The sequence below is a fragment of the Prionailurus viverrinus genome, chromosome F2, assembly GCF_022837055.1.
Source record: "Prionailurus viverrinus isolate Anna chromosome F2, UM_Priviv_1.0, whole genome shotgun sequence".
Taxonomy (NCBI): domain Eukaryota; kingdom Metazoa; phylum Chordata; class Mammalia; order Carnivora; family Felidae; genus Prionailurus; species Prionailurus viverrinus.
Window position 1 is genome coordinate 53,533,003 of NC_062578.1, and position 72,089 is coordinate 53,605,091.

Here is a 72,089-nt window from a genome sequence, read left to right on the forward strand (position 1 = left end):
GTTAAATCCAGAACCAGGTAAGTTTTTTATGCAAGCTTCAAAAATGCATTTTAACAATGAACAAATGTTGGTAATGTGTAAAAATGGCCATTACAGGTTGTTTTTTTTTCTGATACTAGTAATCTATAGTGGCATCATCTTTCAAGTTCAAAGGGCAGCAATATGTGAAAAGCAAAAAGTGATAGGAAAAGTGAACATTAATTATTCATATAATGGATAACCTTGAAGGAGCAAACCATAAATAGAAAAAAATCAAAGGGATGTTCATCATCTGTCTGTTCATCACTTGTCTATTCCGAATAGATTTTTTTTTTGTGGGATCACTAGAATTCAATGATTATACTGGTAGAAAAATAGAATATCCTTTGCTCTCATTTGAAGGTAATGGTGCCAAGAGACTTGAACAGTTTTGTGGATCAAGATCCTCCTTTGCAACCTACTGAACATATACCCCTTAACCCTTTGTAAATTTAAGGTAATAATAATATAAGAAAGGGCACTGGGGTATAACTGAAAAAGCTTTTCAATTAGTTGCTTTAACATTTAATAGGTGTGACTTTGAGTAACCATCTGTTTCCTCATCAATAATATACAAATATTAGCACCAAAATTTCAGTGTTTCCAGGCATTGTGAGGCACTCAAATGTTAGCTTTGCTTCTCTACATATGTGTGAAAATGGCTGATACATAGCAAATAGCTTCCCATCTTTCCTCCCTGTGTTACTGGTCCACTAAAGCACATTAAACAACTTGCTTTTAGCTGCTAGGTAATCACCTAGAAATCCTTGCCATTAATCTGGTTTGGTTGAGCTATAGTCTTAAGATAAAAAGTCATTAATGATATTTCTTTTTGCCCTTGAGTCACTTGTGAAAAGGGAAAGTCATCTTAACATCTAACTTGAGTAACATATGTAATTTTACATAGTTTTGTGTAACTGTCTCTAGTTTTTAGCGATCTGTACTTCTGATGCATGGAATTAGCTCCTACACACAAGGTAAGGACCTGTTTCAATCTAGTTCCTGAAATGCCACTTTTTGGTACTTTATGAACTTTGCCCAGTTTGTACTAGAGATGATCCTTCAAAGTTGGCATTTTCAGAACACTGGCAAAAGATGAATAAAAAATTAGTGTTAGTATTTGGGCTATCCTAACCAGCAATCCTCCCCCTCTCTTGAGCACCTTTGGGCTACAGTTTAGAAGAACCAATACCATAAACCAGAGGTCTAAACAATAGCACATGGGTCAAATCTGGCCCATATTCTTTAAACTTAACTGCAGGCTGAGGGTGACCTGATCAGAAGCCAAATAAAAAGCCAATATGCACGTATCTTTTATCCTTGTGTATGTTGAAGAACTCCATTTCTAGAATATTCTCATAATGATAAAATAACAGAGATGGAGGACAAATTAGTGGTTTCTAAGGGTAGAGCTGGCGGTGGTAGGTATAAACATGAAGGGAATAGCATGAGGGAGAAGTTCATGATGATAGTTCTTTATATTTTGTTTTGGTTTTTTTTTTTTTTTTTTATATAAAAAAGTTCTCACCAACAGAAAAATCATTTCCCCAATAAAGCATATCTATTGTTCAGGTAATAGTGATGTTTACAGAGTGACAGGATACAAGCACATGACCTTCATGCAGCATAAATATGTGTGCCGTCCCATATACAATCCCTTATAGACCCAGCCTGGTTCTTCTCCAACGCCGCCTGTTGGGAGTTGTGCCTGATTTTATTACTAGTTTCCATCTGAATCCATTTGGGAATGGGGTGATTCTGCTTTTGTTTCTTAGCCAGGAACAGTCAACCCAACACACTATGATGGCAGAGAAAAGAAGATAGTACTTTATCTTGACTGCACTGAAGGCTATACAAATCTACAGAAGTGATGAAATGGCATAGAGCTATTTACACACATTGTACCTATGTCTATATCCTGGTTGTGGTAATGCATCATAGCAACATAAATGAAAAAATTGGGGTGAACTAGGTTTAGGCTACAAGAGACCTCTCTGTACTATTTTCACAATTTTCTGTGAATCTATAATTATTCCAAAATGAAAAGTTAAAAAAATACACACATCTATACACAAGGAAATTCACAAGATAAAATGAAACACAGCCAATTTTATTCAAATCCCCCCAAATTTATACACAATGTTGTTTCTAAAATGCATGTCATCCTTTATATAATGATTTTATTATTTCATTTTTATAGTTTTTTCATCTTGTCTTTATACACTTCTTCAGTAGAAGCCAGAGTCCTGAGTTGCCCAGTTAGGAGCCTAAAACATGCAAAGGGAAATTGACAGAGTTAGAAGAAAGTACTTTCTGAAAAAGCTAACTTACAAAGTGATACTAGCATTTCCTTTCAGTACTCCTGCCCAAACCCCTCTCTAAGATTTTAATGACCTCTGCAATTTCTAAATTATGCCACTTACAACAATAAAAAACAAGTCAAAATATCATCTGAAACAGTTTTTGACCAATTATAAAGTATAACAATGACAGTATCACCAACATTATAACAAAAGTCAATACAAATTGATCTTTAAGCATACAGAAAATAACATCATATAAAAGTTATCTTTTTAGGTTGAGTTATTCTAGACGTGGCTGGAACAGTCATGAACAATAATTTCCCAATTCTTCCTTCTCTTCTTTGAAAAACTACTCAAAGGACACAAACCTCTGTTAAAATTTCAATCACATGAGGTCTCTGAATGTTCCATCTAGTTTAGGAAGCAGTTAGAAGCTATTTCCTACCCTTCAGTTACACATAATCGTAATAGCTAAGAAGCATTAAAGCTGGTTTGGGATTCCAAAATTACATGGCTGTTCAAGTTTAATATCTAATATGTAGGATCTTTACCAAAAGAAGGGATATATATATTTTTTGACATAGTTAAATATGACAGATAAAATCAATTTTTTAAAGATCAATACTAAACCACACATGTAAGATGTAATAATGATGTTATATTCTTGCTAAATTCGAGACTGAATAGAAAATATGTGGTTCTTACCTCAGACCTACTATTCTGATTAAGTTTCTTCTCAATATTCATGGCCAACATCTGGCTTCTAAATGAAAGGCTTTTGGTCTTTTCAATCACTTGCTGATAGGGTGAGACTGCATTGTTACCCATAACCACATGACCCTAAAATAAGACAGGGGAAATTGATCCTGTAATATTACAACCAAGTTTCCCTAAGTCATGAGCATGACATCACAACACTACCTGACTGTTGCACACATTTTTATGCACTGTACAGAGATGACAATATAACTCCAGCAACAAAAAAAACAGGTGGCTGCTGTTGCCTTAAAACAAAGCAAAAATTCTAACAGAATAGAACAAAATGTCCTTAATGAAAAATTCCCAAAAAAGCATAAAATAATCAGCAACTTATATCAAGATGTAGCATAACTAACATAATACTCACTAATTTAGAATCAATCTTGGCATCCAGTCTTGCATTTCTAATCAAATTTACAATCCACCTTTCAGCTTCTTCTGGAGTCATGTTCAGTTTGTCTGCCAACATGCTAATGAAAAAAGTAAAAACAATGTTAATGGAGTCTAAAACCTTGGTTTCATGTCCATAGAGAACCACACTCTGCATGGAGACTTTCAGGTATTTATGGATCACCTCTCTTAAATACTGTGACTTAATAACTGCACTATTCCATGTTTGTGCAATTATCTAATACTGTGCATGACCTATCCCCATTCCACCAACCAGACTGTTAAGATCCTTGAGGGGAGAGGACCACATTTCACATTTATAGAAATCTTTCTGGCTTCTAGAATAGTACCTTACACTTAGCAAGTGCTCAATTAATAATGCTCTGAGAGAGGAAAAGGTTTTATAATGTATAATGATTATACAAATTAAACCTACTACAAGGAACATCAGTGATAAGTATAATATAATGAAGTAACTAAAACTCAGGTCTGGTGTATATGTTTGCATTAAACTCCGAGGGCACTCTGGGAATTGTACACTATACAACCTAAATGTTAGCCAATGAATTTCAAAGGAAGGAGAAAGATACACATACATAAAATACGAGGAGGGTGGAGGAGGGAGGAAGACAAAGAGGAGAAAGAGGGAGGGAGGGAGGGAGGGAGGGAGGGAGAGAGAGAGAGAGAGAGAGAGAGAGAGAGAGAGAGAGAGAAGGGAGCCAGGGAGATGACTGGGGTAAAAAGATACCATTATAGAGCTCAATTTATCAGGACTAATAAAAGCACCCCTTGGCAGTACATAAGTAAACCACTCAGCTGATGGAATAGTGTGCATATATAGTATTAAAGAGTACAGAGTATAAATGTATTCACATATGCATGTTTAAACATTAACTGCTCTCTTTTCATCAGTCTTCTTTGAAGACATTACACACTTGCCAGGCCCTCTAATGTTATCACTGGTTTGATGAAAAGAACTAGAGTACCAATAATACAATCTTTCCTTAGAATATTATAAACTAAAATTCCTGATCCTATGTCAAGACACTGGCAATCATATCATTATGTAATTCCAGACTTTCCAACACAAATAACCTAATTTATAAAAATACCCTTATGAGAATAATATTATCTATGCTATCCCCATGTTACACATTTATTGAAAAAGAGTTAACAGAAGTTCGTTCAAAATGTAAAAATTAATGTGGCGCCTGGGTGGCTCAATGGGTTAAGCGTCCAACTTCAGCTTAGGTCACAATCTCACTGTTCTGAGTTCAAGCCCCATGTCTGTGCTGACAGTTCAGAGCTTGGAGCTTGTTTCAGACTGTGTCTCCCCCTCTATCTGCCCCATCCCTGCCTGCGCTCTCTCGCTCGCTCTCTCTCTCTCTCTCTCTCTCTCTCTAAAAATTAACATAAAAAAAATCTTTAATGAAAAATTTAAGTTAGGTTATCAATAAAATAAGTACAAACTAAATCTATGCAGATATACAATTAAAATGTATCCATAAAGGTGAGCCTGGATACCTCCGTCGGTTAAGCATCTCTTGGTTTCGGCTCAGGCCATGATCTCACAGTTTGGGAGTCTGAGCCTCGTGTAGGGCTCTGTGCTAACAGTGCAGAGTCTACTTGGGACTCTCTCTCTCCCTCCCTCTCTCTCCATGTCCCTCTTCAGCTCGTTCTGTCTCTCTCAAAATAAATAAACTCAAAAAAAAAAAAAACTTATCCTTAAAATATGCTTGGAGCTAATAACATCTTGATGAATACAAGCAAAAACACCACCATAAAACTCCCTGGATTTATGTGTCAAAATTTTGTTCTCTGTCTTTCTGTGATCGATTTTGCTCTAAATACAACATTCTCAGCAAGCAGAAAGAACAATTAATCCATGACTATTAATTCAATTTCATGGACTTCATTTTATTCTCTTTATCACTGTTCTCTAATAACCTTAATTTTATTTAAGCTACTAAAAATAGGGAACTACATCAACTTACTTAAACAAGCAGGTGTGTTTTTGACTAGTAAAAATTCCTGCAACTGGTGTTTCCTGTGGTTTCCCATAAACTCCTGTGTTTCCTGCTGGTGCTTGACTTATTTTAGAAATGTGTAAATTTCATTGTCTCTACACTTCTATAGTAAGCAAATGTCTGCTACTCTTACCTAAAACTCAACTCTAAATGTAAAGAACAGATTTTCCAAAACATACTGATTATTTTATCACCTCCTATAGCAATTTATCTTTCGTATGCCTCCTGCATCCCCCCAAATATAACTCATTAAAGTGAGGCCAAAGCATTTTACTCTGAAAAGCACAAAAGAAACTGTACTAAATATATTAAAATTCCAATGTTTAAGATCACTATATTCTATTTTATTTTTTTTAATATGAAATTTATTGTCAAATTGGTCCATACAACAGCCAGTGCTCATCCCAGCAGGTGCCCTCCTCAATGACCATCACCCACCCTCCCCGAGCTCCCACCCCCCATCAACCCTCAGGTTATTCTCAGTTTTTAAGAGTCTCTTATGGTTTGGCTAAACCACTATATTCTATTTTAAAGAGCAGAAAAATTATTCTCAGTAAGCTATGAATTATGTAGAGTTGGTAAAGATGCTTTAAAATGATAATATATAACCTATTTATGAGGCTGTTTAAATAACTAAAATTATAATGAAACATGGTCTTGAAGCCTAGGTTATCTATTAGATTCCTCTAGATGTTGTCACATCTAACTGAGAAGACCTAGAATTCTCTTTAACCACTGCCTTTTATCTAACCACTCTACTGTCATCTTGAAAGACTTTCCTCTCCACCCACCATACTAAACCTCTCTATTCATTACACTTGCCAGGTTTTTAATCACTTCAGGACCTTTGCATATACTGTGCCTTCTGCTTAAAAGGGTCATCCATCATCTTCACTTAACTGTTACACAGGTCTCAGCTAAAACAGTACCCTCGGGGCGCCTGGGTGGCGCAGTCGGTTAAGCGTCCGACTTCAGCCAGGTCACGATCTCGCGGTCCGTGAGTTCGAGCCCCGCGTCGGGCTCTGGGCTGATGGCTCAGAGCCTGGAGCCTGTTTCTGATTCTGTGTCTCCCTCTCTCTCTGCCCCTCCCCCGTCCATGCTCTGTCTCTCTCTGTCCCAAAAAATAAATAAACGTTGAAAAAAAAAATTAAAAAAAAAAAAACAAAAAAAAAACAGTACCCTCATAAGCCTTCCACGACACCTCCGTAAACTGTAATATATCTTTGATTTCATAGCCCCTCTATATTCTTTGGAGCAGATATAATAGGTGTAACTTTCTGTTGTTGAGTATCTGCTTTCATGATACACTGTATATGCAGCCAAAGAGAATGTACCAAAGTTTCTTTGTTCACTGTTATCAACCTAGCAATTAGCACAATGCCCAGTTTACAGGAGACAATTAATAAAAATTTACTGACTCCTATACTAGTCACTTCTCTAGTTCAGGCTCTATTAGTGTTTCCTAGTTGTTTTTTTTTTTTAACTCATCTACCTCTCCAGTCTCTCCTTAATCTATTTTATATAATTGCTAACTAACCAGTTTATTCCCAAATTCCTTTCAAAACTTTAACATAGTCCTTTTACCGAAACAATAAAATCCAAACTTCTAAATATCTCATTCATGGTTCTATACAATTCGGCTACAACCTCACTTTCAAATTCCCATTATTCTCTCCCATGAACACTACATGCCAGCCAAACCAAACCAATTATCTTCCTTCCTTGGCATTCACTCAACAAAATATGAACTGTTAGATGCTAACAAGAAAATACAGTCTGTTCCTCACTTTTATAAAGTTTAAGCCAGGGGTTGGGGAGTAGAGGACAATAACTTCATCCCCAAACAATAACTTCATCCCCAAAATATATAAACTATTTTAAGTGTAAAGATGAATAAAGTAGAAAGAGCTATGTGAGATGCACAAGAGTTTACTATTCTAGTCTGGAGGTTTGGGGACTTCTTATTTAAGGAAATATTTAAGGTCAGATTTTAACATAAAAGACAGAAAAGTCTACTCTGTATAACTCCATAGAGAATTCTTCATCCTTTCTTTCTTTACATCCATATTCTATCTCATATTCCAACATGGCTGGGGCAATATGGCAACATGCATCAAGACCCACAAATATCTGCAAACTCTGACCCATAATCCTACGCTGGGGATTTACTGCTTTGCATTGTGCTTGTTGATCCTTTATGTATTAAATCAAGTCAAAGAAAAACCTGAATAATGTCCAAGAAGTATTAATAAATTATTGATGGCATCTCAGGTTATCTATGCTACCAATCACTCTGAGAGTGAATTAAAGAATGTGGCAACAGTCCAGTGTCTTTTAAGTAACAGGAAAATATACAGGGTAAAAGAAATTAAATGACTGATAGAAAGAAATCCTCAAAACTTGACAATACTCTTATAGTCCAGTGATTTTATACAAAAATAGTTAAGTTTTAAAAATAAAACTATAAATCCTATTAAAGCTTAAAAAAACAAAACGTTGGCTTAAGCTATCCTACACCATGCTTACCTTGTGTTATTTAAATTAACTCAGTTTATCAATACACTAAAAGACAAAATGTATTGAAATGCAGAATTTCTGAGAAAAGTATCTATTTGATCTAGATTTTAAACACAAAAATAATTTCCAGATTATTCAGATTTTATAAACTCTCAACCTCATCTGGCAGCTTAAAGCTGACATCTAAATATTTGTGTAAATGTCCCTTATATATATCTTTAAGTTGACTAGCACACCTTTCTCAAGTAATGCAACAACATATTGAATATGTTAAATGAGAAATACATATGGAACCACAAAAGACCCTAAGTAGCCAAAGTGATCTTGAGCAAGAATTACAAAGCTGGAAGCATAACACTTCCTAATTTCAAACTATTGTTACAAAGCTTTGCATAGATGTTCAACTAATTTATGACAAAGGAGCTAAGGATATACAATGGAGAATTATATATTGTTTGACTATATATTCTTCAATAAATGATGCTGGGGAAAATGGACAACCACATGTAATAGATTGAAAATGGACCACTATCTTACACCATAAACAAAATTAACTCTAAATATATTAAAGACTGAATAAAGACCTGAACCTAAGACCTGAAACTATAAACTCCTCTAAGAACACACAGGTGGTAAGCTCCTTGACATCAGCCTTGGCAATGATTTTTTTTTTTTTAACGTTTATTTTTGAGACAGAGAGAGACAGAGCATGAATGGGGGAGGGGCAGAGAGAGAGGGAGACACAGAATCAGAAGCAGGCTCCAGGCGCTGAGCCATCAGCCCAGAGCCCGACACGGGGCTTGGACTCACGCACCGTGAGATCGTGACCTGAGCTGACGTCGGACGCTTAACCGACTGAGCCACCCAGGCACCCCGGCAATGATTTTTTGATCTGACACCAAAAGTAAAGACAACAGAAGCAAAAATAAACAAGTGGGACTTTATCAAACTAAAAAGTCTGCATAGCAAAAGAACCCATCTACAAAATGCAAGAGTAAGCTACCAAATGGTAGAAGATATTGCAAATGACATATCTATGGGGTTAATATCCAAAATATATACGGAATTACTACCACTGAATAGCAAAAAACAAAAACAAACAAAAAACCAAATAATTTAACTAAAAAATGGGCAGAGGACCTAAATAGACATTTTCCCAAAGAAGACATACAGATGGCCAACAGGTACATGACATGCAAATCAAACCTACAATGAGATATCATCTCACACTTAGAATGGCTATTATCAAAGACAAGAAATAACAAGTGTTGGCAAGGATGTGGAAAAAAGAGAAGACTTGTACATTGTTGGTGGAAATGTAAACTGATACATGCTGGATGGAAAACAGCATAGACTTCTCAAACAATTAAAAATACAACTACCATATGAGCCAGTAATTCCACTTCTGGGTTTTAACAAAAGGAAACAAAACACTAACTCAAAAAGATTTATGTACACCCATGTTCACTACAGCTAATTTACAATAGCCAAGATATGGAAGCAAATTAAGTATCCATTGATGGGTGAGTGGATAAAGAAAGTGGGAGATATTATATGAATATTAGCCATAAAAAAGAATAAAATCCTGCCACTTGCAACAGCATGTATGACCTTGAGGGCATTATGCTAAGTGAAATAAGACAGAGAAAGACAAATACTATATGATCTCACTTTATATGTGGATTCCATATGTGGAAATTCTTTCTTTTCATTTATAATTTTTTTAATATAAAGAGAGAGAGAGAGAGAGAGAGAGAGAGAGAGAGAGAGAGAGAGATTGCAAACTGGGGAGAGAGGCAGAAGGAGAGAGGATCTTAAGCAGGCTCCACACTCAGCATGGACCCCAATGTGGGGCTCAATCCCACAACCCTGGGAAGATGACCTGTGCCAAAATCAGGAGTCAGATGCTCAACCAACCGAGCTACCCAGGCACCCCTGGAATCTTAAACAAAACAAAACAAAGCAAAACAAAAACTAAAAAAACAGGCCTTGATACAGAGAACAGATTGGTGGTTGCCAGAGGTGGTGATGGGTGGAGGGACAGGTGAATTGGTTAAAAGGGGTCAAATGGCACGAACTTCTAATAATAAAATAATTCATGAGATGTAATGTATAGCACAGTGACTACTGTTAATAATATTGCACTGTATATTTGAAAGTTTCCAAGAGAGCAAACCTTAAAAGTTCCCATCACCAAAAAAGATCTTTGCAACTATGCGTGGTGATGGATGGTAACTAGACTTACTGTGATGACCATTTCACATCAAATCCTTATGTTATATATTATGTTGTCCATGATGTTGAAACTAATATGTTATATGTATCAATTATAGCTCAATAAAAACACTAAAATAAAAGGCTAGCAATATCCTTTGAAAAATTACAAACTGTTGTGATACTGCATCCATAAAATAAGAACTGAAAGATGTGACATCATGGATTTGTGTTTTTTTACCTACAGAAGGTTTGGAAGAAGATGTTGAGAAAATCTCCCCAGAGTGTAGAACATAAAGACAAAGGTATGGAAATTGGAGAGAAAAGGTAAAAAAATTAAAAGTCTAGTCCAGGAGATCCACTATCCAAACAACAGTAGTTTCAGAAAGAATAAACAGTGAAAATAAAAGAAAATAAATCATTGAAGAAATAATGCAAAAAAAAAAAAAAGTTTCCCAGAACTGGGGCATGAGTTCCCAAATTAAAAGGGTCCAGTATGAAGAATTAAAATAAACCTACACTAAGATATATCACCGTGAAATTTCAGAGCAATGGGAGGAAAGAAAAATAATCCTTCAAATTGTTAGAGAGGGAAACAAAACACCTATATGTAAAAGATCAGAGATAAAAATAGCTTCTGACTTCTAGAGCAGAAAGCTTCTAGAAAGCGACAGAACAAAGTCTTCAAAATTCTGGAATAAAGTAGTTTTCTACCTAGAATACCATGCCTAATACCATTATTCAAATATGAGAGTAAAATGGACATTTTCAGATATGACTATTTTACCTCTAAACAACCTTATAAAGCTATTGAAGGACATGCTTTACCAAAATATGATAGTAAATCAAGAAAAAAAGGAATACAATAAAACTGGAGCTCTACTACAGGAGACAGACTAAAGGAATCCTTAGAACAAAGGACAAAGGGAGACAAATGTGCAACAGGCATAGAAAGCAACAAGTCCAGATCTTTTTCCCACAGATATAACTGATAGAGTAATTAGTCTTGAGAAGAGATTTATAAACTGGCAAGCAGTCTGAAGTGTAATTAGTGATAAAGACACTAAGAAAAACAACTAAGCAAATGGGAGGAAAATGGCAATTATCAACTCCACAGAGTATAGTGAATACTAAAACACATTACAAATCTTGTTTGAAACAATTTGGTGCTTGTTCAGGAACCCAGAGATAATTACAACAGATTAAAGCATTCAGAAAAAGTCCCATATACAAATGACAATTTTAAATGTGATATCGGTGTCATTTCAAATTAGTGGGAGAAAAGATAATTTTTCAATAAATCATGTTGACGGGCCATTTAGGGAAAAAAAAGGTAGTGTCTTCCTAATTCTCTATTCCCAAGTATAAATCCTACGTGAATTTAAATAGAAAAAATACAGCCATAAAAGTCCTAGGAAAAAACATAAATAGCATATAAACCTATTGTGAGAAAGAATTTAAAATAAAATACAAAATCCAGTATGACAAATTATTAGTAGTAACTCTGACTACAGCAAAATGTTAATAATTTTTCAGTGACCAAAAAAAAAAAAAAAAAAAAAAAAAGGAAATATATAGGATCCTAAGTGCTATTTCAAAAAGACAAAGTGTAAGTATTTCACCCTCAGTTCTGTTTCATTAAACACGTTCATGCCTCTAGCACAAAACCAGATACTTTCCTTGTTTCTGGGCAGTAATTAAGACCAGTGGTCCTACCTAGGAACATCAGTCTAAATCTAGAGAACCAATTAGGGTTCCACCAACTCTAGGTCAATTTTCTTTCAGGTTTTTAATTACTAATTTTATGTATTTCAAAAACTATGAACTTAAGCATTTACCTATGGGGTCCTCTTGCCTGCTTTTCACTGAAGACTGAGGCCAACTATTTAGCATATCCAAAGTACTCCAGTCTTTTACAAAGGTAGGACAGCTAATTTAAGAATGAGTATTAAGAATAAACTGCTGAACTGTAAAACTGGAAGGAAATAGGAGAAAGAAAAAAGGAGAAAACTGACAAATGCTTAATGCTGTGTGACAACTAAAGATTCTCACTGAATTTTCCAATATCTCCTTAGTCAAAAATAAGAATATAGGCATACCTCTAATTGAATTTCATTTTACTGAGCTTCACAGATACTACATTTTTTTAAATATTGAAGGTCTGTGGCAACCCTGCAAAGAGCAAGTCTACTAGTTACATTGTTCCAACAGCATTTGCTTTCTTCATGTCTTTGTGTCACATTTTGGTGCTTCTCACAGGATTTCAAACTTTTTCACTATTGTTATATTTGCTACGGTCATCTGTAATCAGTGATAATTGATGTTACTACTGTTAACAGTTTTGAAGTACCATGAAACTCACGTAAGACAGCAAACTTAACCCATAAATGTGTGTGTTCTGACTGCTCTAGTGATGGCTGTTCCCCATTTCTCACTCCTTAGGCCTCCCTATTCCCTGAGACACAACAATACAGAAATTAGGCCAATTAATAACCCTACAATGGCCTCTAAGTGTTCAAGTGAAAGGAGGAGTCGCATGTCTCTTAGTTCAAATCAAAAGCTAGAAATGATTAAGTTTAGTGGGGACGGCATGTCAAAAGCTGACACAGCCTGAAAGGTAGGCCTCTTATGCCAGTTAGCCAAGTTGTGAATGCAAAGGGAAAAGTTCTTGCAGGACATTAAAAGTGCTACTCCAGTGAATACACGAATGATAAGAAGTCAACAGCCTTACTGCTGATAGGAAGTTTTAGTGGTCTGGAAAAAAGACCAAAACAGGCACAACATTCCCTGTCAGTTCTATGAAGGCTGAGAGAAGTAAGAAAGGCCAAGGAAAAAAAAAATTGAAGTTCCTGGAGGCTGGCCATGAAATTTAAGAAAGGAAGCTATCTCCAGAACATAAAAGTACCCAAGGTGAAGCAGCAAGTTATCCAGAAGGTCTAGCTAAGATAATTAATGAACATGGCTACACCAAACAATAGATTTTCAATGTAGACCAAACAGCCTTATATTGGAAGAAGATGCCACCTTGGACTTACACAGCTAGAGAGGAGGAGTCAATGCTTGGATTCAAAGCCTCAAAGGACAGACAGACTGACCCTCTTGTTAGGGGCTAATGCAGCTGGTGACTTTAAGCTGAAACCAATGGTTCATTTACCATCCCCAAAATCCTAGGGCTCTTAAGAATTATGCTAAATCTACTCTGCCTATGCTCTGTAAATGAACAACAAACCCTGGATGATAGCACATCTGTTTACAAAATAGTTTACTGAATATTTTAAACACACTGTTGAGATCTACTGCTCAGGAAAAAAAAATCCTTTCAAAATATTACTGCCCACTGACAAGGCACCTCATCACCCCAAGAGCTCTGATGGAGACGTACAATGAGATTAATGTTGTTGTCGTGCCTGCTAATACATCATCCGTTCTGAAGTCCACGGATCAAGGAGTAATTTCAAGTGTTATTATTTAAGAAATTCCTAGGGCTATAACTGCCATACACAGTGATTCTTCTGTTGAATCTGGACAAAGTAAATTGAAAACCTCCTAAAGATTCACCATTAAGATGCCATTAACAGAGGCGCCTGGATGGCCTAGTCAGTTGAGCGTCTGACTTCAGCTCAGGTTATGACCTCGCAGTTTGAGTTCAAGCCCCGCGTTAGGCTCTGTGCTGACAGCTCAGAGCCTGGAGCCTGCTTCGGATTCTGTGTCTCCCTCTCTCTGACCCTCCCCAGCTTCTGCTCCCTCTCTCTCAAAAATAAACAAACATTAAAACAATTAAAAAAAAAAAAGATGCCATTAAGATTATTTGTGATTCATGGGAAGAGGTCGAAATATCAACATTAACAGGGGTTTGGAAGAAGTTAATTCCAAGCCTCAGATGATTTTTAAAAATTCCAGACTTCAGTGAGGAAATAACTGCAGATGTGGTAGAAATAGGAAGAGAACGAGAATGAGACGTGGAACTTGAGGATGTGACTGAATTGCTATACTTTCATGGTAAAACTTTAACAGATAAGGAGTTGCTTCTGATGCATGAGTAGAGAAAGTGGTTTCTTGAGATGGAATCTACTCTTGGTGAAGATTATTGAAAATGACAACAGAGGATTTAGAATATTACATAAACTTAGTTGATAGAGCAGGGACAGGGTATGAGAGAAAAGACTCCCCATTTGGAAAGAAGTTCTACTGTGGGTAAAATACTATCAAACAGCATCACATGCTACAGAGAAATTGTGAAAGGAAGAGTCAATATTATGTGGGAAACTTCATTGTCTTATGTTAAGAAATTGCAGCAGCTACCCCAATCTTCAGCAACCACCACCCTGTTCAGTCAGGGGCAATTAAAATCGAGGCAAGACCCTTCAGTAGCAAAAAGATTATGATTCACTAAAAGCTCAGATGATGGTTAGCATTTTTTAGTAATATTTTAAAAAAATGTTTATTATTCATTCTGAGAGAGAGCGAGCACACATGTGAGCCAAGAAAGGGGCAGAGAGGGAGAGAGACAGAGAAATCAAGAGTCAGACACTCAACTGACTGAGCCACCCAGGTGCTCCATTAGTAATATTTCTAAATTAAGGTATGTACATTCTTTAGACATAATGCTACATTGCACACTTAACAGACTACAGACTATATACACTGGGAAACAAAAAAATTCATTCAACTAGCTTTTATCCCAAGTAAGCTCCACACTCAGTGATGAGCCTGACATAGGGCTTGATCTCATGACTCTGAGATCATGACCTAAGTCGATATCAAGAGTCAGATGCTTAACCAACTGAGCCACCCAGGTGCCCCCATTTGAACAGCTTTATTGTGATATTCACTTTATTACAGTGGCCTGGAACCAAACCCGCAGTATCTCCAAGGTATGTCATATATTACTTAACAGTTAACACAGAAATACAAAAATATTTTTGAAACGAGTTTATCTCCATCGGAAATACACCTTTCTATATTTTTCTTTAATATCAGGAAATAAAATTATGAATAGTAACTGTAAGAAAGTTAATAAGAACTTTAAGAAAAATATTAACATCTAAAATGTTATTTAACAAAGTAGAATGGCTTTAAGAGTAGTTGGCAAATATCTTCTTTTGTGAAAAGTCAAACTAACTCTCTAAAGGAAAATTACATTAATGTATGCTCCAACATGTTTATCACACACATTCAAAGTATTACTTCCATACTTTATTTTTATCTACAATTGAAAACTGGTCCAAGAATTACTCTAGAACAGCTTTTAAACTTCAGACACACACCATATCTCATAAACTGTTCAACTATACTAAATTAAATCCCACCACAGTAATCTTTTATGACAGATGTTGCATACTTTATAGTAAACAGATTGGTAACTTATCCTACAAATCTATAAGGTTGTATATAAACTGATAAAAACATTCTTTTTTAAAATGTTTTTATTTATTTTTGAGAGAGAGAGAGAGAGAATGAGTGGGGGAGAGGCAGAGAGAGAGAGAGGGAGACAGAATCCAAAGCAGGCTAGAAGCTCTGAGCTGTCAGCACAGAGCCCGATGCAGGGCTTGAACTCGTGAACTATGAGATCATGACCTGAGCTGAAGTCAGACACTCAACCAACTGAGCCACCCAGGCACCCCTAAAAACATTCTTTATAAAGATATGCATTTTTGGGGCGCCTGGGTGGCTCAGTCGGTTAAGCGGCCGACTTCGGCTCAGGTCATGTTCTCACGGTCCATGAGTTCGAGCCCCGCGTCGGGCTCTGTGCTGACAGCTCAGATCCTGGAGCCTGTTTCAGATTCTGTGTCTCCCTCTCTCTCTGACCCTCCCCCATTCATGCTCTGTCTCTCTCTGTCTCAAAAATAAGAATAAAAAAACGTTAAAAAAATAATAAATTAAAAAAAATAAAGAGCTTTCTCAATTTAAAAAGAAAAAGATATGCATTTTTATAAAGATATGACTATCACATGTGTTTAGTCAAGAAACCTATCAACTGAGAATGTTCCAAATCACTAATGGAAAAAGTTGTTTAATAAACAACCATTGGTTCTAGAATATGTACTATTCTCTTGAGCATTTAAAATGTGTCCACTTTTGGACAGAAAGGAGGCTGGAGACCAATCCTTCCCCTGGTCCCCCCAAAAAGGACAGAATATTAAATAATTTTAGATTAATTAGAAGCAGAGAAATAGGTCAGCACAAACTTGTGAATGGAATACTGTGTCATGATTAGTATACAGTGGGGAAAAAAGTCTACTTTTCAGCTTAAACATATTCCATTTGCAGAGTTAACAGGGTTCACTAAAGCTTTAATCTAAATTACTTTGGGATTTTCCAACACACAATTTATAAATTATGTCCATGTCATTCTCATTACTCTATTTTTCTTCAAAACACCTATCATAACTTATAATTTTGTCTTTATTTAATTTGCTTCTTCCTCTGGATTTAAAGTTCTGAGGGTGTGCTCACTACCTTCTAACCAGTGCTTGGCCACAAGAGGCACTCATTCACATCTGCAGTATTTTCTTCTTTGAAGACCTATACTAGTCATACTGCTGCTAATTACATCATAATCATGACACCTAGTGTGTCTATCCTCTCTGGAAAGTTGAACATTACCTTTTAAAAAAGTTTTTGCATATTCTTCAAGTAACAAAATTATAGAAATGGTTAACAGATGAGAATGTATCAATATCAATACACTGGTTGTAATATTTTACTACAGTTTGTGAGATATTATTGCGAGATGTTATCACTGGAAATGTGAACTGTGTAAATGGGAAACTGTGAAGAACAAAGGGGATTTATTATTTCCTATAACCTCATGTGAATCTATAATCATCACAAAATAAAAAGTGTAATTAAAAACGGGTTTTACATCAGAATTACTTAGAGGAGCTTTAAAAAAACATAGTCCTTCTTTATTTTTGTTTATTTCTTTTTAAAAGCTTCCCACTTGATGCTAATATGCTGTCAGGACTACACATCACTAATTCAGAGCAATGTTTCCACCAAAGGCTGAGTGTACCTGGGAAGCTTTAAACCCAGATTCCCAAGCCTTGATCCCAGAGATTTGGAAATCTATACTTTTTAAAATTTAAGTTAATGTTGTTTTAAGTTCTCCAGATGATTTTGATGTACACCTGGGTTAAAAACCTGTATTACAGGGGCACCTGAGTTGCTCAGTCGGTTAAGGATGTGACTTTGGCTCAGGGCATGACCTCCTGGTTCCTGAGTTTGAGCCCCACATCAGGTGAGCTTGAGTCCAGCTTCAGGCTCTGCACTTTCTCCCCCTCTCTCATGGGATTCTCTCTCCCTCCCTCTCTCTCTCTGTCCCTTGCTCACTCACATACTGTGTGTGTCTCTTTCTATCTTAAACAAATAGAAACAGAAACATCTGGATTACAGAACAATGAGTTTTTTCTATGTACTATTAAAAGGTAAACAATAAGCTGTTGGTCATTACCATGGATTTCAAATCCGTAGAGTCTGCATTTTGATGTTTTCTGTATTTATAAAAGCCCAACTTAAATGTTTAACATTATTTTAAACCATATTCCAAACCCATTAAAGCAGCTTTAAAAAATGAAAAACCTAACCCCTAGACTAAGTCCTACTGTACACACCCTCCACCCTGCCAATGAACCTTACAGAGATCTCGTTGTTGCTATAAGACAACTATTTCTTTTTCACCCATAGCTATACTTTCTGCTCTGCCCCTATCTTCTTAATTCCTTATATACTAAAAATACTAAATCACTGATTTTTCACTCCATTACTTTAACAGGATGTAAATGTGTGCCTAAAAAACTGGCAACTTGATGCAGTGGTTCTCAATCCTGGATGTGCTTTGGTGAATAACCACTTTGAAGGTATAGGGTAGTAGCTCTGTTAGACATCACAGCAGAACATATCCAGAAAATCTGATCCAAAAACTTTGAAATGGCTTCAGGAAATCTGTATTTGTAAAATAAAATAAAACTCTATAATGATTCTGAGACACAAAGTTAAACAGTGACTTAACGGTTTCCATCTTTATCCTCTGGCTTTTAGTGAAAAGAATAATGATAAATTAGTCTCAATCTGATATTTCTAAAAATATCAACTGTGCACAATGAAAAAAAAAGAATTTATAGTGAGGTATAATACAATGAATGTCAGAGATCTATTAGTTCAGGCTCCGTCATTAAGAACTACACAGCTCAATGTCTCTGAGCATTAAGTTTCCTAGCTATAAATAAGGGGCTACAAAACCACTAGAAAACAAAGGAGTTGTACTGGATCTGGTTTTTTGTTTTTTGTGGGTTTTTTTGGTAAAACTGTGTTTCCAGAAGTCTTAGCGTCCACCAAAGTGCTTCAGTAGTCAGGAGGAAAGCTGAACAGAGGTACAAGCTAAGCAAGCATAAAGGGACTATAATTTGACTTATATATACACAGAAATATATATATATAATGTCACATTTGAAAACAAGTTCTAACACACACACACACACACACAGGATTTAAACCATGGTTCTATAATTTGAAATCTGAGCCACATGTAAAGTGTTCAAAAGCCACAAATGGGGATGCCTGGGTGGCTAAGTGATTTTGGCTCAGGTCATGATCTCAGAGTTGTGAAAACAAGCCCCACCATCAGCTCCGTGCTGGGTGTGGAGCCTGCTTGAGATTCTCTCTACCCTCTGCCCCTTCTCTGCTCTCTTAAAAAAAAAAAAAAAGCCACAAATGGACTATTGGCTACTATACTAAACAATATAGATACATAACATTTCCATTAGTGCAGAAAAAAGCCCTACTGTTGATGATTCAGTAACTGCACTGTTGGATCAGAAGCTCCCCAAGATTTCTTCCAACTCTAAAATTCCTTAATAATTGAAGAAAATGCATTATAATGTAAGTATCCAAAATCACCTGAGTTATAGAACATTCCACACACAGCCAAAAGCATTTAAACAACTGAAATACAAAGGAAATACTATCATTATAAAAGAGAAAAGATTTCTGGACTTTAGAAAGCCACTAGAACTTTAGTCTGAAAATGCTTTAGACTTTGTCTAAAGCTACAAAAAAACTACTGGGATCAAAGAACTACAGCATTCAAAGAAAAACATCAAAACTACACTGATACCAACTTTAAAAAATTATTAGGTAATGATAAAGTCACATAAAAGCTTATAGATGATGTATTTCCACTATATTATATCCTCTGAGCTGCACTTTTCTCTTGAGTACACAGGACAAATACTTTATTTCACTGTTAAGCATGGTAAACCAAATCTCAAAAAAGGAAAATAATGAATACAAAGTCCTCAAGTTAATAAAGGGAAGAAGCTAGAGCTGGAACAAACTTTACTCATGGTACCTCAGTGAAAAAGCATTATTGTGGACAAAAACACAAATTCACTAATGCAAAGAAATCTATTCATTTAACAAGTATTTACTGAGCATCTCTAATGTACAGAGTCACCATACTAGGTACTAAAGATATAAAAAGGAGAATTTGCTTTCAAAAGGCTGATAACAAGGATAAATATAGTCCTAGACAAAGCAAAACACCCAAGTGACCATATTCTAATAAGAAATGGGGGAAAGTCTGCAAGAAAAAACAAAATATTAGCATCCCTCTTTCATAAGACTGAATTATAAATCTCTAAAAAAAGAAAAAAAGGGCATTGCAAGAACTGTTACCTATTGTAACTGCATCCCACATGATTCATCTCTTTATTTCACAACCAATAACCAATAACATATTAGGAATATGCAAGTATTCTTCAAGAGAATCAGATATTTTAAATTATGTCTGCTAGCTATAGTAAAGTACTAATAAAACTGGTCAAGGCTTTAATTCCCGTAGGAGAAGCACCATGATTATACCATACTTCAAACTCTGAAAAACCACTTCAATAACCACCCAGTAAAATTAGGCAAACAAGTACGGATGCCTCAGCAAAAACAAATGGCAGTAAAGAAAAACTTTGGTCTACACACAATTCCAAAGAGGCAAACATTAAAGTAATTTTTTAAACATTTATGGAACATATTTACTGTTTGACTTCATCTGTGGCCAAACAGCACTAGTTATTTTTCAAATTCTAATATGTACAATTAGTTTCTAATAGGTTATATAAGTTTCACAATTTTTCCCCCAATAATTTTCTCACACAACAAAGGAAATGTGAACTGAAATTCACCATACTTTCCATGTTTCAACATTTTAGGAGGTCATAGCTTACTATATGAGAATTCAAATATATAATTAAATAAAACAAACTCAATCAACTGAAATGATTACCAAATGTAGTCTTTCAACAGTATTTCTGAATCACTAAGGGCTAATCTCTTCCTTATTTGAACTCCTGTTGAAACCATTCTAAAACGTTATTTTCTCTTTTCTCCCTATATAAGAGTATAACAGTACTTTTTAAAAAGGTACCCAACAATCAGAATACTGCCATGAAGATACCATTTTCAAAAATCATACTATGCCACACACATAGAAGCCAAAGAAGGTATTTCTGAATCTGTACCATCCCATAATAAAAACAAAAGTTAGGATTTTTAATAAATCACTATCAGACTGTTTTCTTTCTCTTCTAAAGCAAAGGGAAATAAAACAAAAATCCAATTAACTGGAATCCTATTAAGTATAATTTTACAGTAAATGGAAATTTCCAGGAATTTAAAAGTAGAAAATACAAATCAAATCAGGGTGTTCTTACTTAATGCTGATACACTGGTGGATGCGACAGAAAGTCTCAAATATGAAGAGACGAGCATTTTCAATAAAATCCTCAAGACAAGCCACCAAGAAGAAGTCATTCACAAGTACCTATGTGTAAAGTGTAACAAAAAAATTAACCGCACTGACAAGCAATTTTCAAAAATGTGACACAAAATACTTCCCGTGTGCTTTACTGCAATTCTCTCACCTTATATCACAAGTTATATACCACAGCACTTTCTAGAATACTATGCTCAGGCCTCTAACAATTTAACTAGAAGTAAATGAATGCTATATGAAAAAAAAAAAAAAAAACAACCTAATTTAAGCACTGCAGTGTTTCCTTGTTCTATTGATGACTTTAGCAACCTTTTGACAAAGTAGTTTTGCCCTGCCCGTTATCCGAAATAAATGCTGTGTAGATAACATATCTCTTCTAGGTACTCAAAATCATTATGAACAGACTAAACATATGCATATTTGTGAAGTAAACAGACTTGGAAATCTACAAAGGAGAAAAATTCAAGGGGTGGCTCCTATTCCACAGAAGGTATCATAATTAAAAGAGGGTATTTTAACTCCACAGTAATAACCAAGTGCCCCTTGGCCTCAACCAGGCCTAACCAGCTACTTAGTGTACTGGCATATACCAACACATAATACATAATAACACTACATATGACTACATGAATACAAATTATCACACTCGAGTCTATTTTATTTTGTCCAATGTGTGAAAATCACCCCTGAAGTTGTATTTACATGATAATTTTCTTGTCCTTAGGGAAATAAGATCTTAATCCTTCAACAAACTCTTTATATTTTGTGTTAACATTTGGGTTCAAAAATAAAACTGACAACTGATAACTTATGGATTTGGTAAATGCATTTAACAGGTAAGTTCTTAATTTCTTAAAACTCTACAAACTAACATTTAAAAAAGCTGATAAATCTAACTCAGCTGCTTGAAGGTACTTTAGTTTCTACCAATCAACAGAAGACATTGTGATAAAATTCATGCCCTTATAGCTTGACTGGTTTATAGTAAATGTTCAGTACAATCATGTGAAAAATTCTAAAGACAGGCCCACTTATGAAACAAATTTAGAATCTCAGAATGTGCAGTTCTATACAATCTTGTACACACACAGGAAATACTTCACATATTCACTAATATAGAATAAGATATGGAATCATGGGCATACGTGTGAATTTCTAATGCCACCAATGTTTTAACAAACTGTACTAACAAAAGCATACACATATGGCAATATTAAAAATGTCTACATCTCGCACATTTCTAAAACATCAGTCATTTTAAGATTAATATATATTTGTGATATAATTACTTTAATAAAACACTGCAAAGTTAACTTTTACAATAACCAAACATTAAATATTAATTTATAAGTAAAAATTCATACTTACTGATTCACATTCCCTCAGCTTTTTCTGAGCCCCATCAAAGTCAAAGTTAACATATAAGCACTCAACAAATTCCGTGATTGGGTCTTTATATGTGTAAGACTCCTGTAAAATTATGTCAAAGGTCAAGTTGGATTTGATTCAACACTGTTTGGTGGTAGACTGACCCTAGAATATCCCAATATTCCTGGTTTCTCCTCCTTTGTTATTAATTTCTAGCAAATTACCTAGTGTCATCGTCTCAAAGCAATTGCTCATATCCTGATTTTAGGCCCAACCGTAAGCATATAATGTCTTCCAGACTGAGTTCTCTATATATTCTCATCCTAGAACCATTCCAAATGGTTTCAAGTTCCTCTATTGCCAAAAGTCTTCCTTACTCAATAACATCCCCAAGTATAAGGGCATTCATTCATAACCTGCTGAATTTGTCTCTTGGTATTTAATTTATCCTTAGGTCAAAACAGCACTTAAGTTCTTTTTCTAACCCATAGTGATTACTGAGAAACTCACTAAAAATCAACCAGTAGGGCTGCAGCTTTTGTACAACTTGGGGACTATTAATACCATATTCTATGTAGAGATCACTACTCTGCAATTAGGTAGGTAAGAGATCTCCCAGAAATGCCAAGCTTCAAATCTCCTTCACTCTGCAATAAAGGCAATGCTAATAAACGATATATATTAAGTATCCACCTAGCAGAGAGCAGTATTCATTCCATACTACATCTGGCATAAGTATATACTGGAATTAAAGATAGTAAATGCCCATTTGAGTATCCTGGGCTCCTCTCTATGTATACTTCATGTAACCTTTCTCCTATTTTTAAAACATTTTACCTTAAGAACTAAGGGTCCTACTTTAGAAACAGATGTTAGATGTAGTTTAGAGTTTTAAAAGTTAATAAAGATTTTAGTTTTGGGGGACACCTGGGTGGCTCAGTCAGTTAAGTGTCTGACTCTTGATTTTGGCTAAGGTCATGAGCTCAGGTTGTGAGATCCAGCTCCACATTAGGCTCAGCAATGGGCATAGAGTCTGCTGGGGATTTTCTCTCCCCCTCTCCCTGCCCTTCCCCTGCTCGTGTGCGCACACACATGCCCGGTCTCTTTTTTTCTCTTAAGATAAATAAACATTTTTTAAAAAAGATTTTAGTTTTTACCTGTTGAATAACTTTAACCAGATCTTTTAGTACCTGTCGGCGTTTTCGAACATCTTTGTTTGTTATGACGGCAGTAGTCAAATAGCGCAGAATATGTGGACACATTGTCTGTATTGCATTAAGATACCTAAGGTAAAAATATAAATAAATACCTTTAATATTTTTAAGAGTTAATTATTAATAACTTACCCAGTTTCTCTAGACCTAATTTACCATGTGATTAAAAAAAAAAAACCACACACTTGAGCAGCCCATTGGATTGTGCTGTTTCAATAACCTAAGAATGTGACCAATTAACAATGATTATTATAAAGACCATCTCCTCCAAGAAATAAAAAAAACAGAAGCCTGAGGAGGACACCAGCTTGTATTCCCTAGTTTGAAGGGAAACAGAAGACTCAATTCAGAGGTAAATAATCCTATTACTGTTGTTGAGTAAAAGGATTTTGGAAGCCCCCTATATACACTGTCAGTCTGTTTCAAAAGATTGCTAAGCTATGACTCTCAGTCATTCACCTTTTAAAAAAAATGTATGAAAACCTTCTATGTTCAAATAAGTCCTCATAATCAGAAAATGAGGCACTTAAACAAATTAAAGATTCAAAGGATGAAAGTCTATAAACTACAGGGAGAAGGAAACTGTTATAGTATTGTAAGGCTTTGGTTAAATTGGTAGCACTGGGAATTAGAAAGGAAGGATTAGATGTCAGACAAATGTCAGCAGGGCCTTGGCTAATATTTAACAAATCCTGCTATTCTGATGATCAGCAGCTGGCCACCCTCTGTCATTTGGCGTTTATCCTGTATTCCTCCTGCTCAATTTCCTTAAATAGCTCCCTAGTTTTTACTCAAGAAGTACCTCTAAGTGTCAGGCACTATGCCAGATTTGGAAATATTTGTCAATAAAGTCCATTCCTCTTGGCTATATATAAACCCCAAAGTACCCATCCAGCTCCACCTCCCACCAGACCATCATTGACCACTTCCTGGTTTTCTCACTTCTTAAAATTCACTCCACATGGATTGCTCCCCCAAACACATCCCTCTGAAATCGTCAACTCTGGTGTCCTTCAAGATCCAGCTCAGATACCTTATCTTCCAAATTCTTCCAGACTATATTAATAAATCTTTGTATTTCACCACATTGTAGATTCTCCACAAAATGTTGTTTGAACTCCTTAGAGGACTCTAGAATCTGATAATAATAACCTAACAATAATATTTAGTCCCTTCTTATATTCCCTCAGGGTATAAAAACAATCAACACTCAAGAATAAAACAATTTCTAGGAAAAGATAATTAACATCAGTTAAAAGTTTCATCACCTGAAAAATTAAGCCTGAATTTTAGGCAGAAACTTTTTACACTGCCATCTGTTCAGAACAATTGTTTGTCTCAATACTCTCCTGCCAGAGATCTCATGCACAAGCACAAGGATGACTGTTTATCTCAGTATCAGTTTTGAAGTAAATAATTGTAGTAAACATTTCTGGAAGTCACTCATAAACTTATCCATACAGCTTAAAAAACTATAAGTTTATTGTCTAAGATGTTAAACATATTTATTTTTACCTATGGTAACTTCTTAGGAAATTGTATCTCACTTTTTTTGAGATGGTAGGGGCTAGCAAAACTTTTGTAAAAGTTTTGTAAAATATTTTAGGTTTTGCAGGCCAGGAGGCACAATTGAGAATACTGTACTGGTTCTTATATGAAAAGAAAACAAACTTCCAAAATATGTTAGTCAAAATATTAATTGTTGAGTATAATCTTTGTAATTCATCTACTAATGAGAACAGAAATTATCTATTGGGGATAATTTTGTTTAATTGCATTCAAAGTTACAAATCCCTAACATTAAAATTAGTTGCAAATGTTTATCTGTAACTGTTGTTCTGTAATGAAATTTTACATACTCAGTCTTTATAAATGTTTTTCATGAATCTAGTACTACCAAATGCTGGTATCAACTGACAGAAATGATTTTAATTTAGCATATTTATCACCTGAAAGGCATTATGGAATTCTGTTAAATTCTCCTTACGATATTGCCCTTTAGCATATTATTACACTGTAGATAAATCATCTCCAATTCAACAGCACAGCCAAATGAATTTTGAAATGGAAATTTCCTTTGTACTTACAGTGAGGCCTAAAAGTTCATGGAATTGCAATTTGAGCTTGAAAAATATATCTGCTGCAAATTTGTGTGGGAATGAAGGTTTCCCTTCTTGTTTTAACATGTGAAAGAAAGGCAAACAGATAAAGCCACTGGACATTACCTTTTTTAAAATTTTGGACATTACTTGTTATTCATGCTATGTTAGTTGTCATCATTGTGACAATATACTGCAATATAGTTTTTCAAATAAATACTATATAATATTTATAATATTTTATATTTTTATAATATATTATAAATAATATAATACTTACTATATTTATAACATTTTAGGGTGAATTAAGAAACAATAACAAATTACAGTAAAAGTTACTTTCCAGAGCCACCCAAGGCTTGATAATAAAGATTGAGGGCAATTTTTCTTATTCAGAAAAATTTCAATCTTGCCCTGAGCAGGGGGGAAAAAAAAAAAATCACATTAAAACTTTGCCATTACTAAGCTATCTAAAGGTTAAGTAGAGAAAGTCAGGATATTCTGTTTCTGACAAAAGTTCATGGACTGATCACAGTTAAGTCCACATGAACAAATGAAGTTCACAGTTGACTAAAATGGCTCAAAATTACACCACAGATTCAACTATTTTCCACAAAGTATCTAGAGACGAACAATGTACTGAATAACCGTATTTTGAACACTTCTCATTTTTCCCTCCACATATATTTGCAGATTCCACTTCAGGTTGTACTAAATTAGTGTTTTACCAACTTTGAAAATATTTTCACCTGTAGTTATTCCACAGACGATTCATAAAGGCGTGTTCTTCAGTCACTTCAAATCCAGCAATGATTCTTCAAACCATACTGATAACATCTATTAACCCATCAAGAGCCAAGGAAAATCACTAAAAATCATATGCCTTGTTTTTTTAATTGATTATTGATGTTGCTCCAAATATCTTCAACTCTTGAGTAACTGTTCTCACTAAAAAGCTAATATTTCTAAACACGTCTATTTTTTCTGGACATTATTTCTTTGGCTGCTGCAACTGAACATGATTTAGAATCACTACTGGTAAAATGGCTTTCCCTGCATGGCCATTCAGAAACTTACTTTGCTTGAAGCCTCATTTTCATTAATTGTGAGGAAATTCTGCTATGAGAAGATATTCTGCTTTAAATTTCCTAATTTTTCTGATAGTTGCTTTGCTGTCAGTTGGAATGTCTTGCAATGTGAATTAAAATATATTCTTTCAGCATACCTATAGCGTCAGTTTAATGCTTTGCTTTCTAATTCAATACAAAGTAATCCCACTCCACTATGCCTTAAGAGTACCTCTGAAGTCGACTTTTGTTTTGACATGAGTATGCATTGGGAATAAAATGTTGCAGTATGACAATATTCAGGGCCCTTGAAACATTGGCCAAGTGTAACTGCAGCATCATGGGGATTCATTGTGTACTGAGTAGCTGTGTGAGGCAACAAGAATGCAACAATGCATGATCTCTGTCACAACTCTCAACTCCCCCTTATAGTTCAAAAGCAGCCAAAGATGCTATGTATATCAATGAACCCAGCTATGTTCCAATAAAAATTTATGATGGACACTAAAACTGTAGTGTCATATAACTTGCAGGTCATAAAATATTCTTTTTTCAATCATTTAAAATGTAAAAGCCATTCTTAGATCACAGGCCATAAGGAAAAAAGCAATGGGCCAGATTTGGTCCATAGTCCAGACTTCCAGTATATAGCACTACCGTGGCTCTGGACTTCCCAACATAGCAGGGATTCCCTATCTTCTAGAACTGAAGCGATCCTTCCTATGTATGTATGTATATGAATCTACACACATCAATACATAAAAAGGGGGAGTGCAGATTAAGAGAGTAACTCTTATGAAGTTAGTTTACCATCTTAAAAATTTGCAATCCTGTTGAATCAATGATGATATATTTTAGTTTAAATACAAGCAAAACCACAGATGTGGTTAACAGTCTACACATGACCACTGTGCTCTTTTGTTCTGTTTCTTTTTACTATCTCCTTTTCTGTCAACTGAAATTTAAGGGTCAATTTTCATCTTCACCGCACTCTTGTAACTTTTCCAGATCTCACTGATAGCTGTGATACCTACAGTGTATTTATAATGCACAATACATCTGTACTTAGTTAAATGTTAAGCTACTTCTTATTATTATTTGTTTGGATTATAAACTATTTAAGAACAGAGGCTGTAACTCCATTATTTCTGAAATTTAACTTTATTATTTTTTAAAAATAAGAGCATCAATATTTATTGTGTTCTGAAGTATAATTTCATAATAGGTAATTAAAGATATTTTTGTATATTTTTTCTCTAGTACAACCCTGTTCCAATTGTACAATTTTATGAAAGTTTTTTTACAGTGTTTTCTAACTGCAAATTAGATCATTTAGTAATCAAAAGAAAAATTTCCCAAAATAAAAAAAATTAAATATCTATCATGTGCCCATGCTACAAGAAATAAAAAATAAAAATTCTGCCCTCAAATATGCTTATACTATAGTAGGAAAATTAAAGCAATTATAAATTGTTTATTTTACAGGTATTAAATAATTAAATACCAAACATAGACACTATATACAGGACTTAATTAAGGAAATAAAGCTGAGCTGGATTTTGAAAAAAGGCAGGCTTGAATACTTACAAACAAGAGAAGAAGGGCATTTCTGGAAAGACAGACAAAACAAAACAAAACAAAACAAAACAAAACAAAACATGAAAAAAACAAGGCAGGGCACTTACTAGAACCTCAAAGGATGAAATTTTACTTTTGCTTTTTTATTTTTTAGATGGACACCTTAAAAGGTCATTATCCTGAGCTAGAGAAGGTAAAATACCTACATGAAAAAGTGCTTTCTTAGCAGGAATGACTAGAAGTTGACAACTTCTGAATACCACCCACTTGACTATAAAAGTAAACTTGCAATTTCTTAGGATATTTATGTTATTTTTATGTTATATTTATTATGTTATTTCATGTTACTATTTTATATTTATTTTATTGAGTGTTAAACATTCAGAGGAGTGTTTAATTCAAACTGAACTTTGAATCTTTCTTTTTACAACTGGAGAGTAATAACTAGAGCATTGTATTACAAAAACATTCTTTAATAGCATCTACATTTGGTGGCAAAGCCTCATCTCTAATAGCCTATGAACACTTCTCTATCTTAAACCAGATACCTTATCTTATATATAATGTTACATTTAAAAGTTCAACATTTTTCAAATGTGTAAATCATCTCCATTTTAGATTCAGAATAAATTATGCCAGAAATGGAAATATATATGATGCAAGATACTTTATTTAACCTGCACTGGCATCTAAACTTTCACTTCAAGAACAAATGTATTAATTATCAACAAAGTACTTTTATATTTAAAAAAAAGCCTAAAGTCCACAATCTATAAAAACTATCAATCTAACACAATTTTATCAATTAATATATCCAGCAAAACACAATGAATTGTTACTACTGTGCTACTAGAAATGGAAAACAGGAATATACCTTCTCCACTAATTTCTACTATTTATTAAAGACTACTGAAAAGCACATTGAATATAGACATACAAATGACAGTAACACACTACTTACTAGCAGCTGTTCTACTTAAAGAATATAAAATCCAGAAAAATAACTGAACAATGAATGATCTGTCAAGCCAACTGAGTATATTCTCATTTGAAAAAAGTGAGAATCAAGTAAAACTCAAAACAAGCCAGGAAGACATTACTAATGAGGGAGAAAATATGATGATAACCTGATCTAATGGCAAGTGAAAAGAATAAGCACAGTATTTTAGTAAAAAAAAGAAAGTTGTAATATTACTGAAGTAGTTTATTTTCCACATTTTGCTAACAGGCTGTTTCTGTTTTAAAAAAAAAGTTTCACAGTCAGGAAGGTCTTACTGGGGAGTTGAAACTGTTCAAAAACTGATTAACAGTGACAGCTGCAACACTTGGTAAAGTCACTAAAATTCACTGAATTGGAAACAAACAAATAAATGAAATCTTTTTTGAGTATCTTAGGACAAATCAAGATACTGGCGTCATTCTATACCAGTAATCACTTTTTTTTCACTACCAGACTCTTACAGTTAAAAAACAAAAACAAAAACAAGCGAGTTTCAACTATGTCCTTAATCAGGTAGTACAGATTGTTAATTTAAAAAAATTCAATCCCTGTGTACTATCTTCATAATATTCTGTATGACAAAAGGAAGTATGTGTAATGCTCGTCTGCTGCATACTGTAGTTGTCACGGTTATCTTAAGGACAACTATATGATTGAGCTGTATGCTTAACTGTGTTCCTCACAGAATACTATTTTTACTTGAAACAAAGAATGATAGATAAACCAAAGCTATTCAGAATTGGGTATTTGGTAGACATTTTCTAGAAAATAAAGTGAGCCTAAACTTTCAGAAAAATAAAAGATAAAATTAGAGCTTTCCCAAAAAGGTGGAATTTTGGAAAATACCTGTCACAAAGAGCTTGACTACTTTCCAATAGTTTTAAACCTTTTCTAATAGGTTTAGTGGTGATATTAATGAGTGATTTTTTTTTGGCATTGTATGTCAACATATCTGGAATACCTGCATAACTCAATGATCCAAGATTTCCCAAACAACCAATGCATGATGTTATAAAGTCAAGCATGAGTACAAGATCCATTAAAGAGCAAGATGGGCCACTATAGTTTAGAATACCAGTATAGTTTAGAATCCAAAAAACTGAATAAGGTTTCTGATTCCACATTATAATAAACTTTAAAATATTACTACTTGTTGAGTTGTTAGATTAGCAAAAAAGAATATTCACAATTATCTGAAAAGGTTATTAAAACAGCTCTTGTCCAACTACATATATGTGAGACTAGATTTTCTTATCAAAATAACATCAAGGACTAAAGTAGATAGGAAAATCTAACATGCCAGCAAGTGAAAAGCCTGCAGAAATGTAAAACCGTGACATTCACAGTTCTCATTGTTTTTAAGTTATTTTTCAAAAAAAAAAATCAGTCAACCATAATTTACTACTTGTCAATTATAAAATATATTTTTTAATTTCTCAGTTTTACTATCTCATATGGTATAGATATATATCAATACATTTAGCCAATAAAGACAAAATTACATTCAACAATTCTTCATGAAAAGGTTCAAGACCAAAAAGTGTAAGTGTGATTCACTTGTAGCAATAACATTCCAAAGACAATTCTAATGTCAACTTTTAAAAAAAAATTTTTTTTACTATTAATTTATTTTTAAGAGAGAGGGACAGAGAGAGACAGAGTGCGAGTGGGGGAGGGACAGAGAGAGAGGGAGACACAGAATCCGAAGCAGGCTCCAGGCTCTAAGCTGTCAGCACAGAGCCTGATGCAGGGCTCAAACTCACGAGTTGTGATATCATAACCTGAGCTAAAGTAGAACACTTAACCGACTGAGCCACCCAGGTGCCCTGTCAACTTTCTTTTTGAATTAACATTGAATAGCTCCTCTGTATTTACATTAATTTGACTCTTTGAGGGGGCGTTGAAGCTCTTACTAGATATTCCAACAGAGTCCTATTTGCCTTACAAAGATAGATGACTATCTCCCTATATACACATACACTTTAAAATGTATCCAAATGGCCAATAATCCATCACAACCCACAGTCCTTTAGTAGAATCACTGAAAGACAAAACAAAGCAAAACCACCTCAAAATTCCATCCTCATTTAACGGATGTGATAAGGTGTGTCACCTGGAGCATTTCAGGTTTTGGAAAGTATTGTGCAAGTATATATAGTATTCCTTAAAATTTTTATTATATCATTTGACATACAAACCCATTTTCATTGCTAACTCTTTATTCTTGAAATGAAATTATCAGTTTTAATATTAATATAATAATAATTTCAACATTATATATTTGGTAATTTTATTTTCATCACCTTTATTGTGTTTTTCTGTACTTTCAATCAAGGTTTTAAAAGCTGAGTAAGTAATCAAAGCTATGAATTAATCTAAGTGTTTCTTTGACAGAGTTTCATGATTAACATTTATTCTCTTCTTTGATTGTTATTTTTACAACTTGGAATAATTTCTAGTTTCACTGTATTCTGCCCAGAAACTACAATCTATAAAATGTATACTTTTTTAACCTTATTACATCCTAAGTGGCAAAATGTATTCTTTTTTATATATGAAATATGGAAATATAAACGAAGAATTAAACCTATTTATCTAGAATAGCTTAAGGGTTTCTATAACCATGAACCTCTCTACCATATCTTAAAATTTTTTTACAAATCTACTTTTTTTTAGTGCTCGCTTTGGCAGGACATATACGGATCTACTTTTTAGGAGGGGTTCTGGGGAATTCCTACTCCTTTGGGAGTAGGAACATCCCAAGCTCACCTCATCCTACAGATACAACTAAGTAATATCCAAAACAGTGTATATAACCCAGAAAATGACCTAAGGACTGGGAGAACAGACTCTCCACAGCTCAATGTAGAAAAGAAGCCTCATCGAAATGGGTAAAAAAAAAAGCAGAGACGTGGGTGGGAGCTAAAGGGACCTAAGGGACTGTCCATAAAATGGAGGGATGCCTTGGGCATGAAGAATGGAGAGAAAAGGACCCTCACACCAAGCACTCCAGGCACAGAAGCGTGAACAGGCAGGACAAACTCCCATAACATTTGGTTTTGAAAAACAGAAGGGTGGAATTTCATGAGCTGTTACATTGGCTCAACACCTGAAATTTTAAAATGCAGTGGTGTGGCTTTAGGAGAGCCAGAGGAGAGGGGAATCAGAGTCCCCACCCTTAAAAGACACCACAACAGCTCCTAGAAGATACAGCATAAAAGCAGCAGTTTGAAAAAAACCTGGGGTATGCAGGAGGAAGATTTGTTTACTAATCTCAGGGCCTATGCTGGAGGGCAGGGACCATGGGAGAATTCTCTAGGAACAAAGGAGCTGGCAGGGGCCATTTCCCTCCCTTGCCTCCCAGCCTAGGTACCTGGACACCTGCAAGGAACCAGTGCCGCTAACACTCTCCACCTAGCTGGCTAACATGGTGCCAAGCCCAGACATTCTCCTGTGGACACACCCTCTCCAGCCAGGTCCAGTCTCCTCCCACAGCAGATTATGCACAACGCTTCCTGACACTTGCATCCTCACCCATTCCACCCTCTTCTGAAAACCCACCTCCTCCAGCTCTGCCAGTCTCCCTCCCAGGAGGCTGTAGACCACCTCCCAAAGCAGACCAGCTAGGACCTTGCAAGCAAGGAGTGCCTACTCCCTCCAGCAGGAGTTTTCTCAAGTGGCTGTAGGCTCCCACAAGAGACCCATGCAAACCTTATCAACTACCAGCACTGAAAATGAATCAGTAACCAAAAACTTTCCAACAATCAAAAATCCTAGAAGGCTGCATAGGTGAAAATTTTACCACATTTAAACAAGCTAATACCTATTTTTCTCAAATTATTCCAAAAAATACAACAGGAAGGACAGCTTCCAAATACATCCTTCGAGGCCAGCATTATCCTGATACCAAAATCAGATAAAGGCACTACTAAAAAAGAGAACTACAGGCCAAGTTCTGTGATGAAAAGAGATGCAAAAATCCTCAACAAAATATTATCAAACCAAATCCAACAGTACAAAAAAATTACTCACCACAATCAAGTGGGTATTCCTGGAGGCAAGGTGATTCAATATTTGCAAATAAAGCAACATGATACATTACATCAATGAGAAAGGATAAAAACCATAATGATCATTTAAATACATGCAGGGAAAGCATCTGACAAAGTACAACATCCATTCATGTTGAAAACCCTCAAGAAAATAGTTTAGAGCAAACGTATCTCAACATAATAAAGACTATATATGAAAAACTCAAGGATAACATGAACATTACACTCATCGATGAAAAACTGAAAGCTTTCCTCCTAAAGTCAAGGAATAAGACAAGGATTTCCATTCTCACTGCTTGTATTCAACACTGTACTAGAAGTTCTAGCCACAGCAATCAGACAAGAAAAAGAAATAAGACATCCAAATTGGTAAGAAAGAAATAAAACTTTCACTATTTGCAGATGACATGATACTATATATAAAGCTTGAAAGACTCACCAAAACTACTAAAACTGATAAATGACTTCTATAAGGCCATAGGATACAAAAGCAATATACAGAAGTCCACTGCATTTGTATATGTATTAATAACAAACTAGTAGAAAGAGAAATTAAAACAATCTCAGTTACATGTGCACTGAAAATAATAAAATACCTAGGAATAAACTTAACCAAAGAGGTGAAAGATCTGTACTCTGAAAACTGTAAAACACTGATGAAATTAAAGAAACTAATAAAAGATATTCCATACTCATGGACTAGGAGAACAAATATTGTTAAAATGTGCTCACTACCAAAGCAATCTGCAGATTTAATGTAATCCCTGTCCAAATACCACTAGCATTTTTCACAGAATGCGAACAAATAATACTAAGATCTATATGGAACCACAAAAGATCCCAAATAGCCAAATCAATTTTGAAAAAGAACATAGCTAGAGATATCACAATCCCAGATATCAAGATATACTACAAAGCTTTAGTGATCAAAACAGTATGGTACTGGCACAAAAACACACACAAAGATCAATGGAACAGAACAGAGGGCCCAGAAAGAAACCCACGACTATACGGTCAAATTCAACTAAGGAGACAAGGATATGCAATGGGAAAAAGATGGTCTCTTTCAACAAGCAGTATTGGGAAAAACTGGCAAGCACATGCAAAAAAAGGAAACTGAGCCACTCTCTTATACCATACACAAAAATAAACTCAAAATGGATTAAGGACCTAAATATGAGACCTGAAACCATAAAAATCCTGGAAGAGAGCACAGGCAGTAATTTCTCTGACATCATCCATAGTAAAATTTTTCTAGATAGGTCCCTGAAGCAAGGGAAACAAAAGCAAAAGTAAACTATTGGCACTACATTGAAATAAAAAGCTTCTGAAAGCAAAGAAAGCAATCAGAGAAACTGAAAGACAACCTAGTGACTAGGAGAAGACATCTGAACAATGATATATCTGATAAAGGTCTTAGTATACAAAATCTACCAAAAATTTCTCAAACTCAAGACCAAATAGCAGTAGCAGTAGTAGTAATAATAATAGTAATAATTTTTAAACGGGTAAAAGAGGGGCACCTGGGTGGCTCAGTTGGTTAAGCACCTGACTCTTGGTTTCAGCTCAGGTCATAATCTGCTTTGGGATCAAGTGCTGAGTGTGGAGCCTGCTTGGGATTGTCTCTCCCTCTCAGCCCCTCCCCCACCAGCGCAGCACGTACGTGCACACAAACTCTCAAAATAAATAAGTAAACATTAAAAAATAAGTAAAAATAAAATACAGATGGCCAACAGAACATGAAATGATGCTTAACATCTCTCATCAAGAAAAATGCAAATAAACAAAAGTAGGTATCACCTCACACCTGTCAGAATGGCTACAATAAAAAACACAATAAACAACAGGCGTTTGCGAGGATATAAGAACTATGCACTACTGATGGCAATACAAACTGCTGTAGCCACTCTGGAAAACAGTATGATTCCTCAAAAAATTAAAAATATAATCACCATTTGATCCAATAATTTACCCAAATATTAAAAAGCTAATTTGAAAAAATATATGCACTCCTTGTTTACTGCAGCATTATTAACAATACCCAAGTTATGGAAACAGCCTAAGTTAAGTAGATAAAGAAAAAATGTAGTACACACACACACACACACACACACACACACACACACACACAGGAATATTACTCAGCCATAAAAAAGGACATCTTGCCATTTGCAACATAACAGTAAGTGAAGTAAATCATTCAGAGAAAGGAAATACCATGATTTCACTCATGTGGAATTTGAGAAAAACAAAGAAAAAAAGAGATAAACCAAAAAATAGACTCTTAACTATACAGAAGTGGTGGCTACCAGAGAGGTGGGTGGGGAGATGGGTGAAATGGGTGAATGGGATTAAGAGTACACTTATTGTGATGGGCACTTAGAAATGTATAGAATTGTTGAGTCAATATATTGTACACCTGAAATTAATATAACCTTGTATGTTAACTACACTGGAGTTTTTTTAAATAATCTACATTTTTGCATTATTTGCCTTTTGAAAAGTCTGATTTTTATCTTAACACTTTCTGTAATCTCAACTGAACTACCTTTGTATTTCTAGTATCCATAACAAACGGTTCTACTAATGAATTAAACATATGCTTTTAAAATTTCATATGAGCCATAAAATTGTCAGGAATTAATCTGTATTGTTTCCCTCATTTGTATTACATAATTTTCACAGTGGGTTTGAATACTTTTATTTTTCTTTTTTTTTTAAGAATACTTTTTTTAATGTTTATTTTTGAGAGACAGAGAGAGAGAGACAGAAAGAGAACAAGCAGGAGAGGGGAAGAGACAGAGGGACACACAGAATCTGAAGCAGGCTCCAGGCTCTGAGCTATTAGCAAAGAGCCTGATGCAGGGCTTGAACTCACGAACTGTGAGATCATGACCTGAGACAAAGTCAGACACTTAACCAACTGAGCCACCCAGGCACCCCTGAATACTTTTATTTTTCTTGTTTGCATGCTTTTCATTACTTGGAAATATTCAAAAAGCCTACCTATTTAATATAATGTTCCTTTCTAAATACAGATGTAACTGCAAAAAACAAAGAAGAGTGGGTCTACTAATAAGCAGTACCCTGGAAAGCCAATTCCTAATGATTCCAATGGCTTAATTCAGGAAGAGCTGCCCTTATCCTTAACCCATCCCCTAGGTGTCAGGATTATAGCCACATATTACAGGCCAAAGTGTGGGTTAAATTTGCTCTTCATGGCAGGTTCATCCTCGCACACCTGATTTTGGGGATACCAATCAACTCTTAAGACAATCTTACAGGTTTTATTAATCAGGAAAGAGACAAAATATTAATGTTTGTGTTATTTTTAATCTCTTCTCATTTGAATGCATGTTTGCTTAAATCTCCATAAATAACAAGAAATACATCCTTAATTCTTGTGTGAAATTCTCAGAAAACATCTTTTCTAAAAGATGCATAGTTTAACATTAAAAACAGATATGTAGCTATTTTACCAATCAACATTCCCAAATTTCTTGCAATGATTTACTAGTCATTTTTCTGGATACTCCAGATTTGTCCACTATTGTTGTGTCTCAATCACTGCATGAGATAGATTGTAATTGTCAGTATCACAAATATATAAGCCTTTTCTAAAATGTAATGATTGCACAAAAGTACTTCCCAAAAGGTACCTCTCAAGAATCACTGCCCTGAGAGGATTAAATAAACAATTCACCACAGCAGAGGGAGATTAATCAGTTTAATCTCTGGTAAGAGAAAGCTACCAAATAAAACTTGAGAAGAACTTGATAAAAGACATTAACATACTTAAATTAGAATGGGGGGTGGGGGTAGGAGCACAGTGGGAAGTACTGATCTGAAATGGAATCAAGAAAAGAGAAATAAAAAAGCAAATCTAGGAAATGCCCATCCAAATGTTGAGAGTAACATATGTCAAAAATGTTCATGATCTGGTCCCAGTGCAATAGTCCTATTGTGAAGATAGATATACTAGGCCAGCTTAACCTGATGGTGCCATTAACAGTCCACCCACATAATTAAACTTTGCATTCTGGTTCTAAGTACTCATTAAGCAATCTTATGTTTATTACACAGCTTCCTATGTGTTAAACCTATAGGGTGAGAACTCGTACCACTTACACTTCTCATTATAAATTACTGATGGTATTCTGGTTTTACACATCAGTCTTTCTGAGGATGGTTCAGCTTCTATCTTCATAAATCTACCTTTAAGACACTACCAAGTAAAGCTGCTGAGCTTTCTATGCTAAAAGCCAGAACAAGTATTACACCCTTGTAGAATATTATTTTAGTTTACAGTTATTTTGGGCTTTGTCTTTTTAATCTTTTGCATTAGTCTTTTACTTAATTCAACATACAGACTATGATTTATATAACTTTCCAGATTATAAACAATTTATCAAGGCATCTAACAAACAGCAAATAATATTCAAATACAATTATAATTTTAAAACTATATATATAATTTTAATAATGAATTTCCCACAAATATGATTTCTTTAAGGTATAACAGCTAAGAATGAGGCTATCTATTATGAACACATTAGTGAATAACGTGAATCTAGAAGGCATGCTTAAATACTATAAAATACTATAAAATATCTCAAATAGAAAAATAAATACAATGTTATAAAAAATAATTTTCACCTCTTGTCATTTATATTTAAAATGGGATGCAGGCAAAGATCAAAAATTGTTTTTTACCTAATGCCATGTAGGTTTTTTTTTTCTTTTTTTCAAGGAAAGAAAAACATAATTTCCTGTTTCAAAAACTCCTCTGCCCATGTTTAGTTTTAACATACTGGGTCACCATGTCATTTATACTGACTAAATACATTAATATTCAATTTACATTGCAATGTAAAATAAAACAGGTCTATTTCTGTTAAAAGTACTTTTTAAAAAATCCAGGGGAACATTTAGCATCTAATGCAGAGAATAGAATATACACCATTTAAAATTGGCTCCCTAATTTTCCATAAAAATAATTACTGGCATTTCTCAGTTCGCTGAATATTATTTATCTTTATTACCATTAACAACTTAATTTCTCTTAAATTCAAGGTGCTACTGATTACGGTAACAATTTCACTGAGGAGGTCAAATATATTAGTCTGAAAAATCTTACTAAAATGAGTATTTGAAGTATACTTATTAATTAAAGTCACATTTATTAATGGGACTCAGTTTAGATTATCTCATCAATTTATCCAAATATATTGCCACAGATATTATTTTCAAGACTGAAAATTACAAAAATTAAAAACAGGTTGCTCAATCTTCACTGATGTTTTGTATCAGAAGGGTATTACACCAACTATTTCTAAGGTACACTTTTATAAATTAAAATAAATATGCATTTTAGAGAAAAATGTTAAAATCTGATAATTTGACAGACAATAATAAACAAAAATCAAGTGAAATAGAACTACATCTTCATTTAGGGTAAGATATAACAAAACCTATGGCTCAAGTGTTTATATCAAGTTTAGCTAACAAGATAGTCAATATATGGCATACCATGAAACAAATGCTAAAGTGTTATTGCAATCTTGGGCTATATTTATATAAGCACATATACAGGTCAAGAAGCTAATATTGCCCCAGTAACCTATAAAATTTAAGTAACAAACCTAGAATTCTGAAGATTCATATTTTAAGAAGGCTATGGATAAACTGGCATTGTTATCTAAGAAAGGCAACCAAAATACTAAAGAGTCTGAAAAATTAAATATTGATAAAACCATAGATATTTAGCCTGAAAGAAGAGATAAGGAAAAATTATCTTCAAATATCTGAAGTGTTTTCACAAAGCAGTCTTGTTTTCCGGTGTTCTAAGCAAATAAGAGATTCAAAGGCACCTAAGCTCAAATGGAAAACTAAATTAAAAAAAAATGATATAGCTAACAATGTTCATAAAGCAGTAAATTTCTCATCACCAAAAGCTGGATAATGGAGCAATGATGATATAAAGGATTCTAGGATGTATATATTTCTTCTAGTAATTTGGCATGGAGCCCTAATTCTAAAGCTTTAATTAATATATTAATTACTGGGATCTTGTTAAGATGCAGATTCTGATTTGGTTTTTCTAGGGCGAGGCCTAAGATTCTACATGATGCCTATGCTGCTGGCCCACAAAGCACACTAAATAGCACTTCAATGAACTTAAAGTATACTTTTTTCAAAAAATTTAGTTACGTGTAAACTTTAACAATAAGCAGCAAAGCTACCACATGAAGGGAAAAAAGGTTAACAACAAATTCAAATGTTAGAAGTACATTTTTAAGTTTAAAAAAAAAATCCATATTATTTCATATGACTAAAACCAAATTATATAGTAAAATAACTTACTGTGGCTGGTAAAGGAAGAGATCAATAATATTATCACGCCCTTTGGGGTGGTTGAAGAAAACAAAAAGGGACCAGTGGATGAGCCATGTTCGCTGCTGAAGAGACTGAAGTGGGGAACTCACAGACTATAGAGTTAAAAAATAAGTACATAGGAAATATTAATATGAGAAAGAGGCAAGAGAATAAAAGAATAAACACTGATCTCAGAATTTTAGTTAAAAATGAGAACCTTCTGAGGCATACCCTAGAGCCCTTGTGATCAAAGTCCTAACCCCTGGACCCTCTACTATCTGCACAAATCTCGACATTAGAAATTATCTCCCTGTTCTGAGAGATAAATTCAATAATTCTGCTAAGCCAGAAGCTGTAAATTATACCCATTTCAGAAAACATTTTAAAAGCAGACTGAACTAAATACTCCATAATAAGTGCTTTTATCAGAAATAATTATAGATGAAAACTGTCTTATTGAGGACTTATTACTGAGGTGGCACTAATAGCATTACGCCATTTTCACTGTACAAATAAAAAAGGCACAGTAGCTGTAAGAGAAATGAAAACAGTTCTTTTCTCTAAGAGCCAAAAGAAGTTTGATAGTTTCTCTCAAGGAGATTCAGTGAAACTAGTCAATCCACTAGCCCACTGTGATTTGTATGTCAAGTCAACAAAAGCTAATCTGAACAGTTTCCTTCCTCTCACCACCCTTCTGTTTTTTAAAGTACACAGTGGGGCGCCTGGGTGGCGCAGTCGGTTAAGCGTCCGACTTCAGCCAGGTCACAATCTCGCGGTCCGTGAGTTCGAGCCCCGCGTCGGGCTCTGGGCTGATGGCTCGGAGCCTGGAGCCTGTTTCTGATTCTGTGTCTCCCTCTCTCTCTGCCCCTCCCCCGTTCATGCTCTGTCTCTCTCTGTCCCAAAAATAAATAAACGTTGAAAAAAAAAAAAATTTTAAAGTACACAGTGTTTTCCTCATCAGAAAGTATGAAGGTCACACAGAAATTTCAGAGAATCACCATGGAAAAATGTAACTCACATTATTATCTATGGTTTCTTTTAACCGTGTAAGGTCTTCCATAGCTGCATCCCAGTTCTGCATTAAGATCTCAGAGGCCAGTTTCCCCCAGAGTGAACTCAAAGCGTTTCTATCGGTTGCTGGAACCTGTTTAGGCAATCATAATTAATTATATTCTGAATACTCTGGAAAAATAAGATGCTGTACATTTTATACTTTACATATCTATCTTGCCTACTAAAAGACCTGTAGCTTTCTACCCCAAACTGTAATTATCTAAGTTCTTATTGGTTCACATTGGCTAAACTGATTCAAACAGCTTCCCTTTAACTTAATTTACAAAAAAACCTCAGCCATTTGATATTCAGTCTAAATCAGAAAGAGTGATTTAAAACTAGGACACAGCACCAGTGTTTTAGTTTAACCCATTTTTGGTAATTTATACACTAATCAAATTTTAGGCACCTAAAACTTTGGAAACCAGTTAGATTCAAAGGATATCTGTTGTTAAAATCACTGGAATAAATGTGTGGCAAATCCAGACTTGTGAATTTTATTCACAATTTAGAAAAATTATTTTTAGAAAAAAATATCCAAATTATGACACAAATGAAAAGGGTCAGAAAGAGAGAGAGGGAAAAGCAGGTCTACTGGATAATAATAATAATAATCAAAGGTATACATACTGAGCAATAAATGTTAATTTTCATATATAATCCTAATAAAACCACTATAAAGGTAAATATTTTCCATTTTAATTAAAGAGGGAACCTGACACATGGGAGACCGTAATTCCCCCAAAATTAAACTTTTTTTTTAAGTTTATTTGAGAGAGAGAGTGTGCACGCAAGCAGGGAGGAGCAGAGAGGGAGACAGAATCCCAAGCAGGCTCTATGCTGGTCAGTGCAGAGGCAGGCGCAGGCTCTATCTCACAAACTGCAAGATCATGACTTGAGCCGAAACCAAGAGCCTGAAGCTTAACCGACTAAACCACCTAGGCATCCCCAAAGTTATTCTTCTAATCGTGAAAGATATAAATTTATACCACAATCTAAACCTACAAAAAGGGTAGAGCACCCTACCTCTTCTTGTCACCGATGGAAAAGAGTCACAAGGCCAAAACACCTATTAATGACTTTGACAGCAGTAATTAACTCAAATATACTGAATAACATTTAGCAAACTCTAATAACAGACACTAAATTCATAAATTAAATTTTGAAACATAACCATGAAACCACTGATTCTTCTTATTATCATTAGAATATAGGTCCACAAAAAAACATACCACTTGTACTTGAATATTCATGGCAAATTTATTTTTAAGATAACAACTGGAAGTAATCCAAATGATCATCAACAAATAAATTCTAGTATAGTCATAGAATGGAATACTATGCACCAATAAAAAGAATCAAACTTTTTTTTATTATTTATTTACTTATTTTTAGACAGAGAGACAAAGAGACACACAGAGAGAGAGAGCACGTGCGTGTGAGTTGGGGAGAGAAGCAGATGGAAAAAAATCTTAAGTAGGCACCACATCCACCACAGAACCCAATGTGTGGCTAGATCCTGGGACAATAACCTGAGCTGAAATCAAGAGTCAGATGCTCAACTGACTGAGCCTCCCAGGTGCATCAAGAATCAACTCTGATGCACACAGTAACAGAAATGAAACTTAAAAACTTGCTGGTCAAAGCGAGCCAGGCACAAGCTTACATATTTCATCCCACTTACATACAATTCTAGAACAAACAAAACTAATCTATAGGGATGGACAACAGATCAGTGGATAAAATCAGGGTGAGGTGTGACTACAAGGGGGCATAATGGGTCTTTCTGCATTAACAGAAATATTCTTTATCTTGATACGGTGATAGTTGTACAAGTATATGCATTTGTCAAAACTCAGTGAAATTTAAAAATTGATTTACAGAAATCCATAAAATCACTGTTCAAAGTATAAAGGATAAAATGTTTGATCCTTACTTTAAAATCTGAGGAATATTTTATCAAATTTAAGACACCATCAATCTTAAGATACACTATTATTTATGTTTCCAAAACACAACCAATTTAAGACACAACCCAGTTTGGTATTAAAATGTGATAATCTATGTATCTGAAAATCAATATGAAACAGATAACTTTTTAAAAAATGTTTATTTTTGAGAGACAGCATGCAAGGGAGCAGGGGAGGGGCAGAAAGAGAGGGAGACTGAGAATCCTAAGCAGATTCCATGCTGTCAGTGAAGAGCCTGACACTGGGCTGAAACTCATGAACTAAAAACTGAGATTATGACCTGAGCCGAAATCAAGAGTCAGACACTTAACCAACTGAGCCACCCAGGTGCCCCAAACATCTTTTACACCAACATTATCAAACAGAGCACATCAGACCCAAACATCACCTAAGATCCTAAAGCTTCCAAAAGTCATCATTACTTAAGCTTTCTTAAGTCAAGGAGAAGTACCTTTAAACCAAATGGCATGTACTTACAGGAGATAAATTTAAAATTCTGAGTGAAACAACAAAAAACCATGCTAGTAAAACATGATCACAAATAGTTCTAGCATCTTAAAATCACTTTTATTTCAAATAGCTGCTGGATGAAGGGAGGGTTATTTTAGAGTCAGAGGCCACAGAGAAGGCAGATTTTCACAAAATAATTAAAATACAGTGTTAATACCTTTTATTAATTTTTTAAAATAACTTTTAAAACAAAAATGTTCAAAAATTCCTACTAAATCTGCTCTACCATTTCATTCCAAATTAATGCATTTCTCAGAGTACAACCATATAGGGTGCATGTAAACACTGCTTGATGTATTCTAAAAACCACCAAACTTTTTAAAAATAAAGGTAGATTCCGAGGTCACACTGCTTTAATTTACACAACACTGACCTACAATAGGTCACCTGGAGAGTCAAATTCTAATCTCAGATCATAGTTACAATGGTTCTTTCATATCTTATGTTTCCCTAACTATAGATTTAAAAGAATACCCAACCACCAGACAAGAATTTAGAAATGAAAAAAAGAAGGCTATTACAAAAAAATAAAAGTAAATAACTAACATGTAAAACACTAACATTATTCATCCCAAATCAAAACCAGGATTTTTAATCTTTGCTATTAACAAGATTTCACATATACATAGATTTTATAGTAATGCCTATCCAAACAAAAGAAAAGAAGTAAAATTATCCATTTTTTAAAACTTAGCTTTGTTAGCCTCTATCAATATGCCAACAGAAAGTAACCAACTCCCAGCTACTCAAATGTCTTGTCACACAGATGGGACATGAATTTAAAAATAAATTTCACCTAATTTCTAAGCACTATCTAATCACTCTAGTTTAACTGCTCTTAACGTAAAACATTGATTTTGTGCTCAAATCATGGTAATCAATCACCTAACAAATGTCATTTGAGTTCCAACACAAGACCTGTTAGGTAATGCAAAGGTTTAAAATTGAGGATTTTTTTAAGTTAGGAAACTAACTTAGATCTTCACATTTAAAAAAAAAAAAAAGTAAGTATAAAAACTTCACGAGCATTTGTAGAAATTGTCAGACTAATTACAAAATATTACTACATATAATATACTATTAAGACTAGAATGTTATATTTGTTAGGATAAAAGCTTTTTGTAACAGCATAGAAAGTTTTTTAATCCCCCAAAGATTCATGCGTACTACTCTGGCTCAAGTCCATGTCATTACAGTTGGCTCTTCATACCGACCTGCTTTCAAGGATGGATATGCTAGAAGAGTTTCAATATCTGGATTTCCAGCAGTTACCTTAAGTTTCCATGTCTTAGCAAAATGGCACATTCACTCACTGACCAGCAACAATAAATTTACTGTGCTAGAACTCTAACATGACACTAAATCTTCATTCTCAAAATTCACTCCCAGCATTAACAAATGATATGAATAACCAACTCTTTTCATGTACCTGTAATCATATCAGGCTTCTGATTTTACAATCCTGGTCTAAGCTGTTTACATTTCCAAAGTAATCAACTTTTGCTCTCCTAAATCCTTCATAATATTCAAAGTAAAACTGATGGAATTTTCTGATAAGCCACTACAAGTTTAGCATCACTGATTACCTTCAATGCACTTGCAAGCTAACCACAGCTAATCTGCAAATTAAGAATATTCACAAACGGGAGCAAGAGAAAAATAATTTTTTTTCAAATCAAACTTGGAAATAAACTGAAAATCTTTATTTCTTTGAAGGATAAATGGTAGTTTTAAAAAATGAAGTTCTCTAAGTACTTTTTTTAAGTGTAGGAATTATTTGAATTAATAACATATCAATCTCTTCCCTTTCCCTGCTCCCCCCCAAAAGAAAATTTAATTTCCTGGAAAACAACCAAAGATAGCAGCCCTACATCTTTTCTTTGTGACATATGCGGCTAAAAAAAAAGAAAGGCACCAGAAAACAGAGACAGAAGAAACAGACTCTTCCAAGGTTAGAAAACAGTCAAGTCCCTGTCTTAAGAGATCATTTCCCAACATCTAGGATTAACTAGAGAAATCAGAGACTTAGGTACTTGCTTATTAACCCAGGGTGAGTAACAAATTGTAATTCTTCAAATGAGAAGTTAGTTAAAACAAGGGCATTTTGATAACTCCACAAGGCATTTATTAATACAATTACCTACACAGAAGGCAAAATGAGAAAGAGATCTTTTCATTTCAAATGCTGATTTTTTTCTGTGGCTTCATGGAACTCTCCTTCCTCCCAAATAAAAGCCCTAAATCTAGGGGCACCTGGGTGGCTCAGTTGGTTAAGAGTCCAACTCTTGATTTCAGCTCAGGTAATGGTCTCATGGTTCCTCAAGTCGCACATCAGGCTATGGGTTCTGTGCTGAGAGCATGGAGCATGCGTGGGAACATGCGTGGGATTCTCTCTCGCTTTGCCCCTCCCCGATCCCTGTCTCTCTCAAAATAAACATTGAAAAATTTTTAAAAAGGCAGTAATCTAGGAACATGTCAAATAGCCAAATGAAAATAACAAACAGGATTCTTTATGGTTAGAAATTTGCTCTAATAATACCATTTAAACTCACCTACCTCCTACATTAAACACACTCACTCTCTCTCTCTCTCTCTCTCTCACACACACACACACACACACACACACACACACACACACACACACACAGAGTTTCATATTCTAAACTCAGCTGAGTACAGAAGTAAATGGAAAAAAGTTACTATTAAGGTGTAATTTTTTTTCACATATCCTCAGAATTCCACAGTGTTTAAAACAAATTCAAGGGAGATATACAGCATAAAATAATGAATTAAAGTTAGGAATAATGGATTTATGCAATAAATATTTATTAAGTACCCACAATGTGCTGCTCACTGTGCTGCACAGTAACATAACAAATTGATTATAAGATAGAATTTTGCTAATGTTAAAATCATACAATTATACATAAAATAATAAATTAGTGGCTCCTACTTTTGGATTTCAAGGACAAGTTAAATCTTTCTTCAAATTTTGAGGTCCTGATATAAGCTTTCCTATTTCTATTTGTTCTTTGTTAGGAAAACTTTTATTTTTTCCTTTCCCCAAGAATTCTTGAAAAGTTAATGTACAGACTCAAATCTATAGACATGTTTTGACAAAGCAAGTAAAACCTACAAAATCTGAAAGAAAAAAAAATTACTTACCAACACTCTAAAGAAGTAAAGATATTCTGCTGCTCCAGAGTAATTCCCACATTCATACTGGAATTTTGCATACCTGTAGAGTGTATCTAAATATTCCTGCCTAAACTAAAAAAAGAAAAGAAAAGAAAAAGCATCAGTTCTATTTCTAACTTTGAGTTTTAAAATTCAAACCATTCACTCCTTTAAATGTCCCTAGAAGTCAATTCTCTGTATGCCAAGTGTCACAAAAAACAAAAACAAAATCCATGATCAGAAATACATGACTCTTAAAACATATGTTAGGAATTGGTGGATTTAGCATTCATAATTCTGGTCTCAAAGAGTTACAAATTCTACAATACCTAATTTGTTGCAATCCAAATCTGAATTGCAGTGGGAAGGTCTCCCAGCTGGTTAATGAGCTTAGATAACTACCAAATATATGCATCCCTATACAGTCTTGTGATTCTGTACAAATAATATGTACAGTAAACTTCAATTCTCTGTGAAAACTGGCCTCCAAATGACACGAAATATTAACATTAGCAATGCAAGCAAAGTGAAAGTGAAGAAATCTAAGAGAAGGACTACGAACTAGAACATTATCAAATACACCAAACATTCTATATGGAAACCAGAAAGAATAATTTGCACAGTGGTCAGCATACCTCCTGCTAAAGTAATTGTTAAATGAGAGATAAAACTTGAACGCAAGTTAAAGAATTAATTATATGTAAATCCTTATGGTTTGAGTTAACACAAGGGAAGGGAGACTGGGAGATGACTAGAAAAGCCTACAATAAAATTCCCTTATTGGGTATTTATGAAGACCTTGATAATGTCAAGAGCTACTATATTCCACAAGGCAGCCAAAGTATTACTTAATTCTACTGCTCAAAGCATTTCTAATTCAAATTTAGTTCTATCTTTATTTGTTAATCCATCAAAAATAAATGGTACCTATTACTTGAGTATTCTAGGAAAAATAAAAACTTTTGAGAATTTCTATGATTTAAGGTAAGTTTAAGTGGGGCGCCTGGGTAGCTCAGTCAGTTAAGCATCTCACCCTTAATTCCTGATATCGGCTCAGGTCATGATCTCAGGGTCATGAGTTCCAGCCCCATGTTGGGCTCCATGATGACCTGAGTGTAGTATCTGCTTAGGATTCTCTCTCCTTACCTCTCTGCCCCACCTCACTCACACGCACACTTGCACTCACACTCTCACTCAAAATAATCATTTTCTTATCAGCACCAATTTTAAAAACTGATGTTTTGAAAACATATCATATATTTAATGTCAATCTGGAAATTGTATTCTTGTTAAGCCACAAACCTGTCTTTACAGCACTATTCTTTAATTAACCTTATTGAAACAGGACAACTAAAGAAAAAATTTTTTAAGTGTTATTTATTTATTTATTTTGAGAGAGATAGAGAGAGAGAGAAAGAATCCCAAGTAGGCTCCCCCTTGTCAGCAGGGAGTCCGACACAGGACTCAAACCCCCAAACCACTGAGATCATGACCTGAGCTGAAACCAAGAGTTGGACACTTAACCGACTAAACCACCCAGGTGCCCTAAAGAAATTTTTTTTTTATTTTTATTTTATTTTTTTTTTTCACCGTTTATTTATTTTTTTTGGGACAGAGAGAGACAGAGCATGAACGGGGGAGGGGCAGAGAGAGAGGGAGACACAGAATCGGAAACAGGCTCCAGGCTCTGAGCCATCAGCCCAGAGCCTGATGCGGGGCTCGAACTCACGGACCGCGAGATCGTGACCTGGCTGAAGTCGGACGCTTAACCGACTGCGCCACCCAGGCGCCCCAGAAATTTTTTTTTTTAAAGATAAGAAAGAGCCCCTTTATTGACCAATATATCACTTAAATATGTTTTGTCAGATTTGTGGAATCATTGCCAACATGAATACAACTGCCATCAAATGCATTCTTAACAATGATTTAAAGTAGAATGAATTATAAATGGGAAAATTAGAAAATTTTTTAAATACCACTTACACCATGCTTGTCTGCTAGGTAGTCAAACAGCATCCGACCATCTCTAAATTAGAAACAAAAATTACTGATTTGATAGGCCACACAAAACAAAATGAGCATATCCAAACATTCCTATTACCCACATAAAGCCATCTAAATATCTTAATACTTAAACACTAGAAACAAAGTCTTCCAGAATCAAATAAACAGAACATTACAAGATTAATCAATTATGCTTAACTTACATATCTATGCTACACACCCTGTATAACTATTATCCAACTAGTGTCAAACCAATTTAACTTTTCTTAAATTAGCTTTGCATAACTAAGATGTTGCCAGGCGGGTAAAAGACAAAATGATGACAAAGACACCAAGGAACAAGTGATAGATGGCACAGTGACCCACTTTCTGCGCATTTTCAAAAAAGGAAACATTTTCTTATGCTTACCACAAGAGGGAATGCTGTGGAATGCTTTTCTGGAACATAATTTTACTTGAGATTTAATGGGGAAGGAATATAATATCATCACCAAAATCAACATGGGTATATTATAATACTGAATATGAAACATGTATAACTTTTTAACATAAGATTTCAAAAAAAGCTTAACATTTCTTGTGGATCATAGTGAATAACTTGTGTTATACACCTTGTACCTTTTAGTATGTAATCACTGTCCTTTGGTTGATTGGGTATTTCTGGGAAAGTATGAGAAATACAGTATGTTGAACAAAATTTAAAAACAAATTGGCAGGAAGAGGTTATTACTTTGAAAATAACTAGTTTAATTACAAGTTTTTAAAACAATTCCATTCTTTCATTTATCTCAATGCCATGCCTATTAAACTACAAGGAGTGCTAATATTTGGTGAATAAATCTATATTCATCTTATTCAACCCAAATCTCACTACTTCCTCGTATTTAAGTGACTAGAATAAATTCAGAATTTAAATTCTAAATTTTTGATTGTCCCCTAACAGCTGGATTATTTCAGCTCTTCCTTTGTGGGCATTTACATGTGGCCTGAAGGTCTAAATCATTATAAGTGTATACATGTAGTGTGTGTGTGTGTATATATACATACATATATATATATATATGTATATACACACATATACATATATATATACACGTGTATATATATACATATATACACACACACAGATGGCTTTATCTTACTAAGCAATCATATATATCTTATGTATAGCTATCTGTGTGTGTGTGTATATAATCTGTGTATATATATGTAGTATAACACAGTGTATGTTAGTAATATAGCAGGCTACACTGTAATATGGTATATGGGCTCCTGGGTGATGTGCCAATTCTTGATTTTGGCTCAGGTCATGATCTCACCATGCATGAGTTTGAGCTTCCGTGTCAGGCCCTGCGCTGACAGCTCACAGCCCACTTGGGATTCTCTCTCCCTCACTCTCTGCCCCTCCCCAGCTTGAATGCACACATGTAGACGTGTGCTCTCTCTCTCAAAATAAATAAACTTGTAAGATGGGGTGCCTGGGTGGCTCAGTCAGTGGGCGTCTGACTTCGGCTCAGGTCATGATCTCAAGGTTCATGAGTTCCAGCCCCACATTGGGCTCTGTGCTGACAGCTCTGAGCCCAGAGCCTGCTTCGGATTCTGGATCTCCCTCTCTCTCTCTGCCCCTCCTACGCTCACACTCTGTCTCTCTCTCAAAAATAAATAAATATTAAAAAAAATTTTTTTAATAAAAATAAAATTAAAAAATAAACTTAAAAGATAGTATAATAATCGTGTAGTTTTTGCTGTCTTGTTAAAAATTATCTAGTAACACTTCCCCAGATCACAAATGACAACTTAGAATTAATCTCTCTTAATATTTGGTTTGGCCATATATTGTATAAACTGAAGATACAACATGGCAAAATCTTCAGCAATTCTTCTAGTAAATATGTTGGTAGCTAAGATTTACCACAATGGCAATATTCAATTTTAGTAGGAGATTTTATTTTAAAAAGTTTCTAATAACTCAAAGGGCTTCAATTAATGATATATATTAAGACAGAGTAAGGCAATATGCATTCTTTGGAAACCAAGCACTATGTTTATTTCTAATTAAGGAGAAGTTAAGAATAAAATAACTTTATTAGCTCCACACCACCCTCCCTCCGTGGGCTGGGCAATGAGGTTGGAAGGATATGAGAGAATGTAGCCAAATGATAAAGTGAGCTCAGGTTTCCCTCTAGGTATTGCCCAGGCACAGGTATGTCAACCTGAGTACTACTGACATTTTTGGGGTGGATAATTCTTTATTGGAGGGTAGGGTACTGTCTAATGCGTTGTAGGATATTTAGCAGCATTCCTGGCCTCTCCTTGCTAGGTGCCAGTAGCACCCCTCCAATTGTGACAATGAAAGATGTCACCAGACATTGCCAAATGTCCCCTAGGAAGAGGGGAGGAAGGCAGAACTGCTGTAGCATGATCAGATTTGGGGAACTGGTAAAGAAGTTAAAAAAAAAATTAGTATTAATATTAATTAAGGAATTCCTGGTCCATACACAATAAGGATAAATGAAAATAAACAGATAAAGTTATCAATTAAACCCTGAACTTTTATGATGGGATATTAAAATTTGAATTAACATTTGTATTAATCCAGAAAAGAATTTTTAGAATTCAAATTAAGGGAGGTTACCTGGTTGACTGCATCTGCCTTGTAGTCTCTGGATCTTCAAACATCTTCACAATTGGTTCCGTTTCTGCCTGAAGCTGTTTAAGTTGTGCAACAACTGTGGTTCTTTTTTCTCTCAAAGCTAATTAAAAATGCAAAGGAGTACTATAATGTTCAACTATACTGCTCACCATGAGAATATCTCTGGAAAAATTTCAATTTATTTCAGTTGTACATAGATTTATTTGCCCCTAGTATATTCACATGCCAGGAACCACCAACCCGGTAAGTCTCGCAAATCCATTTTTTTTCTTTCTAGCAATGCAGAAGCACGTAAAGAAGTCCTCTTCTTATTCTTAAGGAAAACTGAGGAATATACAAATACAGCTGGGGGAGGGGGGTGGCTGCTGAGAAATTATCTAATTCCACATTTCAAATACTTTACTCCTAGTGTTTCATTTGTTCTCAATGAATTTTCTCAGATGAATATTATCCCGGAGTTCCTGAACAGAGACTCAGAGTGGTTTACACATTACTATAGATTTTCAATTAGGTTGAATGGATTTTAAAGCCAACCAATAATCTCTCTTTTCACTATAAACCTACTTATGTAATCTATCAAACCCAATTCTAGTTTCTTTTTACTGCATTATGAAGAGCCACAGAAAACTTGAACATAACCTACCCTGCAGGCATGCTTTAAACTTTTACTCTGAAATAGTTAACTTTTGGGGCGCCTAGGTGGCTTCGGCTCAGCTCAGATTATGATCTTGCAGTTTGTGGGTTAGAGTCCCGCTTCGAGCTCTGTGCTGGAAGCTCGGAGCCTGGAGCCTGCTTCGGGGATTGTGTCTCCCTCTCTCTCTGCCCCTCCCCCACGCGCGCACTTTCTCTCTCTCAAAAATAAACATTAAAAAAATTTTTTTAAAAAGTTAACTTTTTCATCACAAACTAAAATTTAAAGAGCTACTGTCATTTACTGTAATATAAGTAGAAAAGGTGATTATGTTTAGTATAATAATTTGTGTTACACATTAAAAAGTATTACTAGAACAATGTTTCTCAAACATAGAAGGGGATATGTGCTTAAATTATGGAAAATGTCAATTTAAACTAAATAAATTGTATTTATGTACTGAAAGCATTCTTAGAATCTTTTAAAATACCGTGCTCACAAAAGAAATAATACAGCATTTTTCAAACTTACGGGGAAACTTTTTTTTTTTTTAAAGGAACATCTATTACCATAGGAAACATGTGGAAAACACCATACCACAGCAGTTCTCCAATTTGAGTGCTGGGCCTCAGCCAACACTTTGTGATTAAGCAGATCTGGGGTATGACCTCAAAATTTGCATTTCTAACAAGCTCTCCCAGGTGAACTGACGATGCTGGGACTGGGGACATTGTTTATGAGAACCGTGACTATACCCAGATGCCTCAAGATGGAAAAAAAAAAAAAAAATTTCTAAGGCACACAGATGCTAACTGAAAAAGTTACTAGTAAACCAAAAACAGCCACATTCTCAGATAATTCCAAGGAGACAATTCATTCATAAGCACAATTTTGATGATACATACTATAAACTGAAAATATTTAAAGACCATGTTTTAAAGTAGTCTCACACTTTTTGTGGTGAGAAAATAATATACTTTAAAAGACATGTAACCTTCACATTATCTTTCATCCAAAGAACTTTTAAACCATAATAACCTCAAATAGCATTAAAGGCTCTTGGCTAAAAGCTCTTTTATAAATCACAAAACTTTAACACACATATCCTCAGTTCACAAGACAAGCTGTAGTTCCAAATGACAAAACTTACCATGTGGAATATCATCAGAATAAAGATTTTTGTATACATCCATAGCAAAGTCTACCATGTTGGTATCACTAAGAAGATCCAATTTCCCTTGTAATAATTCTTTTTCATTATAGATCTGCAAGAGAAAATTACTTTCTAATGACTATGTTTAAGTTCCCACAAATAAACTAATAAATATACACACCAACTCTACTGATAAGCATATATAGTGGTTTCCTTGCCACACGAGGAATCAACTCAAATTTTTTACCTTCTTAGTTATCTCTCACATCCACATGATGCCTACCCATCTCTCCTTGAGGTGGGTTCTCCTCTACCCCCACATATTTTTTTTTGCTAAATCATTTGAATCCTTCATAATCCTTACCCATCCACACCACTAAAACAGAACTAGCACCCATTCTCTAGGTCAGCCATGTCATATCAGGTTTTTGCTTTGCAAGGAATTCAAGAAACAATTTAACCCATACTACAGGGATCAAACAGACACACAAGCAAACTCACATAAATGTGAAGTCTAGTGCAATGAGCAACATGTAAGGATCCTATACAACAGTATTCAAGGAGACAGTAATCAAAATTAAAAAAAAATTTTTTAAGTAAACAGTCATCAAGATAAGGCTTCAGCAAAAGATCTGCATACTAAATTTAATTTTGTCAAGGAAAGTAAAAACACAAGAAGATTCCACATTTCACTGCCTGTGAAAAGATGAAGGTGATCAAATGGTACAGCTATGAGATCAAAACTGAAACTTCCAAACTATATATAAGGAACTCCTACAGAATATAAGAAAAATAATTGAAAATGGCTAAAAATTTTAATACCCACTTTACAGGAGTATAACCAATGGCCAACACCGAAAAAGGTTCTCAACTTCATTAATCACACAGAAAATGCAAGTTAAAGCCACATTAAAAAAAAAAAAAAAAAACATGCACACACACAAACAAAAAACTGGCAATACTGGTGTTGGTGCAGAAGTAGAGTAACTGAAAACTTACTTTTCTGGCAGAAATACAACCACTATGAAAAACTGTTTTTATCTCCTAAAATCAAACATACATTTTCACCCAGTAATTCTGATCCTTGATACCCAAGAGAAATGGGAGAATATATTCAAAGGGCATTTCCAAGAATGTTCATAGCAGTACTAGTTGTAATAGCCAAGTTTATCAACATTAGAATGGATAAACTGTAGTCTACTCATCTAACATATTAACACTCAGCACTGGAAACGAAAGAACTACAGTTACCCTAACATCCTGGATGACTCTCACAGTGAAGGAAATAAATCATACAAAGCACTACAATGCTTAATTTCAAAATCAGGCAAAACTATTCTAGGACTAGTGCTTACCTTGGGGGGTGTAATGACTAGGAAAGGTCAGAAGGAAGGTTTTTAGGATGTTCGTAATGTTTTATTTATTGATTTGGATGGTGGTCACACAAGTGGGTTCACTCTGAAAAAACGCATTATTATTTGGCACTTTTCTGTATGAATGTTATACCTGATAAAAAGCTTACTTAAGGGGCGCCTGGGTGGCGCAGTCGGTTAAGCGTCCGACTTCAGCCAGGTCACGATCTCGCGGTCCGCGAGTTCGAGCCCCGCGTCGGGCTCTGGGCCGATGGCTCAGAGCCTGGAGCCTGTTTCCGATTCTGTGTCTCCCTCTCTCTCTGCCCCTTCCCCGTTCATGCTCTGTCTCTCTCTGTCCCAAAAATAAATAAACGTTGGAAAAAAAAAATTAAAAAAAAAAAAAAAAAAAAAAGCTTACTTAAAAAAACAGGAGAACCTAATCTTCAGTGAAAACATCTTTCTCTAGCATGTCAACCTCTTCTTGCCACCCCATTAATAGCTTTTAATTTGCATCGTCTCTACTGTAGATTCAAAGCATTGCTCCTCTGCTATTAAGACCTTACTAGCCTCTTAAATCTGCATCTGCTTATATCACCTTCTCTAAATTCTGCCTTATACCCACCCACACTTACTCTGTAAAGAGTAGATAGGAAATATTTTAGACTTTTAAACCAAGAAGCAAAAATCTAGGATAGGCTATATAAGTACTGTAAGAGTTTCCACAATTTCTTTTCTAAGTAAAAAATAATGGAGTAACATTTTTTGTAAAAGAGATCTACTAATGAGAAGAATGCCATTCTTTTTGGGTGGGAACTGTTTCACTCAATTGGGGTATAAAGTCAGTGTTCTATAACTGAAAATGTTTGCAAATGTCCATCTGTTAAAATTATTTTTAACTTACAACCATACAAAACAGGCAAAGGGCTGTATTTGCTTCACGGGCTATAGTTTGCCAATCTGTGGTCTATCAATGTCTGGGAAACAGATCCAACTTTTTAACAGATTGAAAATATTCTTTTGACATCTCTTCCTGCTGTCATCCTCCACAAATCCAACATCCACAATGAAGATCTTTAAAAACTCAAGGTTTGGAGCACCTGGGTGGCTCAGTCGGTTAAGCGTACAGCTTCACCTCAGGTCATGATTTCACAGATCCTGAATTCCAGCCCACATCAGGCTTTCTGCTGTCAGCACAGAGCCTGTTTCGGATCTTCTGTCCCTTGCCTCTCCGTCCCTTCCCTGCTTGCACTCTCTCAAAAATAAACATTAAAAAAAAAAAAAAAAAACCTTCAAGCCTTAAAATTTTCTTTATCTCACAACTTTCACTTAGTACCTCATCTCTAAGACTTCCAACTTAAATTCATCATCTTGGTCACCAATATCATTAAAATGCTTCATCATCCCATTGTACCCTCTGCTCTTTCTCATTTTTATATTACCCTTTTTCGTTGTCACCACATTAGCTTAGATATCATTTTTTAGCTATTTCAAAGATTTCCTCATTAGTAGTAGTATCACTGATTCCATCCATTTTCTCAAACCAAATACAATTCAGTGTCAATCCCTAGTTCTGGGGAAAAAAATCATCTGTTTTCTATGTTCTGGCTAAGGATGACTATAAAATGTTTCAAGAGCAGGCAACAATGCTATTCAATCACATTTGTGCTTTTTCTCTGCTGATCAGCAATCCATCTCTAAATGACATATATTTACATGTCTACCTCCAAACATGTTTACACTACTTCAATCATCTTCCAATGTTCCTTTCAATCTGAGAGTGACTGGCATGAGCTCTTATATGATTTTCAATCTCAGTTGGGTCATCCACACTTACCAATTCTTGTATTTGGTCAGTTTTCTCAGTCTCCACTTCTTGTCCTTACTTCACTCCTCAAAACCCCAACTGGTTGCCTCACTCCTCTCTCATACAGGATGGCCTACCCTCCGAATAGAAAATATTCACGAGTACTTACTTTGTCCTACAAGACTAAGTACTTTATATGCCTTATCTCATGTAATTTGTCTAACAATCCCGTAAGGGAACTTTGCTGTTCCCTAACATCACAACTTTGGAGTTGTGTATTTATTTCGAAAAGGATCAGGTGAATGAGGAGTCTACATATCTAATGAACTGAAACTACCAGGAAGATTTGAAAAGTTATCAGAACAATGTTATGTTTCTTTGAAGGGCTTTTTGGTCTTATTGCTTTTGGGACACACAAATCTACTCCCCAAATCTAGAATTCCCAAAGTAAACTTATGTTGTAATCTGCGTTCACATGAAGAATTCATTTACTTTTCTGGCCAATATTTGAATCCTTTCATCATAGTAATATTACTTTATTATAATTAATAAAATGTTATCAATTTCCCAACAAATTCAAGGTATAACTAAGACCAGTATATCAAAACTTTTAGGGTTGAGATGTTTTGAAATGAGGTACCAAAACCACAGACTAATCTCACAATATTTTGAGTAGCTAAATGAATGTTAACACTCAAATTACTCCAAGTCTGTATACACCGAAAAAAGCACTGTTAAGTAAAAACTGTCCAATTTTTGGCGGGGGCAGGAGGGCGTCCCCATCCGACAAAATATGCCACGCTTCTAGAAGTGGCAGGAAAGACCAGGAAAACTCTAAGGGAAAAATTCACAACTTTATGGAAATTAAAGTCTAGCTATTTCACTTAAGGGTAGGAAAATTATTCCAAAGTTCCAGCAAACAAAAACAAAGCCAAGCACATCCTTCCCACAGTTTCTGAAAGAAAAATCAAAATCTCTCACACACCAATCTGCTTTTGGAAGCAAGCATTACCCCAGCGAAGCTGGCGAATGATCAACTTCCGAGAGGAACCGACGCGGAAGTCCCTCCGGCACCGTCACGTCAAGAAGTGAAGCAAAGACCTTTCTCCCCCTAAGTTGCCTACTGTCACTTCCCCTCTCTTCACAACCGAATTCTGCGGTGCTAATCAACTGAGAAGACGCTAAACTACCAGCAGATCCTTACTGCCCGATCCAGGACCAAACTGGCGGCCGCCTCACACGTGTCAGGCCTAGGGCTAGAGTCACCGCCTTTCGGCCTTCCCCAGTGTATCACGCGTTCCCACGCCTTCCTCGCGCTCAAAGCCCCCCTCACCTCTTTTACGGAGAGAAATTCGAGCAACGGAAAGACTAGATGCCGATCCAAAAAGTGCGCGATACGAGTAGTCAAGTCGTATTCCGCCATCTTGGCAAGGAAAAAGGGAGTCTGAGCTCACTAAAACTTTATTCATAGCGCCGACAAACGAACAGACAGGCCCCAGGTTGCGCATGAGCAGTAGTTCAACAAGCCAGGGGGAAAGGGGAGGGGTTCAGCCCGTAGCGCTCCGCGAACAGTGGCGCATGCGTGCCAAGGCAAGGTAGTTCCTTCCTCTAGGCAGCTCTGGGACTGGGCGGAGCGGCGGGCTCCAGATCTTCCGTTTGAAAGTTTGTCAGTGCCCTGCAGTGCATTTCGCTAATAAATATTGAAAATTGAGAATTGGTTGCTGAGGGATTGTCGGTTACATTGGGATGCGACAGAGGACAGAGGACAAGATAATGAGGTTCCTGTATTCCGAAAAGTTGCGTACAAGAAGGAATAGACCCGAGGTTTCGTTTGGCATATATTGATCATTTTGTAATCGTTTGTTAAATTATGGTGGGACGCGTTTCTAGACAGGAAACAAGTGAAATAATTTTAGTTTATAGTAAAAGCCATAATTTAGTGGGGGTGGTCGGGCTGGGCCTGTTTAATTGGGGGGGGGGGTAAGAGAAAACTTAGACAGGGTAACAATTTAACTGAGAGTTTGTACTGACAGAAGGAAGCCACCAAAATTGGAGACAGGGTAAAACTATGCTGGTGGAAAGCTTAGCAAACACAAAGGCCATGAGACAGGAAAGGACTTGGTATGTTCCAATAGCTAAATATCCTGTGTGACTAGACAGTAAGGTAAACGACTCTGAAAAGGGCTAGGTCATGATTAAGATAAGGAATGTGGATTTTATTCTGAAGTTTCCTTTGCTAGTCCGTTTTCATCTTTCAGGCCTCTTCATTTTGGAGTCCTTGTGGGTCTTGGAGCTTTTCTCTATCTACGTTAATGCCCTAGTTGATATCATTCAACCTAAGGGCTTTAAGTGCAATCTATACCTTGACAACTCCCAAAGTATAGCTCCAACACAGACTATTAGTTAGCCGCAGACTCACATACATTTAGCTGGCTACTCAACATCTCACTATTAACATGTCCAGAACAAAACTCCCCCATGTAGCTCATCAAAACCTGCTCTGTTTGCACTCTTCCCCATCTCAATGAATGCCAGTTCCATCTGTTCAGTTACTCAGACCCCTCGGAATCACCTTTGACTTTGTTCTTTCTCTTACATTCTACATTGAATTTACTAACAAACCCTTTGGTTCAAACCTTTGAAGCATATCCAGATCCGATCAGTTCACACCACCTCCAAAGTCACATCCTTAGTCCAAACACCGTCAATATCTTGCTTTGATTTTTGGGGTAGCTTCTTCACTAATTAGCTTGCTCACCCTCTTTTCTACCTATGATTTATTCTGATACAGCAGCCAGAGTGACTTTAAATATGCTTAAAACTATCCAAGCCTTATTATCTTACACTGACCTTGTCTTCTTCATCTCTTCCTCTTGTTCGTTCTAACCCTGGCCTGAAGCAACAGTTTTCTATCTCTGTAGATTTCTCTATTCAGGACTTTCATATGAATGGAATCATATAATAGGTAGCATTTTGTCACTTTGCATAATATTTTCAGAGTTCATCCAAGCTGTAGCATTACTCGTACTTCATTTTTTTCTATGGCCAAATAATATTCTATTATGCTGCTGTACCACATATGATTTACCTACTTATCCATTGATGGACATTTAGGTTGTTTCTACCTTTCGGCTACTATGAATAATGCTGCTATTAACATTCATGTGCAAGTTTTTGTGTGGACATATGTTTTCAGTTTTTTTGTTATTTACCCAGAGATGGAATTGCTAGGATATCTGGTAACTATCTGTAGTCACTTGAGGAATTGCCAGACTGTACTATAATTTTGCAGCATATTAACACTGGAGGAAACTGAGTAAAGGATACACTGGATCTCCCTGTATTATTTCTTACAGTGCCTCTGAATCTACTATCTCAGAGTAAGGTTTCAATTAAAAAAAAAAAAAAATGATTCCTAGGGGCACCTGGGTGGCTCAGTTGGTTAAGCCTCCGACTTCAGCTCAGGTCATGATCTCGCAGTTCGTGGGTTTGAGCCCCACATCAGGCTCTGTGCTGACAGTTTAGAGCCTGGAGCCTGCTTCAGATTCTGTGTCTCCCTCTCTCTCTCTTTGTCTGCCCCTCCCCAATTCCTGCTCTTTCTCAAAATTAAATAAACATTAAAAAAATTAATAAAAACATGATTCCTACACTGGGCGTAAGAAACTGGGTACTCACTGATGACTACTATATGGGGGGAGAATGGTAAAGGAATAGGTATGGGTGCTAAAATCAGGAATTCTGTTTCAGACAGAATAAGATCCCTATTAGGTATCCAAGTGGTAATGTGTAGTATGCAAGTTGAGATACTACTCTGGATCAGTTGGTATAGTTGTTACTGCTTACCATGCACGTACAGTGGATACGTGCCAGGACTCCAAGTGGATACCGGAAACCATGGATAGTACTGAACCCTATATATATTATGCTTTGTCCTGTGCATATATATGTACAATAAAACTTAATTTATAAATTGGGCGCAAAGTTTTCTGGAAGCCCAGATACTAAAGTTGTAATAGAATATAGACAGGAAAAGAGGAAGTTAAAGAAATAGCAACCAAAGCTTCTAGCAGAAGTGGGCTGGGGGCAGAGAAAGGAAGCAATTAGGTAGCAGTATGGAAATTTTCCAATAAGGAACATAGGGCATTTTTGAGAAGCAGAGAGAAATAAGATGCAATTCAGTTTATCATTTTGAATTTTTACCATATGGTAGGCACTCAGCTAGGTATTAATGGGAATATATTATCAGTAAAGGCTATATAGGAGCTTTCAACCTAATAGGTAGCAATTACTTATTCATTCATTCTGTATAAATTGAATACTTAACAATGTGCTAAGCACTGTTCTAGGTCTTGGGAATATAAAAACTGACTATCTTCTCTAAAGAAGCATATATTCAAGGGAAAGGAGATGGATAAAAACAGATAAATATATACTTTGTCCAGTGGTGATGAATGCTGTGAAGACCAATATGCAAGGTAGAAGTTAGAGAATGGTGAGGAAAGGCTTCTAATTGATATAAAGTTGTTAGGAAAGACCTCTCTGACAAAGTAGAATGTGAAAAGACACCTGAAGGAAGTAGGGAACGTATGGTTTTCTAAAGGAAAATTCCAGGTAAAAGTATAAAGGTACTGAATCAAAACTGCAGTTGATGTCCTTGAGAAATAGCAAAGAGACTAGAAATTCAAGAGCTGATTGAGCAAAAGGAAGTATGATAGAAGATGTGTTCAGAGAGGGGCTATGGGACAGATGACAATGTCTAGAAAGCCACAGTCAAGACTTTGGGTTGTATTCTGAATGAGATGGGAAGCTATTGGAGAATTTTGAGCATAGAATTACATAATCAGAGTTATGCTTTGAAAAGACCACTTCAGAGGTTGGGAGGTGGGGGCAACAAGCATATGCATAGAGAAGCCAATTAAGAGACTCCTGAAATGATTCAAGCAAAAGATGATGGCAGCTTAGTGATAGCATTGAAAAAGTTGTGCATAGTAATAAAATTCTGAATATATTTTAAACACAGAGCTATCAAAATTTGCTAATGGACTGTATGAGAAAGAAAAGGGTCAAAGATGACTCCAAGGTCTAGAAGAACTGAGAGGCCGTTTACTAAAATAAAGGGTGTGATAGATACATGTTTTAGAAGGCAAGAGTTTAGCTTTGGACATATGCTTTAGATGCCTATTAGACATCTAAACTGAAACACTGATTAGGCAGTGGTGTATATGAATCTGGAATTCAGGAGACAGGTAAAAGCTGGAGACAGAAAACTAGATCTTGTCAACCTATTGATGAAATTTAGAAACATTTACTGAATGAGATCAGAGTGTGAGTACATTTGGAAAAGACATGAGGAAGACTAAATCTTAGGCACTTCAATGTGTAGAAGTTGGGACAACTTAGATAAAGTAAAGAAGCTGGAGAAAGATGAACCATGAGATGGCAAAAAGAAGAAGAGAAGTAAGGGAAAGTGGTGTCCCAGGCGCCAAAGAAGGAGAGTGGTCCATGCAGGAAAGAGCAGTATATCAAATGGTGTTGTTAGTTCAAGGAGACAACTGAGTATTGCCCTTTGGCTTTCAAAATATGCAGGTTATTGGGATGCCTGGGTGGATCACTCAGTTAAGCGTCTGACTCTTGATTTCATCTCAGGTCATGATCTCACAGTTGTGGTATCAAGCCCCACATTGGGCTCAAAAGATGGGAGAAGAAGTGAAACAACACATATAAACATCTTTTGAGGAATTTTACTAGAAAGGGAAGCAGTGAAATAGAGCTATAGATGTGGAGTCTAGGGAGGGTGTTTTAAAACACGTATACTGATTGACATGATACGATATTTATGTATATGACTGTCATGGAAGGATAGAGTATTAATCCTAGACTGTAGGGAATATGAGAAGAGCATGGGTCCCAGTCAGGCTGGCCCCAGAGATTGATTCTCAATGGGAGTAGAGAAAATGGGGAAATTTTGGTGGGTTGGATGTCTTTTTTATTGAGCAAAGAAGAGGAAGAGGGCTTTGCAGGTGGTTCAGGAACAATGTGAACAATGTAGAGACACAAAAACAGGAAAATGGAAGAAGCATTTGAGAAAGACAGCTTGGGAAGTTAGCTGAAGATCGAAGACTAAGGGAGGATACGCCGAAAAAGAAAGACGAGGGCCAAATAGTAGAAACCTTATATGAGGAATTTGAAATTTATCTGAGGTCACGAGGAACCTTAGAATATTTTTGAATATGAGAGTGAGTAATCCTATCTGTGTTTCAGGAAGATAATTCTGACAGTTGTATGCACAGTGGGTTGGATAGGTGAAATGCAGCCAGGCTGTGGAAGGTCTTCAAAACCAGACTGGGAAATTTGGATTTGATCAGATAGGCAATGGGAGCCACTCATTAAGTTCTTAAATAAATAAAGAAATAAACAAACAAACATACAGTGGTTTGTTATCCTTTAAAATTAAACTAGAAGTGATTTACAAGTTGGATTAAAGTGGTGACAGATTGGAAACTCTACTGATTTGCCTGGCTTTTCCCTTGGAATTTTCCTTGCTGGTTTGTGAAAATATCTTGTTTCTTTTTATAAGAGAGATTTAGCTCCAAAGATGGAAAATCTGACTTTCTTGCTTTATTATCTTTCTAGTGTTTTAGTTAAAAACAGATACTACAGAAGAAGAACAAGCAAAGCCTCACCTAGTACTCAGTGGTATTTGATTCTCATTCATTTAGATATTGATTGAATGCTTTCCATTGGCTGATCACCATGTCAGGTTCTATGGAAACAAAGAAAGGAAACCAATCTCAGCCCACAGGAAGCTTATAGTTTATTGGTGGTAGCAAGCATGTAAAATGTAAAATAATTGTTGCACAGTGTGAGAGAGTCTATTCAGAGTGCACTTGGGAGTCCAGGGCAAGAAATGATTTGCTGTCAGAGGAAGTTGGGTCTTCATGGGGAAGGTAACATTTGACTACCTCTACCAGAATACATAGATGTTTAGCTGGCTAAGAAAAGAGGAAAGAATGAAGGATGAGCAGGCACACAGACTTGGCCTTGAGAAAAATCATACTGTGATCAAAGACATTGAGAAAGTCTTTATGCCTAGAGGGTGCCATGTGTAATGTCAAGTGGCAAAACATTAGTCTGCTTTGAGGGATCAGGGCTAAAATGTCAAAGGTACTGAGGACTATGCTGATAAGTTTAAATTCTATCATGCAGGCTAGTCTTCCTAACTCTTTTAACATCTCCCTTTGACACATCCTCTTCCTCTGTCTTTCTAGTTCAGGCTCTGATCATCTCTCACACAGACTACTGCAATAGTCTTTCAAAGGCTCTCACTGTCCCTGGTCCTGCACTCATCTAACCTGTCCTCCTTTCTGCTATCCAGATGACTTCAATATACAGCTAATTTTGTTATGAACTGAATTGTGCCCCCAACTCCCAAAATTCATATGTGAAGTCCTAACCCATAGTACCTTAGAATGTCATTGTATTTGGAGATAGGGTCTTTAAAGGGGATGATTAAGTTAAAATGAGGTCATTCGGTGAGCCCTAATCAAATATGACTGGTGACCAAATATGAAGACAGATTAAGACACATGCACGTACAGAGGAAAGACCATGCGAAGACACAGGGAGAAGAGAGCCATCTACAAGCCAAAGAGAGAGGCCTTTAGAAGAAACAACTCTGCTAACACCTTGATCTTAGACTTCTAGGCTGTTATTTAAGTCAACCGGTCTGTGGTACTTTGTTATGGCAGCCCTAGCAAACCAATAAATTCTGCACTTCCTATTTCATATAATAAAAGTCAAAACTTCTTAGCATATTATATATAAAGTTCTTTGGAAACTTATCTCTCCAGAATTTTATACCTTTCCATGCTAAGCTCTGCTCAAACAAACCACCAAATCTACTGTTTCTCTACATTAAGAAGAAGAAAGATCCCAAATAAACAACCTAACTCTACACCTTAAGGAACTAGAAAAAGAAAAAATGGAGCCCAAAGTTAGTAGAATAAAGAAAATAATAAAGAGCAGAGCAGAAATAAATATAATAATAAAGAGCAGAGCAGAAATAAATACAATCAAGAACAGAAAAACAAAGATTAACCAAACTAAGAGTGGGTTCTATGAAAAGATAAACAAAATGGACAAATCTTTAGATAGCCGAACAAAGGAACAAAGACAGAGATTCCAAATCAAAGTCATTAATGAAAAGATAACCTGCAAGAAATGGAAAATTTCTTAGAAACATACAACTTACCAAGACTTAATCAAGAAAAAACTGAAAATCAGAATAGACCAATTACTCTCATAGGAAGATTGAATCAGTAATCAAAATTCTCCCAACAAAGAGAAGCCCAGGACCAAATGTCTTTACTGGTGGATTTTACTCTTTACTATTTAAATAAGAATTAATACCAACCCTTCTTAAACTCTTCCAAAATGTCAAAGAGAAAGGAACACTCCCAAATTCATTTTATGAGGATAGCATTATCCTGATAACAAAACCAGAAAAGGATACTACTAGAAAGGAAAACTATAGGTCAATTTCCCAGGTAAATATGGATGCAAAAACTCTCAAAATTCTAGCAAACCTAATTCAGCAGCACATTAAAAGGATAATTCACTATGATCAGTGGGATTTATTCCTTGGTTGAAAGGATGGTCCGATGTATGCAAATCAGTCAGTGTGATACATCATGCTAATAGAATGAAAGAAAAGAATTGTATGATCATCTCAACAGACAGAAAAAGTGTGTCTATTCTATATCTAGGTGTTTTTTAAGTTTTTTTTCCAAAATAATTATTTGACAAAATTCAACATCCATTTATGATAAAAGCGCTTAATAAATTAGGCATAGAAGGAGCATATTTCAACATAGTGAAAGCCATGTATAAGAAGCCCACAGCTAACATCATACTCAGAGATGAAAGGCTGAAAGCTTTTCCTCTAAGATCAGGAACAAGACAGTGTGTCTGCCTTCACCACTCCTATTCAACATAGTCCTGGGAGTCCTAACTAAAGCAATCAAGCAAGAAAAAGAAATAAAAGGTATGAGAATTATGGGGCGTCTGGGTGGCTCAGTTGGTTGAGTGTCCAACTCTTGATTTTGGCTCAGATCATGATCCCGGGGTTGTGGGATCAAGCCCCATGTCAGGCTCTGCGCTGAGTGTGGAACCTGCTTAAGATTCATTCTCTCTCTCTCTCTCTCTCTCTCTCTTCCTCTGCTCCTCTCCCCTGCTCATGCTTTCTCTCCTGAATAAAAACTTTTTTAAAAAAGGTATCAGAATTGGAAAGGAAGAAGTAATATTGCCTCTATTTGCAGATGACATGATTTTATACATAGAAAATCCTGCACACTTAACCACAAACTCTTAGGTCTAATCAGTGAATTCAGTAAAGTTGCAGAATAAAAAATTAACATATAAAAGTCAGTAGTGTTTCTATACCCTAACAACAAATTTTCTGAAAAAGAAAGAAATCAATCCCATTTACAATAGCATCAAAAACAAAATACTCAAGAATAAATTTAAGGAGTTGAGAAGTCACTATTCTCAAAACTACAAGACGCTGATGAAAAATTAAGGCCCAAATAAATGGAAAAGTATTTCATGTTGATGGAGTAAAAGAATTAATATTGTTAAAGTAGCAATACTGCTGAAGCCATCTATAGATTCAATGCAATTCCTACCAAGATTCCAATGGCATTTTTTACAGAAGTAGGGGAAAAAAAACTTCTAAAATATATGTGGAACCATGCATTTATTGCTTCTGCACTTGCTTTCCAGCAGGTCATTCAGACGAAAATGCCCTTCTGCCCCCTCCTACCCCACTGACCACCTTTTCACTTTTTAAGACTCAAATGAAGCATCATCTCCCATATACTGTGTTTTCCACTAGCAGAGCATATCTGAAGTAATTAATCCCTCTTTCTAACCCTCTTTACTGGCAGCAACATTTATCCCATCCTGTAACATTCTAGCCCACTTTTTCTTTTTTCTACATGCTTTTTTCCTCTTACTTTACTATACAGATCTTGAGTATAAGGACTATGATATCTGTCTTTATAGTCCCAATTCCTGTCTTAGTGCCTGGCACATAACAATTATTCAATAGATACTATGGAAATGAGTAAGTGTGCACAGTGTCTGGATATCCAGACCTATGTGTTCTTCAAAGAAATCCAGCCATATTTTGGAATGGTTTAATGAAATCCTATCATTACGATAGGGGACACATGTTTTAGAATGCTCATGTCTCCTGATTTAATAGTTTTCTTACATATTTATAAATAACACTAAATAACATTATTTGTAATCCAGTTACCCTTTTATATACTGCATGCAGATGCCTATTGCATTTTAGTGTCTGCCTTCTTTAGTTATATTTCCAGTTCATTTACTCAGCACACATTTGTTCAGTTTCTATTTTGTGCTAGACACAGTGCTAGATTGTGAAGTTAAAAAAAAAAAAAAAAGAGAGAGACTAAATACTGTTTCACAGTTAGGTAAAAGGGACAGATACATAAACCAACAATTATACTTTAGTGTGGTAAGTGCAAAGATAGAAATGTACAGGAGGCATTAATGGAGTAATTTCATTAGACTGAAAGTGCAGACGTACCTTTCATCTAGGTGTTTTTTAAGTCTTTTTTTTCTCCTCCCAAATAATTATTACTTCTTGGAGTGTGTATCTTCAGAAGATGACTTTTTCCTGACCTTATTCTCTTGCACTGGAGGGACCTCTTGTAACTCCTTATGTGCTGATTCTACCTAATGCCTGCATGAGAATTTCCAGAAGCCTCAGTCCTGCTGTCATCCTCATTAAAGTATCACAGAGAGAGAAGGTGCCTTTGGAGGACTTAAATCCCCTTCTTTCTTCACTTACCACCTCATATAAAGCTAGGATTGACAGCTAATTCTATTCTACTCTGAGACTTTGTAATAAGTGCAGTGAAGGATATTCGCCAAAGGGAACCATCACTGCTCTTTCTCATCTGTCTCCAACACCAGGACCTGGAATGTGGCTACCTCATTCTTGGGAAAGTAGCAATTACTGGTAGTTGGGAGTATCTCAGAGGAATCTGAAAGAATTGTGATGAATCTAAAAGAGCTGACAAGCTAATATAAACTGCTGGCCACTTCAGAACGTAATTAAAACACCTGTGTATCTGTTCAAATACTTCTAATTCGGTGTGTCTTTTATAGAATATTCTGTGTCGGTATTATCTGTCTTTAAAAATTCTTGCAGTCTAAATAAGCCCTTACCGCCTGATTACCAGACCAGTATGGTTGGTTAACATACTTACCAACAGAAATATGTGCTGAAATGCAATACAGGCTTCTGATAATGGCAGTTGTCATTTGAACACATTCTCTTATGTGATAACAACCATCTTCAATTATCTGGCTAAAAATCCTATTTAGCATTTATTTGAAAATTTTGCTGTAAAATATACAGGCTCTTTAAGAAAATAATTTTTAAATCAAGTTTCCATATTACTTTAAGTTATATATCTCAAGCCAATGTTAGATCTACTGGCTATGAAGAAATTAAGCCAGTATTGCATGCACGTCCAGTTACTGCTGATCCAGCCAAAAAATAAAAGATAAATATTGAGATATTATAGGGAGCCAGGCAGAATTTCCAGCCTGGAACCCAAACAAGAAAACACAGTTTTCCAGGCACTCCAGTGCCCCAAGGCAGACGAGTTAAGTAGGAGAACAGTAACACTGTTCATACTTGTGGTATACCCTTTGTCATATCGTATTTACTTGATCTGTTTACATGTCTGTCCCTTCCACTAAACTATGAGTTCTACAAGGTCAGGAATGAGGCATATTGTGTCTATACCCATTTACCTTTTGGAAGAAATAAAGAAAAGAGGGAGGGGGAAAGGCCTGTAGGTAGCCCCAAAGGGGAATAACAAGTGGATTCATGGGAAGGCATTTAAATATTTTAATATTATCAAACTAACCAGACAGTAAGAGACTATGGATGTGGTTAGTGAAGCCTTACCTGACTTTGCTATTTAGAATAGCTTCCTCCAACATTTCAATACCTTGTTTATTTCCCCACCAATGCTTATCACAGTCTGTGTTTACTGATTTAAGTCTTTCTCACCTCAAGGTAATTTCATGAAGGCGGGAACCTAATCTGTGGTCTTTTTCATTACTGCCTGATAACTGTTTGTTGCTTATTAATATTTGCTGAATGGATCTTTGAATGAATTAATATGTGTTATTTAGGCAGAACTACATGATAAGAAAAGGCTTACTTATATATCCTGGTGTGTGTGTGTGTGTGTGTGTATACACATAAATATACATATAGACATGTATACATATCTACATATAGAACTATTGAAAAAGGAAAGAATGTGGAGTGTCTGGGTGGTTCAGTCAGTTAAGCGTCCAGCTTTGGCTCAGGTCATGATCTCAGGGTTTGTGAATTCAAGCCAGCATCAGGCTTGCTGTCAGCACACAGCCCGCTTTGGATCCTCTGTCCCCATCTCTCTCTGCCCCTCCCTTGCTGGCGCTCTCTATCTCAAAAATAAATAAACATTAAAAAATAAAAAAGAAAGAATGTGAAAATTCCTTGATTCCTGGAATTTGATCTGTAAAAGGGAGATCTCTCCTTTTTATTCTCCTATGTGACAATGGGAAATTAACTCCATGTCACGGAAGGAGGGAACTAAGCTAGTGATACTCTTATTTTGAAGGCTTCTCTGAGTCCTGGAGATCAGGAATGAGGGAGTTGTTACAGGCATTAAGCTCCATTTATTTAACAAAAGTATTCTGTACCTGTTATGTGACAAGAACTGAGTGGGGCCACAAGATACAAAGATGGCTCAGAAGAAGGTTGTAAAGCAGCAACAGGTAAAAACAAGAGCTCCTGGTCTGTGAGCTGCTGGAAAAGATCTGTGTACTAGCTTCACGTCTTTTGTTTTTTTAATGTCTTCATTTCGTTTTGATTTTTAAATAATTTGTTTTTTAAAATTAAAAAAACTTTTACTTTATTTTTAAGGCATTAACATAATATTTTTTAATTTATGTATTAATGGTTTAATTCTTTTCTAATTTCTGTCACCTCAGTGTTGAGCTTTTCTAATTCTGATTGACGATATTCTTTCACATCTTGAATCATTTTCTTAATGTCTTTTTTAGGCTTGTTTTGAAATGGTGGGTTACAGTTTTGAGCTGTTTTGTGAGCACATTTTCCTTGTCTGTAGGAATGTTAGTTTGCTCCTTAATTCCTTTTTCTTATAATATTTTTGTAAGGGATTTTCCCTCGATACTCTCCTCATGCTCACTTCTATGGGAAATTGAAAACTCCCCCCCCCCCCCCCCGAAAATTTACGGTTAGGCTGGTGGAGAAAAGCTTTTCTGACTTCAGCATGCCCCCTCTTTGGCTGTTCTCGTATAGCGGTCAAAACCTTGGTGGCTAGCTGTCTGGAATTCTCTGGCTCCACTTCCTCCCCCTGCACCTTTTCTTTCTGAAAATCTCTGCTGAGATTTCTTCTCTGCGCAGCAGCTTTTTCTCAGTGTGGAACCCTACCCCAGATCAGCGCACTGGGGCAAAGCGCAGGTTTGGGAGTCCCAGGGAGCCCTCCTGCTCTGTTCCCTGCAGTTTCGCGGGCTGAAGCGCCCATCCGGCGGGAACGGACAAAGCGCCGGCTCCCACCCCGGCTGCGCGCTGCCGGCTGCTGAGCCTGGAGCTGCTGCGCGCTCGCGGCGGCGGTGGCACCTGCCGGCACCTGAGGTCACCTGCCTTGGGCTATCGCAGGGCTTCTGCTTTTTCAGGGCATCCGCCTGTTGGCTTCCTTCTTCTTCCCGCACTGACCCTGAGAATCTGACTATTGGGGATTTGGCTCTACCCGCTTGTATTTTGGGTGCCCTAACTTTGCTGCCACGTTTACCGAGACGTTTTGGCTTCCCCACGTAGTTACTCTGTTTTTGTGGTTATTTGCTTGCTTTTGCTTGTTAGTTTTGTAGGAATTCAAAGACTTAAAACCTGGGCTTCCACCGTCTCCCCCGAATCCCTGTCAACCGCATCTAAAGCTGAGAGAAAGCTGAGACTAAGCAGATATGACCTTCCACACAGGCTCTTTGAACTAAAGAGCTGTCCTAAATGTATGCTTCCTCGTTATCCATATCACCACTGTCTACACATTTAGCAGCTTATTTCTTCCCTAGCCAGTCCTGCTGGGTTCACCTTTGTCCTCAATCTCCATGCTTGGTTTAAGTAATCTCCCTAACAATCACACAGGACCATGTCACTTCCCTGTTCCAACTCCTTGGCAGTGCATGCAAGACCCTCCATAACTGGGGACTTTCTCTTTCTCTTGTCTGATCTGGTGCACAACCTTCCAACCCTGTGGCTTAACGACTACTGGCCTGCTTGCGATCACACACATATTACATTGTCTCATGCTCAGTGCTTTTGGAAGGCCTTTCCCACCATTTCTCTTCTGGCTAATTCTTATTTGACTTTCCAGACTTCACTGCCCTCCTCTTGGATCTTACAGCATCTTGTACTTCTTGTCATTGACCAAGTGAGATACATATGATCTGCTTAAGTGTCTGTCACTTCCAGTTGGCAGTAAACTAGGGACATCTTACTCACCTTTGTGTGCCTCGCATCACATATAATGCTTTGCACATAATCTTAACATTTTCACTGCCACTTGCTTCTATCTGTCCTTTCTGAGTCGTTTTACAACTGCTACTTGGTACTAGCTTTGTCCTATTTACTGCCTTGGTATGTTAAAAGAAAAAAAAATCAATTTTCTCTCCAGCTGAGATATGTCTTCTGAGCTTCAGAACATTTATTTGCTGCTTGAGTAACTTCTTCACTTGTGTATCTCCCAGGAATCCAAAATCAAGATCTGGCTCTCCACTGGAGTTCCCTTTCTTCATCAATGGCACCTTGTTGATCATGCCCGAAAATAGGAGTCGTGCTAACTCACTATGTTTTCAAAGCTCCCCAGTCATCAAGTCTTACTGATTCCACCTTCCAAGCCTCTCTCAGCTCCATTCTTTTCTTATCCACTGTCACTGCACCACTTGAAGCCATATAATCTCTCACCTGAAGCCATTTAAAATAGATTGCTAACTATATTCCTGTATCTACACTTGACCTTCTCTAATCTGTTTTACATATAACAGACAAAAAATTACTCCTCGAAAATGAAAATCTGATCAGCTTGTCCTCTGCTTTAAAACCACTCACTGGCTAGGGCCCCTGGGTGGCTCAGTCACTTAAATGTCTGACTCTTGATTTTGGCACAGGTCATGATCTCACAGCTCTTGAGATCAAGCCCCACATCTGGCTCTGCACTGACAGCACAGAACCTGCTTGGGATTCTCTCTCCTCTCTCCTTCTCTCTTTCTGCCCCTCCCCACTTGCACTCACACATGATATCTCTCCCTCTCTCAAAGTAAATAAACTTAAAAAAAAAGTTGCTTTTCATTGTTTTTAGCATGAAGTCTGAAAATCCTTAAAATGGCCTCTAAATTCCTGTTCCTTTTGCTCACTGATTTCCTTTAAGTTTCTCAAATTCAGCCAACTCCTTCCTATCACCCAGTCATTCTATTTCCTCTGCCTGGATCCTCCTTCCCCCTTACCAGGCCAAACTCATACTTTGGCTGTAATATGGTAAATACTTTTCTGCTCTTTATAATTATATTCAATAAATATAGCCGTAAAAATAGTTTACGTTTGCTTGTTTTTGAACTTTACATATGTGAAATCAAATTCTACAAATCTTTTTATGACTTGTATTTTATACTCAATGTTATGTTTGAAGGATCCATCCATATAGCTGATTGTATAATTTTTCCTTTTTCTTGCTCTACAATATTCTACATTTTCTTAAAATCTGTTCTAAAGTCAGTGAACTTTGGGTTTGTTTTCAGTCTGGGGCTGTAATGAACTATGAATAATGCTGCTACAAACCTTCTTATACACATATCCTGATCTACCAGTGCACCCATGTCTTCATAGTATATTCCTATGACCTTTGACAATTAATGCCAGATT

General features: G+C 35.8%; 1 protein-coding gene across 1 annotated transcript; it reads right to left on the minus strand.

Moving 5' to 3' along the window:
* Positions 1-2,107: 2,107 nt before the first annotated feature.
* Positions 2,108-57,546, minus strand: EIF3E (eukaryotic translation initiation factor 3 subunit E). The gene is made up of 13 exons (XM_047842205.1): positions 57,390-57,546; positions 52,898-53,012; positions 51,099-51,216; positions 48,443-48,485; positions 46,448-46,552; positions 40,768-40,893; positions 39,738-39,862; positions 23,522-23,648; positions 22,365-22,466; positions 20,935-21,044; positions 3,448-3,550; positions 3,027-3,161; positions 2,108-2,285 (listed from the first exon to the last, which is right to left on the minus strand). Exons 1-13 carry the CDS (start codon positions 57,477-57,479, stop codon positions 2,247-2,249), a joined length of 1,338 nt encoding a protein of 445 aa, XP_047698161.1. The 5' UTR covers positions 57,480-57,546; the 3' UTR covers positions 2,108-2,246.
* Positions 57,547-72,089: the final 14,543 nt, after the last annotated feature.

Bases quoted from the DNA above. Each gene is read 5' to 3' on its own strand.
- EIF3E (XM_047842205.1), bottom strand. From the start codon at position 57,479: ATGGCGGAATACGACTTGACTACTCGTATCGCGCACTTTTTGGATCGG. The intron at 53,013-57,389 runs GTGAGGGGGGCT...TTTCTCTTGCAG, and splicing joins AATTTCTCTCCGTAAAAGAG to ATCTATAATGAAAAAGAATT. The intron at 22,467-23,521 runs GTAAAAACTAAA...ATAATTTTACAG, and splicing joins TGGTTAAAGTTATTCAACAG to GAGTCTTACACATATAAAGA.